This window comes from Meriones unguiculatus, chromosome 7, assembly GCF_030254825.1.
Source record: "Meriones unguiculatus strain TT.TT164.6M chromosome 7, Bangor_MerUng_6.1, whole genome shotgun sequence".
Classification (NCBI taxonomy): Eukaryota; Metazoa; Chordata; class Mammalia; order Rodentia; family Muridae; genus Meriones; species Meriones unguiculatus.
In genome coordinates, this window is record NC_083355.1 from 23,936,880 (window position 1) to 24,005,927 (window position 69,048).

At 51.3% G+C, this 69,048-nt stretch overlaps 2 protein-coding genes and 1 long non-coding RNA gene across 9 annotated transcripts; 2 read left to right on the forward strand and 1 right to left on the reverse strand.

Moving 5' to 3' along the window:
* Positions 1-6,926: 6,926 nt before the first annotated feature.
* Kpnb1 (karyopherin subunit beta 1) lies at positions 6,927-35,063 on the forward strand. The gene is made up of 22 exons (XM_021641965.2): positions 6,927-7,265; positions 7,363-7,421; positions 9,222-9,404; positions 13,128-13,328; positions 14,232-14,384; positions 15,867-15,926; positions 16,421-16,510; positions 17,186-17,296; positions 18,656-18,757; positions 20,592-20,816; positions 22,185-22,376; positions 23,686-23,816; positions 24,730-24,877; positions 25,102-25,173; positions 26,555-26,699; positions 28,187-28,269; positions 28,837-28,944; positions 29,436-29,579; positions 29,702-29,807; positions 30,520-30,634; positions 31,281-31,442; positions 32,103-35,063. Coding segments are annotated over exons 1-22 (2,631 nt in total). The 5' UTR covers positions 6,927-7,225; the 3' UTR covers positions 32,104-35,063.
* On the reverse strand, positions 32,980-43,350 carry LOC132655152 (uncharacterized). Its single transcript, XR_009592801.1, has 2 exons — positions 43,097-43,350; positions 32,980-36,367 (listed from the first exon to the last, which is right to left on the reverse strand). It is a non-coding gene; the product is annotated as an uncharacterized LOC132655152 (long non-coding RNA).
* Tbkbp1 (TBK1 binding protein 1) lies at positions 41,757-58,126 on the forward strand. 7 transcript variants are annotated; one of them, XM_060386855.1, is made up of 10 exons: positions 41,757-41,934; positions 44,357-44,610; positions 44,830-44,952; positions 45,200-45,304; positions 46,234-46,414; positions 47,146-47,324; positions 47,434-47,495; positions 54,871-54,989; positions 55,106-55,833; positions 56,622-58,126. In XM_060386855.1, the coding sequence occupies exons 2-10, from the start codon at positions 44,386-44,388 to the stop codon at positions 56,748-56,750; spliced, it is 1,851 nt and encodes a 616-aa protein (XP_060242838.1). In that variant the 5' UTR covers positions 41,757-41,934; positions 44,357-44,385; the 3' UTR covers positions 56,751-58,126. The 7 variants fall into 7 exon arrangements, with proteins under 7 accessions (XP_060242838.1, XP_021497671.1, XP_060242839.1 ...); XM_021641996.2 differs by lacking the exon at positions 41,757-41,934 and adding an exon at positions 42,327-42,466; XM_060386856.1 differs by lacking the exon at positions 41,757-41,934 and adding an exon at positions 42,327-42,466 and having other exon boundaries at positions 47,149-47,324.
* Positions 58,127-69,048: the final 10,922 nt, after the last annotated feature.

Genomic DNA, 69,048 nt, shown 5'->3' on the forward strand with positions numbered 1-69,048 from the left:
GCTATGTAAACCAGGCTGGCCTTGAACTCACAGAAATCCTCCTGCGTCTGCCTCCCAATTGCTGAGACTAAACATATTTGCCACCATGTCTGGCTCTTTGTCAGTTTTTCATATCCTGGAGTCATAAATAAAATCAAGATTAGATTTTCTCAATGTCCTTCCATTCTCTCTCAGTGTGTGTTCTTCTAACAGTCATTTTATCTTATTTCTTGGATGCGTTACTTTCTTTTGTTATTAAATTTATTTACTCATGTGTCTGTGGTTGTCTGGGGCAAACTGAGGGACCTGGTTCTTTCCTTCCACTTCTTGGGTTCCAGGGATTGAATTCAGTGGGTTCGCCTGGGTAGCAAGCACCTTTACCTGATGAGCCATCCTGGCTCACTTCTGGCCTGTTTTCTAGACCTCCTGCCTGGCAAGTTACTACCCTGGGGATGTTCCTTCATTGTTATCTTGGGGACCTTTATTCTGACGTATGTATCCTATTTTCTGGACCATATGTCTTTTTCTTCTTTTAAATTATGGTTTTGCTTTTGTTCAGACGGGTCTCACTTTGTAGCTCAGGCTGGTCTTGCAACTCACTGTGTAGCCCAGGCTGGTTCAAACTCATGATAACACCCCTACATCTGCCTCCCTAATGCTGGTGCTACTGGACGACCCACCATGTCTGGCTGCCTTTCTGTTTTGCTTTATTTTCTGGCTTTAATGCATCACCTCCCCCAGCTGGCTCCAGAGAAATGATGTGTAGATAGGAAGTAAGAAGTTTCGGGTTTTAATTTCGTACGTCTGAAAATGTGCTTCCTCAACTGAATTGCTATATGGCTAATTTATAAGGACCTCTTTAGAGAGTCTCGCCATGATCTTCCAGCCCAGAAGCAGGAAGCATAGACCCTTTCCCATGGTTGTTCCTGTGACCTGCTTTTTCCCTCTGCACGTTAGGCTCCTTTTGGTTCGGAAATGTCATGGTGTTGCTGACTGCTTATGGCTCTTTTCAGCCTCTGGATCGTGTTCAAGGAGCCTTCCATTCTGGAAGTCTGTGATTCTGGGGTGGTTTCTTGAATTCTTCTGTCAAGGACTGCCTTCCCTCCTTCGCTCCTCCCTGGACTTCTCTGAATATTGGAACTACTGTGCTACCTTTCCCCACTACCACACCCCCACCCGCTGGGGTTCGGGCAGGATCTCCCTGAGTTGCCCTGGCTTGCTTCAGACTCATGAAGCCTTGAGCTCGGACTCAGGGGCAGCCTCTGTCTCAGCTCCTAAGTGCCAGGGTTAATCATGCGCTGCCACATCTAGCTTAATCCCGTGTGTGTGTGGTCGATGCAGAAGTGCTTACCCGTGTGGGCACAAGTAGAGGCCAGAGCTTCATGTCACGATGCCTTCCGTAATTTCATCTTCACCTTATTTTCTGAGACGCCGGCTAGACTCGCTGGCTGGACAGCCCCAGAGCTGCCTTCTCCCTGCAGTTCTGGAGCTACAGATAGGCGCCTACCATGCTCAGCTTTTTCGTAGGTGCTGGGGAATCTGAACGCAGGTCCTCATGTCATCTTGCCTACTTGTTTTGTTGTTTTTTGAGACAGGGTTTCTCTGTATAGCCAGGGCTGTCTTGGAACTCACTCTGGAGTCCAGGCTGGCCTCGAACTCACAGAGATCCACCTGCCTCTGCTTCTGAAGTGCTGGGATTAAATGAGTGTGCTACCACTGCCAGGTGCTTTTAAATTTTTTATTCCCTAATTTTTGTTTTGTTCTGTGCTTGAAGACAGTGTTCTACTGTGTATCCCAGACTAGTCTGGAGCTCAAGATTCTCTTTCATAAGCTTCAGGAGTAGCTGAGCTTGTACATCAGGGCTACCACATTGGGCTGGCAACTGCCGGATTTTATTTTTGTGTGTGCTGCACACACAAAATTGGTGGCCACCTTTAATCATTTTAAAACTTATTTATGTGTGTGTGTACCATTTGTGTGTGATGGCCTGAAGAGATCATCAGATTCCCTGGAGTTGGTGATACAGGCAGGTAGGAGACCCCCAACATGGGTGCTGGAATTCCAACTCTGGTCCTCTGCAAGAGCAGCAGCACTCTGCTGCCCTGAAGTACCTCTCTGGTCTTTTCTGCTCTGATTGATTGATTGATTGTTGAATGATAGTGTTTCTCATTGAAGCTAGCATCTAGAAATCCTCCTGCCTCCAGGTCCTCAGTGCTGGGGTTATGAGCACACCGCTGCACCTGGCCAGTTGACGTGCGTGTTGGGATTGAACTCAAACTATTGCTGGGGCAGCCAGCACTCTACCAACAGTCATCTCATTCCTTCTTGTTTGGGCACGGGGGCAGTCTTACTCTACAGCCCCGGCTGACTTCAAAAGCACTGCACAGTACAGACCGGCCTAGCATTCACAACAATCCTGCATCTGGCTACTGAGTTCTAGATCACCCTCCTGCACCACGAGGCCCTGGGCTTCCAACTGCAAGTCCTGTCTCTGCCTCCTGAGCAGTCTTCTCATCTGTAGAGCTTTCCAACATTCAGTGTGCCACAGACTTAGTCAGCTGTCTTTAGCAGCACACAGCAACTGGTCTGTGCCTTTTAACAGTGTGTGTGTTGGGAGGGGACATCGGAGGGGGCTACAGCTGGGATACAAAGTAAATTGTAATGTAAATAAATAAGAAAGTGTGTGTCTGTGACAGCAAGTTTGTGGAGGTCAGTGTACAACCTGTGGGAGTCGGTTCTTTCCTCCACCAAGGGGGCCCTAGCGTTCAAACTTAGGTTCTCAGGTTCTCAGGCTTTGAAGCATGTACCCACTGGGCAACCCGTGGGCCAAGCTTGTTTGTCCATTTATAACTGTGTCATCACATTCTCCTGCGCATATCTGTGGGCGGGGGGGAGGGGAAGCTGGAGAGATGGCTCAGTGGTTAAGAGCATGTACTGTTCTTCTAGGGGACCCAAGTCTGATTGCCTGCACCCACAGTGGGCAGCTCAGCTGCCTGTGACTCCAGCTTCAGGGGGTCCAATGCTTCTGTCCTCCAAGTGCCCTCTCTCCCATGTGCACACACCTATACCTGTACTGTGTGTGGGTGTGCACGCACGGCACGCATGTAGAGATGGATAGTCTGCGACCTTGTCTTCCAGCTAGTTTGAGACTCAGTCCCTGTTGTGTGTGTGGTCACCCTGTCCTCCTCCCCAGCTGCAAATGCCTGTCTAGCTGGCCCTCTGTCTTCTCTACTTCCTATTCCCCCATGGGAGTCCTGGACTTACACTCATGCTATCTGGCTCGTTCTGGAGACCTGAGCTCCGACCCTCCCACTAATGCTGCAAAGGCTGTCACACACCAAGCCCTTTCAAACACACTTAAAATGCTTGGGGAGTCATCAAATGTATTCCTGCACTTAAAAAATGTATTTCTGCTGGGAAGTCCTGGGGCATACCTTTAATCCCAGCACTTGTGGGGCAGAGGCAGGCAGATCTCTGAGTTTGAGGCCAGCCTGAGCTACAGACTGAGTTCCAGGACAGCCAGAGCTACGTGGCTACACCAAGAAACCCTGTCTCATACAACAAAAAACAAAAACAAATTTTCCTCCCTAACTGGCCCTATTATGACTGATGCCGAGGCAGAGTAGACTCAGCAAACTGCAGGAATTAGAGGATGTCTAAGGGATATTTCTCTGTGCAGCCTTGGCTGTTGTAGACTCATTTGTAGATCTGGCTGGCCTCAAACTCACAGAGATCCACCTGCCTCTGCCTTCTGAGTACTGAGATTAAAGACATGCATCACCACACTCAGCTATAAACCTTATTTTTAAGTGGCCAGAAGAGAACATTGGATCTTCTGGAACTGGAGTTACAGAAGGTTATAAACTATTGTGTGTGTGCTGGGAATTAAACCATGGTCCTCTGGAAAAGCAATCAGTGCTCTTAAACACTGAACCATCTCTCCAGTCAGGTTTTCTGTGTAGCCTTGGCTGCCCTGGACTCACTTTGCAGATCAGGCTGTCCTGGACTTGGGGGCTCTTCCAGCCTCTGCCTCCTGAGTGCTGGGATTATAGGCCTGTGCCACTTTGTCCTGCTTCAGTCCTGCTTTTTGACACAGGGTCTCATGTAACCCAGGTTAGCTAAGCAAAGATGACCTTGAGCTCTCCGATCCTTCTGTGTCTGCCTCTCCAAGTGCTGGGATTACAGGCAAGGAGCACTATGCCCAGTTAGTGCAGGGCTAGGGCTGGAGATTAGAGCCCGGGCTCAAAGCGATCGCGATCGTGGCTGGATCTGGGGTCAGTGTGGAGACTTGCCTCTGGACTGGTTTGTAAGGGTCTCCTGGACAGATTAACTGATGATGGGGAAGATTCTCCCCTAGAGTGCAGACTCTTCAGCCAAAAGTGGAAAGCAGGCCTGGTTTTGCCTGCCAGTCTCCATCCTCTGCTGGTCAGTGTATCTATCCGGTAGCTGCTGCCACTGCTGCCATCTTCCACTGATACTAAAACCAGCTTCTTTGCCCTTCCAACATGGATTGAAGATGAGCAGCCATCCAGGAATCCTCCAGGCTGTCAGCACTATACTGAGACTTAAGGCCTCTGTGGACTGAAAAAGCTACAAGGGAATGCTAAAACACTAGGCAAGTGCTATCCCAACTCACGTGCATTCCCTGCTTTCCCATCACTGATGTAAAGCCACACACACAGAGCAACCCTTCTAGTAGACGAGGTCAAAGAGTCGGGGTTAGGGAGTTGGCAAGACAGAGGAAACCAACTCGTTAAACTGAAACTTTCTATAACACAAAAAGGCCACCTTTTCTCTTAGGAATCACTTATGAAGGCACAGGACCAGCAAGGAGTGTGTGCACATGCTTGGATAATGAAGTGACTGCAGCAAGGATAATCCTGGCACTCAGGACCATGAGGAAGCCAGCCTGAGCTACACAGTGAGTTCTTGGCTAGTTACAGAAAGAGATCCTGTCTCAAAGAAGGAAAAAAGAACAAGTAACTGCTCGACACACAAACCTGAATAAATTCTAATGAAAACATTACAATAACTCATTTCCTGGGTGATCTTGGTGGCACATGCCTCTAATCCGATAATTTAGAAGGCAGAAGCAGGTGGCCTTGAACTCACAGAGATCCGCCTGCCTCTGCCCCACAGAGTGCTGGGATCACAGGGTTTCTTAGACAGGGTTTCTTTGAGTCCTGTCTGTCCTAGAACTTTTCTGTAGACCAGGCTGGACTCAGAAGATCCATTTGTCTCCACCTCCCAAGTGAGACCCTGTCTTAACAAAGGCAGTTCTGGGGAGGCAGAGGCAGCGGGATCCCTGGGGGTTTGAGGCTAGCTTCATCTACGAGGGAGTTCCAGGCCAGACAGGGCTACACAGAAACCATGTCTCCAAAGCCCCAAATCAAAACTATGCTTGCAAACTAACATTTTTTTTTTTTTCAAATCAGTTAGGGTGAGAGGTGAAAGTAAAAGTAACCAAAACGTATCATATGCATATATGAAGCTGCCAAAAAACAAACTGAAAAAACAATAAAAATACAAATTATGTGTTGGACAAGTGGGTCTGTCCTTCGAGGACACTAAATCCTTCCTGGTCCTTTCTATCTATCTAATCAATCATCTATCTATCTATCTTCCTCGACACAGGGTCTCTCTGTGTGTCCTGGACTTACTTTGTAGACCGGGCTGGCCCTGAACTCAGGGATCTGCTTGCCCCTACCTCACCGAGTGCTGGGACTACAGGTGTGGGCCACCACGCTCGGCTCGCCCGAGATTTTAAAAGGGTGACTAGTGTAGCGCATTTCCTTACAGGTTAACAATAGGTAGTCAAATTTACTAGCCACTAATCTGGGCCAACCTGCTCGTAAACCCCAAACTGCAGCCAGATATCCAACTGGGGAGGGCAAGGGAATACCAAGCGATTCCATGCGCCGCATTTTTATTTTGTTTGTTTTTGAAACAGCATCTCAGGACTGTGGCTCAGACCCCGGGATACCCGAGCGGCGGCGGTGCTGCCACGCCCAGTCCGTGCACGTGGCCTTCACAGCTCTCCCTAACGCACCTTTACCGTGCAAGTCTGAGCACCGAGGGTGTGCGGGGAAGCGGGCCGAGCCCGATCCCAGCTCGGGGCGAGTCTTTAACCCCGCCGTGTGACCTTGGCCACGCTCGACGCTCGCTCTGGGCTCCGGGTTCCAGCCCCGCGCGCGCTGGATGGGGGGGAAACCACGTGGTCCCCCACCCCCCCCGCCCGTCCACGCCTCGGCGGCTGGCCGACCTCGCCATGGCTGCCGCTTCCTGTGGGCGGCGGCGCAGGGTTTTAACGGTCCCCTCCTCCCCGCCCCCTGAGGGGCCCGCGAAATGCCCCTGGCACCGACGCCGCGGCGAGCGAGCGCTCTCCGCCGAGCCCGGGCCGCGCGCAGCTCCGCCCCTCTCCGGAGGCGTTCCCGTCGTGCCCCGCGGCCGCGCTCCCAGGAGCCCGGGAGCCTCCCGCCTTCGCGCGCGGCGACCCCGAACTTCTCTCCGCAGCTCTCCCGGCAGGCCCGTCCTATCAACGTCCTGCATTTTAGCCAATCGGGCGCGCTCGGAGCCTTTGCCTTCCGCCCACCCTCCTCCCCGCGCACACCCGGCCTGAGACCCAAGGCTTTCACCAGGCCAGGCCAATCAGCGGCCCGCGCCCGCCTGCCCCACCCCGATGTCCCGCCCCTCAGCCAATAGGCACTCCCCGTCCCGCTGCCCGCCCAGCCAACCGGGCCTTGAGGCCCGCGGACGAATGGGCGCGCGGCGGACCTTCAACGCTAACCTCCCAGCCAATGGGAGGCTCCGCGTGGCCGCGGCGGCAGCCAATGGCCGTGCAGCGCGGCGCTGCCGCGGAGAGGTCCGGCAGGAATATCCCTCCGCCTCCCTCCCTCAATCTCTCTCCCTCTCTGCGATCCGCCTCTCACTTACGGCCGCCCTTCCTTCTTTCTCCCTCCGCCGCCTGAGCACCAGCCGCGCTCCGAGCTGCCCCCGGGGTCCCTCCCCCACCGCCAGAGGAGCAGCTGCCGCCGCCTGGGCACCTTAGGAGGGCGGAAGGGACGAGAGTGGAGAGGAAGGGGAGCCGGAGCGCCTGCCCGGAGGCAGCCGGTGAATGGGCTTGTGGTGACCCCCACCCCCCACCCCACCCTCCCTTCCCACCCGACCCCCAACCCCCATCCCCAGTGGGAGCCGCCGCCCGAGAGGCCGGGCCGTCGTCTTGGGAGGAGCCGCCGTCACCTCCGCCATGGAGCTGATCACCATCCTCGAGAAGACCGTCTCTCCGGGTAGGACTCGGGGCCGGGGGTCGGGCTGAGGGGCCGGGGTGGGGGAGGGGGCGGCCCCCCTGACCCCGCCGCCTCTTCCCCTCCTTCCCCCCGGCAGATCGGCTGGAGCTGGAGGCAGCGCAGAAGTTCCTGGAGCGTGCGGCTGTGGAGAACCTGGTGCGTGCCGCCCCGCCGCGCCCCAGCCCGCCGCGGCCCCGGCCCCTGCGTGCGGCCCTTCCCGCCCTCCCGGAGGCCCAGGCCTCGGGAACCCACCCCGCCCCAGCTCGTCCCCCTTCCCCCCCGCCCGGTCCAACCTAACCCCGCCATCGGGAAGCCGGTGGGTGTGTCCCGCCCCGGGCCCCGCGCCTGGCCAATGGCGGGCCTCGCCGGGGGGACGGACGGCCAATCGCTGCACGTCCTGAGGGCGGCGGTGCGGCGGAGGGAGAAAGAGGGAGGGAAGGGAAGTTAGGTTGCATGGCGCTGCGTGTTCAGCAAGGGTGGGGGTTGGGGACCGGGCCTAGGGGCCATGTGGAAGCTCTGCGCCCTGCTGCCTGCCTTCTGCTGGCCGGGGCCGGCTTCTCCTTCCTGTCCCACCGCTCTTGGGGCTGTCTGCAACTACTTTTCGGAGCCTCACCGTCTCCGAACTCCCTTGCTCTGTGCTCATGGCCACGCCTGGCCCCCGACCACCTCTGGACCCATTGCCCCTGGTTTTTCCTTTTTGTGCCCTACTGTACCTATCCTGGGCTAAGTGCACACATGTTCTGTTTGGACTTGGTGTTATCAGAGACCTCATCCTTAGGATCCGAGGCTGGGGCTCATTGCTGAGATTGAGCGTGTTCCTTGATGAAATCACAGAGGGGTAACCCCGTTATTTCATTTTTTCGGATTTAAGTACATTAAAAAAAAAAAAAGACTGACCTTTGTATAGAAAAGTGGGGGATGACTGAGGCAGCCTGGTGCCAGAGTGCTTCTCCTCGCCTTTTAGGGGGATGGGGAACAGAGGCAAAGGTGGATGTAATTCAAGTCCTCTTGAAGGTAGTAAGAAAAAACTGTAACCAAATGTAGTTTTTTGTGACAGCTTGGCGAAGTAGTAACATCTCTAAAGTGACAAACCCGTTTATACAAATCAGCTTTTTTATTTTTTTTCTTCCTTCCTTTTTGGTACAGAGGTAAGCCACCACTTTTTAAGCATTTCCTCGTTAGTGTAGACTGAGAGTTCCATTCATGGTATATTCTTGTTCATGCTTTTGCTAATTTTCAAGAAGCCGGGTATCTTGCTCCTGACACTCGTCAGTGGCACATATTAAGACTTTGGGAATCGTTTCCTATGTCTGCTATTAAAAAGGAGACGATTTTTCTTGAGACAACTTGTCATTTTAAATTTTTATGTTTTTCCATTTCTGGATACTAGTTACCAGTTTTACTTTTGCTGAACATTGAGAAATAAAATGCAGAGGATTTTATACTTCCATCTCTTTTATATATATATATCTGTATATATATGTATATAACAGATATAAAAAGACCAGTTCTGTGGGATCATATGGCTGCCCTGACTTATTTTTGGCCTACTTTTTTTTAAGTATTTAAAATTTTTCTCCCTTTTCATTTAGCAAATTTGTAGTACTGGACATTCTTGTAGGTGCTTGGGGAAGCTTGCACTTAGGGTAACCCTCCTCCAGGTTGCTAAATGGGCTTTAATTCTGGGGAACTAATCAGAAGATTTGGGCACAAAGAATCTTGGTAGGAAGACACCATCCCTTCATATAGTAAGTAATTACTACATTGTTTAGTCTGGCCTAAAATTTTTGAACCCAGGTAAACCTCATGAGTGTTGAATCTAGGCAAGTAGATATTTCCTTCTTTTCTGAGAGATTTTGATTTGATCTAAATTTCTTTTGTATGTGTCTCAGTACCTTATAAGCAAGTGAAAGTTGATGAACTAACTACTCATTTACAAAAATATCATCTCTCCAGCCCACGTTTCTTGTGGAACTGTCCAGAGTGCTGGCAAATCCAGGAAACAGTCAGGTTGCCAGAGTTGCAGCTGGTCTACAGATCAAGAACTCTTTGACATCGAAAGATCCCGATATCAAGGCCCAGCACCAGCAGAGGTGGCTCGCCATTGATGCTAATGCTCGGCGGGAGGTCAAGAACTATGTAAGTGACTGTCATCTTGATGTCATCTGGCCTAAGGAATGTCTCCCGGGTCCTCGTTTTTTCCATGACTTACAGCTTGACAGTGAGAGGTTTCTGAGACAGACCTAAACCTTACCTGAAAGTAAAAACTTAGTTTGGTTAAAGTCTCAGTGTGGCAGTAGGTGTCTGGTGATGGGTTGAGTTTTGCTGTCTAGAGCGACCTGCAGCAGTTTGGGTCTCTTGGTAGATTTAGTCAGGTCTCTTGGTAGATTTCGAGATTTACAGGGTTTTGTGCTGTATATTACGGCCACCTAAGAAATTTCGATGATAACTATGTTTCCTTATGTGGGAGTTTAGCTTAGTGATAGAGGCTTCTGGCATCTGCAATGCCTCAGTTTCTCCTTAACACCATATAAGAGAAAGTATATTTGGAGTCTCTAGATTGAAGCTAGGGAATTTATTTTCCACACAGTCTCATGTAGCCCAGGCTAGCATCAAATTTCTGATCTTCTGTCTTCACTTCTCAGGTACTGGGATGATAGGCATGTGCCACCACGCTGTACTGTGTGTGATAAGGTGTTAGGTAGCCTGGCACAGCCTTGAATTTGCAATAAAGTAAAAATATCGAACCTTTCTACATTTACCCTGAATGCCGGGGTCAGGTAGTTCCCACCATGCCTGGATTTCCAGAGGCGTCTTAAAATATTTTTTATTTTATTTATGTGTGTCAATGTATGTTTTGGGAAGCCAGAAGAGGATGTTGGGTCCCCTGGAGCTGGAGTTACATTCCATTGTGAGCCGTCAGACAAAGGGTGCTGGGAATTGAACTCTGAGGTCCTTTGGGAGAGCCGGAAGTGTTAACTAACTGCTGAGCTGTCTCTCCAGCACAGTCAGTCTCAGGGGGGGCCAGTTCCTGTTCTTTGGTTTTTACATGATGCTGTGTAAAGACAAAGGGATAATGAAGTGATTTTGAATCTTTCAAGGGTCAAGAGTTCGCAGAAGGGGGACCTAAGGTGTGCACCACCATGCCTGGTCCTACTAATGTTTCTTTTATGTACTTAATTATGAAAAACTTTCTTGAGATCTCAACATTGTGAGAGAAATAATGAAATTTTAAGGAAAATAGAATGTTCTTCATTTTTTGTTTGTTTGTGTTTATTTTGGAGACAGGGTTTCTCTTGTAGTCCTAGTTGTCCTGGACTTGCTTTGTAGACCAGGCTGGGCTCACAGAGATCTGCCTGCTTCTGCCTCACCAGTGCTGGGACTAAAGGCGTGCACCACCAAGCTCAGCTTCTTTGCTGTTTTTGTATTATGGCATTTTTGTGAGGTTTTTTTATTGAATTAGAAAGCCCAGGATTCAAAAGTGCAGGTTTTTGGTTTTTGTTTTTAATTAGTAGTTATTTAGTGGCCTTTGTTGCGTGGATAAGGGCCAAAGGAAGCTGGGCAACTTAAACGGCTTTGTAGTCATAATTTATTCTGGGTATGTGAGGGGGAAATGAGAGGACTTTCTGTGTTTGTACTGTGGGCATCATAATTGCTGGATTTAGATGCCAGCTCTCGGCAGGTATGTCCTTTGAAGCAGGTGCTTCCCAAGTCGTGTGACCCTCCTTCCGTCTCCAGTCATGTTCTCATAGTGCCTGTTCCTTGACAGGCCAGTTAGAAGAACAGCTTACTTTGGATCTTCCCTTGGAGTCTATAAAGCTGTTTCTATCCAAATTGTTTCTGCTTGGAGATGACGTTTTTCTTTCTGTTTTTTTTTTTTTTTCTCCCCTTCTCGTTTATTTATTTTATTCATTTTACTTCCTTGTAGCGCCTCCCCTCTGACATTTTTCTTTAGTGTTGTTTTTAGACAGGGTTTCACTATGTTACTCTAGCCACCCTCAGGTGCACTATCTAGACCAGGTTGGCCTCAAACCTCCAAAGATCCGTCTGTTTCTGTTTCTCTGGTACTGGGATTAAAGGTGTGCACCACTCTGTCTAGCTATTAAATTATTTTTAGTTATACATGTGTGTGGCTGTGTGTGTGCTGTAGGGCAGGTGCCTATGGAGGATGAAGGTGTTGGATTCCCCCTGGAGCTGGAGTTACAGCTTCTGGTGAGCTGCTCAGTGTGGGAGTCAAGCTTGAGTTCTCTGCAAATGATGCATGCGCTTTTAATGGCTGAGCCATCTTTCCAACCTGTGTAATTGCATTTTAATCCCTTCCTCTTCTTAGCTGTTAGGCATAAATAAAATATAATTTATCACAGAAAAAAAATTTTTTTTTTAATCTTTGGAGCTGGGGGTCGTACACTGTGTTCCCAGCCTGGCTTCTACCACACGCATGACAGTCCTTACCTTTCCTTCTCTGATGCTGGGTGTCTGCACCCTGGGCTAGGACCTTAGTCAGATTGGGCGTCTCCCATTCAGCTCCTGAGGTTTTAGAGAGTTTACCTTGTTTTGCTTTTGTGGTTTTAAATCCCCACCCCACCCCCGCCCCGAGAGCCCTGATTGTTCTGGAACTCACTCTGTTGCCTAGGCTGGCCTTAAACTCATGGATCTTCCTGCCTCTGCCTCCCAGAGTGCTGAAATGACAGGCGTGCACCATCACACCCGGCTTCCTTTGTGATTTTGAGACGGGATATTACTGTGTAACCCAGTCTGGCCTTGGACTCATGTTTTTCCTGCCTCAGCCTTCTGAGTGCTAAGATAACAGGCATGAGCCAGGGTGTCCACCACTTAGTGTCTTTGACAGGCAGTTTTTGACATCCCTTTCAGCTTTACTTTTCCTAGAAAGCAAAACTTCCATTTAAGATCAAAATTATTTGTTGCTGGATGGAGGCTGGTAAAGATCACATACCATATATGAGAAAGAGTTCATAGTAGCTAATAGCTGCACTGCAGGGCAGTGAGTGTCCTGACCTAGTCAGCAGAGCTGTCCTGAATATCTGGCAGCTTTTCTTTGTCCTGTGTTCATGCCAGGAACAGTTAACTGTTTGCCTTTGAGTGGCCTGATGATTCTTAGTGAGTTCATGGTCTGAATTAGCTGATGGTGGTAATGGTTAACCCTGGGCAAACTGGCTTCTATCCTTTATCTGAATCTATGCCATCACGCTGTAGAACTGCTGTGTGGCTACTTTCCAAGGAGATGTGCTTAGTGGCAGATCCCCCTTTGGCATCACCGATTACTTCTTGGTGATGGCTACGACCAGTGTTTTGGTTCCTGGGCAGACAAAACTAATCCTGTGAGTGCAAGTTATATAATGGTTGAATCTTAGAATTTGGTAACATTTAAATGATGGTGTAAGGCAGTACTGGATTATCAGTGACTAGAAAGGAGGTTTGTTTGTGCTAGGTAGGAAAATCATTTCCTTGAGTCAGAGTAGATTAGTACTGGGAATTATGTTTAGCTGGGCGCTCCACAGCTACTCATTCCACAGCTCCACCTTCCTGTCCACAGACTGAGCATGTTCTTGTTACCACAAAGAACCCAGAAGATGGGTTTTGCTCTCATCTCTTGCCTTGCTTTTCAGTGCTACTTCTCCCTTTGAGTTTCTGACGAGTGCTGCAGTGCGATGAGTTGGGAAGAAGCCCTTTTAGCTTTGGGGAGGGATGGTTTTGCTGAAAGGTTCTAGAAGCTGGTACAATACTAGAGTGTTTTGTGGGGTGAGGCGATCAGACACGATGCAGTGTGTGGTGGTGGGTATAATATGCTTACGGGATGTTACAACTGTATGTCACTCCTTCCCCTCTCCCCCCCACCCCCAGGTTTTGCAGACTTTGGGCACAGAAACTTACCGGCCTAGTTCAGCTTCACAGTGTGTGGCTGGCATTGCTTGTGCAGAGATCCCGGTAAACCAGTGGCCAGAACTCATTCCTCAGCTGGTAGCCAATGTCACAAACCCCAACAGCACAGAGCATATGAAAGAGTCCACATTGGAAGCTATTGGTTACATTTGCCAAGATATAGTAAGTACTTGCTTACTGTTTCTAATTTCTGTACTTTGGTTCTTTGAGCTGTCACATGAGTGGTACTGATTCTTTGTCAGAAGATGGAAACACCAAGCTGCTGTGGTGCTATAAAGACAGGACTAACTCGGCTGGAGAGGTCATTCAGCAGTTAAGAGCATGGGCTGCTGTTCCAGAGGTCCTGAGTTCAATTCCCAGCACCCACGTGGTGCCACACAACCACCTGTAATGGAATCTGAGACCCTCTTCTGTCATGCAGGCTTACATACAAATAGAGCACTCATACTTATATACGCAAGTACATACATACATACATCTATCTGAATAAAAAGATAGGTATGCTTACTTTGGACCTGTATTCTCAAATTACTAAAGCTCTAAAGTGAGGAGCTTGGAGGTCACAGACTCAGAATGGGGCTGAGTTGGAGTATAGCTAAGATAGAGTGCCTCTCAACTGCTGGCTCAGTTCTTGGGTACCAGGAATGTTCTGTTGCCTTTTTTATTTATTGTATTTGTTCAGCCACTGGGACCTCATAAATCTTCCATGCAGCCCTCCTTGGACTGTTGCTGATGAGGTGTACTCCATAACATTTGACCTGAGCTTAAATCTCCTTGGTTGCTATACTCAGATCCTTTGCTGTTGTAAGGCTTTATTTTGTTTGGCACAGGTGGGAAAGCCCAGTACACTACTGCCTCTCTGTGTATGCAAAATGAGGAGAAAAAGCAGAGATGGAGCAGTAATGAGTCTGATTTGTTTGGGTTCAGTTTTGTGCTGTTCCGGGGTGCTTTGCAGAACTGTCCCAAATAGAAATATATGAGAAAAGGTCAAAGTCATGGACTCCTTTAAGTAGGTTTTATAACTTTAAAAGACTGCTGATCAGTATATTTCTCTGCTTGTTTTAGGACCCGGAGCAGCTACAGGATAAATCCAATGAGATCCTGACTGCCATAATACAGGGGATGAGGAAGGAAGAGCCCAGTAACAATGTGAAGCTGGCTGCTACCAATGCACTCCTGAACTCTCTGGAGTTCACCAAGGCAAACTTTGACAAAGAGGTTCGTTTTTCTGACGCATGATAACCTGTTTAGAGGATGAAGAATATATGACTTAAAACATTGGCTTTATTTTTTAAATTAGAAAGCTTTCATCTCCAGTCTAGTTGAGGTTTCTTGTGAGGTACCTCCATGAAGTATATGTTGATGAAATAGATTCGCCATGGTGACCATTTTTCAGTGTATGTCAGTTATTCAGTCTGCTACAGAGGCATTCTGTAATGTTTCATCTGGCAAAACTGACCTCATACCTAGTGGCTAACTCCATTTCTCCAGGCTCCAGCTGCCAGCACTCACAATTCTACTTTCAGTTCCTGTGAACTTGATTATTCTAGGTACCTCATATGAATACAAAAGTGGAGTCAGACTTCATTTGCGCTTTTAAGGCTTTGAGTTCGTTGTGAATGTGCATGGCATGTGGGGCGTGGCAGTCAGAGGGCAGACGACTTTAGAATTTGTTTCCCCTTCCCTCCTCCCTGTGGGTTTCAGGGGTTGAACCCTAGTCATCAGGCTTGCCATTAAGTGCCGTTATGCCCTGAGCCATCTTACCATCGTACTTGACTTTCTGTGTTAGGTTTGTTGATGGTAGGGGCTGCTTTTTGTTTTATTTTTTACTTAGCATAGTATCTTTAAGACTTACCCATTCAAGGCTGTTTTCCTTTCAAAGCTGGGTAGTAATAATAATTCATATGTATATACCATATTTTGTATGTCAAGCCACTTGTTTTGGGCTGCTTTTACCTGTTGGGTAGTTATTGTAATTTCTCTTGGTTTATTGTTTTATTTGAGATGGGGTTTCACTATGGGCCTGTTTGGCCTGCAATGCAAGAGAGTCACCTGTCCCCAGCTTCAGAGCAAACTAATTTTAATTGGTTCGGAAATCGAATTTTCCTTTTAGATCACAAATTATTTTTAGGAAAGCTAACAATGCAGTTCACTAGTTCTCCCTTTACCATGTTTGATGTGAATTTGTCAATTCGCAGAAAACAAATTTTGTCTCTGAAATCAAATGTTGTGGATATTGAGTTTTTCATTTTGAGTGACAGGGTCTCGCTCTGTAGCCCTGTGTTCACAATAGAACATGCTAGCCTCAAACTCAGAGATGACCCTGTCTTTGCCTCCAAGCATGTACCACCACTATGCCCTGCCAATCTTAAAATGTACATATGAGGAAAGGAGTTTTCCTACATTTTGGTTATTGGCTTTTCTTCTTTTTGCTAGCTGTTTAAACCTTGTGGCCTATGCCTTCTTGTCTCCTCTGATACCTTGTTTTGGTAAGGTCACCTTGGGTATTAAGAGATAAAAAGACCTCCTTAGAGGGGTCATAGTGAGGACACCACAGGCAAACTGCTTATAGCCCTGCTGCCTTAGGGGAGGGTGCTAGAGTGTTATAGGACTTGACAGGGTGACAGGTTTTCTCTGTAGCGTCTTGAAACCTTCCTACATGCAGTTAATGCATTCCTAATGCTCTTTACCTCTCTGCAGTCAGAACGGCACTTTATCATGCAAGTAGTCTGTGAAGCCACACAGTGTCCGGATACAAGGGTAAGTTAGTTGCTGTATGAAAATTATCTCTCCCTGCCTTCCTTGGAAAAGCTGACCCAGTTGGAAATTTAGGAAATCAATGAATTAAACACGGTTTGACTAATCTCATTAGTGAAAGTTTCTGCAGCATATGTGGAGACTACTACTTTCTTAAAGGCTGAAGAAGTTTTGCTCTCTCTTGCTGATTTAGTGCCATGAGTTGTTGCAGTGATTCTCTTCATTGTAGACATTGAAATGGTATTGCCATTGCTGTGACCTACACTTGACCCTGGAAGTTGGTGAAAGGACCAAGCCAGCCTTAGTGGGTTTAACCCATCTGTGGGCTTTCCAGGCATTGGAACATGGTGGGGGCCAGACTGCAAAGATAAGAGATATTGGAAATGGGGCGGACAGATTGATTTGGGTCAGACGACATTACTCAGGTACCTGTAGGCAGTAAATCCACCCCACAGACTTCTTATTCACATAGTAACCCTTTAACTTGTTCTTCAAAGGTACGAGTGGCTGCTTTACAGAATCTAGTGAAGATAATGTCATTGTATTACCAGTACATGGAGACATACATGGGTCCTGCCCTTTTTGCAGTAAGTATTTTATGTAATTTGAACTTGTAGCTGGTGGCAGGGTTCATTATTTTTAATTGCTGTTTTGTAATTATGTGGTTTTTGAAAACTTGATTTTATGAAGTCAGGAAAATTACTTGAGTGGACAGTGTGAGACATTGTTTCACACTGTAGTTGCAGTTGCTCTGGAGTTCACTGTGTAGTCCAGGTGGCCTCAAACTCAGAAGTCCTGATAAAGGCTGGGGTTACAGGTGTGAGCCCTACCGTGAATGCTAAGTTTAAGCTTATGTGCCAAGAAGACATGTGCTATATTTGGTTGTTAAAAGATACCTGTGTGTGTGTTTCTTTTTCTTTCCTGAGACAGGGTCTTTTTATGTAACGCTGGGTACAGTAGATCTTGCTCTGTAGATGAGGTTGGCCTAGAACTCAGCTGTCGCGAATCTATTCTTTTCTGCCTCCTGAGTACGGAGTGCTGGGATTAATTTAATTACAATAATTATGTTAAAGGCATGCATCCAGCTGTAAAAGATATTTTAACTAGTATTTTGCAAGTCGTTTGTTTCATATATCCGGTTAAACTTACCATAAATTTTATTTTTTTCATCTTGAAGTTTTGGCTAAAAGGTTGTCTGACTTGAGTTTGTACTGACTTGGGGTCTTCTGTCTGTGTCTTTTTTTTTTTTTTTTTCCTTTAAGATCACAATTGAAGCAATGAAAAGTGACATTGATGAGGTGGCTCTTCAAGGGATAGAATTTTGGTCCAATGTCTGTGATGAAGAAATGGATTTGGCCATTGAGGCTTCAGAGGTGAGCCTGGGGTGAGCCTCTCTGAGAAGAACCGCTTTTTTGCCAAGACTTGACACATTTCCTTTGTGGGTCTCGTCTTCTGGGATCTCTTCTGTTCTGACCAGGCGGCTATCCTGGGGATATAATGTTTTCTCTGCTAGCCAGATCCCCACTGCTCATGGTTTTGCCAGTTGCAGGTAGTCATACTGATAATTCTGCTGTGAACACAAGGGGGCAGCAGGGTGTAAGCTTACTGAAGTGGCAGCTGAGGTGGAATTTTTCCCTTTTGAAATCTTAATACAAGCCCAAGATGTAATTGACAACTTACTACCTCTGAAGAGTCATATATGGGAAAGGATATCTTTGACTTAACCCTCAACGCTGAAGCTTTCTTCCAGCAGTGCCAGTGTGTCCCAAAACAGCCTCCCCCACACCTTGTCTTTATGTAACGTGTGTGCATTTTTTTGAGCCAGAGGAACACTATATGTCAGGTTTTGTTGTTTTTTTAATGCACATTCCTGTGTGTGTAGAGACCAGAGAGCCTCAGGTACTATCTACCTTTTTTTTTTTTTTTTTTTGAGAAAAGGTACCATAGGACTTGGAGCTTGCTGATAAGCTGATAATGCTGGAAGCCAGTGAGACCAGGAACCCATCTGTGTCTGCACTGTATTTAGTGCTAGGCTTATGTTATAAACCTGCAAACCACATCTGGTTGTTTTTGGTTTATTTTGTGTTTGAAATAGGGTCTCATTATTACAGCTCTAGCTGTCCTGGAACCTGGAACTCAAGATAACCCCGCCTCTGCCTCCCGAGTGCTGTCATTAAAGACACGCTCCACAGTCTTCCAACACACAGTTGTTATTGGTTTGTTGTTTGTTTGTCTGTTTGTTTTTCTTGTGAGTTCTGGAGGTGGAATTCTAATCCTAAGTCAGGCATGTTACTGATCTGAGTTATCTTTCTAGCCCTAGATGTCAGGGGTTTTTTGGTTTTTGGTTTTCATGTATCAAAGAACGACCCTGAATTGCTGATCATCTTTCCCCATCTCCCCAGTGCTGGTATTATAGGCATGCCTCCACCATGCCTGGTTTGTGCAGTGTTGGGGATTAAAGCAAGGGCTTTGCACATGCTGGATAAGCACTCTAGCTGCTGAGCTTCAGCCCCAGTCCAAGACTCTAATTCTAAAGGTTGACTTGGTCCTTGAATATACAAGTATATAATGTATAGATTTGCATACTATAAATCTCACTTAAGTTGATAAAAGTGTAAGCAGCGTCTCCAAGTATCACAGCAGACATCACCATTAGCCTTCTGTGCCTGTTAGAGATCTCACTGTGGGCCTGCCCCATTTATAACAACTATTTACTTTGTGTTTCTCCTTAGGCAGCAGAACAAGGACGGCCTCCCGAGCACACCAGCAAATTTTATGCCAAGGGAGCACTACAGTATCTGGTGCCCATCCTCACACAGACGCTAACTAAACAGGTAAGCCTCGTGACTGGTGGTTCCATCTGCAACAGCTTCCATGGAGGACATTGGCAGCCATCTGATGTTGTGTTGTAGATGACTCAGGAGTACTTGAAATGAAACACTGAGTTGTATGTGAGGAGGGCTAGCCTGAGTATCTTAGAAGTCTTGGCTGTGAACAGATCTCACACTGCTCTTGATTTTTCAGAGTGCTACAGTACACTACTAGGGCATGTATTGTGTATAAGTTGTAAGAAAGACATTGTGGGCAGTGGTACAGCGCAGTAGTAGTAGGGGGCTTGCCTGACGTGTGTGTCTGTCTGTCTGTCTTACTTTCTTTTGTTTTTTTTCAAGACGGTTTCTCTGTGTACCTGGCTGTCCTAAACTCACTTTGTAGACCAGGTTGACCTCAAACTCACACTGATCCAACTGCCTCTACCTCCTGAGAGCTGGTATTAAAGGTGTGCACCACCATGCCTGGCTTGGTGATAAAGCTGATAAAGTTGGACACAAGTCATTCACACCTTAATAAAGGACTTTAATCCATGAACTAGGGACTGGGAATTTTAGCTCAATTGATAGAGTGCTGCCCACCATGTATTAGGTCTGGATTAGGTCTTCACCACATAAAACCAGGTGTTGCTGCGTTGTGTCTTTGATCCCAACACTCAGGAGGAGGAGGCAGGAGGATCAAAAATTCAAGGACATCCTTGGCTATATAGTGAATTTGAAGCTTCATGAGATCCTCTGTAAAACTAACACTTGAACGTAATCCACAGTCTTTAACATCAGTTATAGTCGAGGGATAAGTGTGCTCTGTTCTTGGCAAGAACCCACTTTGACTTTACGTACCACACTGGTGGCTTATGATTGCCTGTGACTCCAGCTCTAGGAAGACAGACCTAATGCTTCTGGCCTTCCTGTACAAGTGCATTTACATGTACACACATACTCATATATTTGTTTGTTTTGTTTGTTTTTTTGAGATAGAATTTCTCTGTATAGTCTTGGCTGTCCTGGGACTTGCTCTGTAGACCAGACTGGCCTCTAACTCGATCCTGCAATTAAAGGTGTGCACCAGCCAGGCGTGGGGTTGCACCTATAGTCCCACACATTGTGCCTCCACTCGGAGGCAGAGGTAGGAAAACCTCTTGAGTGGCCAGCCTGGTCTACACAGAGAAACCCTGTCTTAAAAAACAAAAACAAAACAAAACTGTGTGTGTGGACCACAAGTTTCTGTTTAAAAACAATAAATTGTAAAGGTTTGTTACATATCAAAATCAAAGGTGTCAGGAACATCTAAGGGACTTTTTTTTTTTTTTTTTAAGTTTTTTCAAGATAATTTTTCTGTGTAGCCATGGCTGTCCTGGTACTCCACCCTGAGTTGAAGTTTGGCCTTCAACTCAGATCCGCCTGCCTACCTCTGCTTCCCGAGTGGAGGCACAATGTGTTAATTTTCCCACTGTTCTTTTTGCTCTGTATTTCTTGGCATAGTGTATATGAAATATTGCTAAGGATCTGGCAGTGTCCTGAGGGAACACTGCTTGGGACTCTGAGCACTAGAAATACTTTGTAGGAATATAAGTGCTTTCAGGGGTGTACATGTTTCTCTCCACATAGCAGTCTCAGGTGTAAGTTAGGGATATGTTTGATTTGACAGCTTTAAGTTTTTTTTTTTTTTGAGTGTGTCTCTCCCCTGTATGTCTGTGTACCGCTTGTGTGTCTTTTACTCTTGGGATGTTATGTTTTATCTTATTCCCTGAACGTTAAGCTCTAATGATGCTTGGGAATAGATAGCCTTTTGAGTAAGTTCATGGAACAAAAACTTATCAATGCTGCATTGCTTCACCAGGATGAAAACGATGACGACGATGACTGGAACCCTTGCAAAGCAGCTGGGGTGTGCCTCATGCTTCTGTCCACCTGCTGTGAGGATGACATTGTGCCACATGTCCTTCCCTTTATTAAAGAGCACATCAAGAACCCTGACTGGCGGTACCGGGATGCAGCAGTGATGGCTTTTGGCAGTATCTTGGAAGGACCAGAGCCTAATCAGCTCAAACCATTAGTTATACAGGTAAAACCCAAGGAGTATTAGAGTTTAAGTGGGGTGAGAGTGCGTGTGTGTGTGTTTATGTGTATGTGTGTGTAACTGTAAGTAATCACTGACAAAGGTTATTTCCGCACAATTGAATGTTAGCTAGCGCAGACATAAAACCCATAACCTACATTCTCATGGTGACAGGCAGGTCAGGAGTCTAAGGCTGTAATTGGATAGTGCTGAGACCATTCTGTGCTGTGTGGTACCTTTCAGTAGAGTTACTCATTGTTAAGGGTAAAATATATTTAACTTTTTAAAATTAAGCCATGACTCAGAAACTTGAAAAAATAAAGAAAAAGCCAAGAAAAAAGTCAGCTTTAATATATTCTTAACCAAGAATGCTCTTAACTCAGCACATCTTTGCTTTCTGTGCTGTTTGGACAACAGGATGGAATTCTTACTGTGAAGTCTTATGGCTTGCTTTTTTTTTTTTTTTTTTTTTTTTTTAAATGCCACATTGTAAGTATTTTCCTCTTAATTTTTGAAGTGGACAGTCTCAACCTACATCTCAGGGTGGCCTTGAACTGGTGGCTTCTGCCTCAGCCTGTGAGTGCTGTAGTTACTAAGTATAAGCTGCCATACTCAGCTGGCTCCAGACTCCAGGCCTCGTCTCCATGCTCCATTGAGCCTTTCAAGTGAATGAGAATTACAGTTTCCAGTACTATCCATGTACCTTGTGGTTTTTGTTCTTGAGTGTTTTTGTTGTTGTTTTTAGGGTCTTGGTATGTCTGGCTGGCCTCAAATTAGTTATGCACCTGAGACTGGTCTTGAACTCCAGATCTCCCTGCCTCCATTCCCCAAGTATTGGGTATATAGGCTCACCCACATTCCCCATAATCTTTTGTGATAGTATTTGAACAAAAAACTATCACAAATAGTATTCTAGTCTTTGGACAATGTTGACATTCATATAATGAAATACGTTTGTTTTGCTGGTGTCGGTGATAGAATTCATCATAGTTTAACTTTGCATAAAGAAATGAGTCTTAATCCAGATATGGTGGTGTATGCCTTTAATCTCAGCAGAGGCAGGCAGATCGATGTGAGTTCAAATAGAATCTGTATTGGGATTTGGTGGAGGATTAAGAATTTTTATACTTTCTTTTGTCTGCTGGTCATATATTTTAAGTTAAAATCCTTCCATTGTTATATGGGGGCAGGGGTGGTTAATTTTAGATGGGATGGGGTCTTTGTAGCCAAGGATGGTCTTGAATGTAGACCCTCCTGTCTTCATCTTCCAAATACTGAAGTTATAGGCATAGGCCACAATGCCCATGAGTATTTCTTTCGAATAGTAGTCTGCGTTAATTAATTTGAGTTTGTTTTGCCTTCTTGCACTTTCAGGCTATGCCCACTCTAATAGAACTAATGAAAGACCCCAGTGTAGTTGTTCGAGACACAACGGCGTGGACCGTGGGCAGGATCTGCGAGCTGCTCCCTGAAGCTGCCATCAATGATGTGTACTTGGCACCCCTGCTGCAGTGTCTGATTGAAGGCCTCAGTGCTGAACCCAGAGTGGCTTCAAATGTGTGCTGGGTAAGAGATTTTCTTCCTGGTGAAGACAGGAGCTTGTCCTGAGCCATTGGGAAGAGAGGAGGTGTGGGAGAGAAAGGTACCTACCTCGTTGGAAGACTTGATCTGAGTTCCGTCTCTAATGTTTTCAGTTAAAATGTGGGGGGGTGTCAGCTGCAGAAGCCAGTGGGAACTGTTGGCTTACCTTGGTGGGTTCCCAGAGCACTTACAGCGGTCATGCAGCAGAGAGACTGTCTAGATTAGACAAGAAGTTTTGGTTAAAATGGAGTTTCTTACTATAACAAATTGGGGCAAAGAGATGAAAGCAAAAGGGGGGAGGCAGTGTCTGTGCTGGGTTTCTATGGGCTCTATACTGTGGGCCTAGTGTGGGAAAGGGGTGAGGTTAAAATCCTGTTTGTTTGTTTCTTTAGGTGGGGCATGGTGTTTCTCCCTGTAGACCATGCTGTCCTCAACTGAGGACATTGGCCTCTACCCTCACTCCCCAACTAAAATCCTTTCTTAAGGGTGGAAAGAAGGGAAGTGATGTACCTTGGTGAAAGAATTCTTAGGGAGTTGGACCCATTACTAGGCAGTCTATAAAGACTTAAATTTATTTTCGAATTGTTTTAGATTATTATTATTTTTTCTGTGTATGAATGTTTTGTCTGTGCCTTTATTTGTACCTGTGTGAGCCTGGTGCCTGCAGGGGTCAAAGAAGCATCAGATTCCCCTGGAACTGGAATTAATGGATAGTGTAAACACCTCATTGGTGCTGGGAACTGCACCTGGATCCTTTGCAGGATAGCACGTGCTTGCCCATACTTACATTTTCATTATAATTTTTTAAAATCATGAGTGTGTACACATGTATTACAAGTTTATTTACACAGCTACTTCCATATAGAAGTTTAATAATCAAATACATGACAAGTTTAATATATTCCAAGGCATAGAATTGAATGATTTTCCTGGCAGACAGCATTACGAGTTGTCACAGCATCTGCTGAGGTGCGTGGGTGCGTGGTGTACTCTCTAGAGAGAGAGTATCAGGTTCCCTGAAGCTGGAGTTACAACCTCATATGGGTTCTGAGAAATGAACTTTTCTTGATGACCTTGATGGGAAAATAAGGTAGCACTTGTGTATCCCTGGCTATTCTAGAACCAGCTCCGTAGACCAGGCTGGCCTCAAACTCAGAACTCTGCCTGCCTCTGCCTCCTGGGCGATGGGATTAAAGGTGTATGTGATCACGTCCTGGCTCTTAAAATTATCTAAGGGGAAGGATGAGGGAATCCTGTGGAGTTCTCTCTAAGAACTCATTTCTCGCCTTTGCAGGCTTTCTCCAGTCTGGCTGAAGCTGCTTATGAAGCCGCAGATATAGCTGAGGATCAAGAAGAGCCAGCCACCTATTGTTTGTCTTCTTCCTTTGAACTCATAGTTCAGAAGCTGCTGGAGACCACAGACAGGTAACTAACTGATAATCCATTTGAGAAGCCAGTGAAAGCACATCTGACTCCTGGCTAGAGGTTAAAACAGTGGGACGTGACAGTGCAGAGCCCTCAGGAGAAATGGAAAGTATCCTATTTGTAGTAGATTAATACAGACTCCTTCTTCCTGAGATTACATTTGCTTTTGCATGCCTGGAGAGACTGAGGCAGGAGAATCTCAAGTTCAAAGTCAACTGAGGCAATACACAAAATAAAAATCTGTTTTTACCAAGTAGTTGATAACAGAGCTGTCCTGGAGTAGTGGCTCATTTGAGGATTTTTAATTACCATACCAAGTCAGTCACTGTCATTTGTGTGTTTTGTTTGGCTGTTGTAGCAACTTGAATTACCAGCATTTGGTCAGTTCTACCTCACGCCACTGTTTGCCCTTAAATTTTAGCCTGCTCTCCCCAGAACAACCTTCCAAGTTTCTTGTTACTATTTGAGAGAGATTAGGCATGTATGCCGTGTTACAGATGTGAGTGGAGGCAGTCAGCTTTGGGGAGTTTATTCTATTCTGTCACCTTTAGGTCATCAGGCTTCAACAGCAACTACTTTTTACTCACTGAGCCTTCTGCTAGCTCCCATTATAAATACAGCCAAGTCTAAGACCATGAGCATAGTGGTGACGCAACAGACTGGTTGGTGTTTTGGTTTGGCTTTTTTGGTGGTTTTGTTTCTGTATTTTGAGACTTGGCTGGCCTTAAAGAGCTTAAAGGGGTACATCACCACATCCAGCTGCTGTCATGTCATTTCTGGCTCCTGTTTTAAAGTGCTGGAGGCTGAGCTACGCCCTCAACCTCGGGTTTCGCTTTGTGGGGAGACATTGTGTGCCTTACTAACTCGCCGGCCCTTCTCAGTTGAGGCCGTAAAGCATATGCTGTCCTTTCAGACCAGATGGACACCAGAACAACCTGAGAAGTTCTGCATATGAATCTCTAATGGAAATTGTAAAAAACAGTGCCAAGGATTGTTACCCGGCAGTGCAGAAAACCACCCTGGTCATTATGGAGCGACTGCAGCAAGTGCTTCAGATGGAGGTGAGTCGTGGAGCCCTCTGTCCTGGGCCAGGTGGCAGAGCTTCTGAATGACAAGCCTTTCAGCCTTGGACATGACCTAAGGTTCAGTTACTAGCACCCAAAACCAAAAAGCTCACATCTTACCGTCTGCTCTCTGGTCGTGCTGGGAAGGCTTATCTGATGGTCCTGGAAATTGCGGCAAGTGGAATGTTTTCATTGGAACACTGTTTCTTCTTTCCCTTCAGTCCCATATCCAGAGCACATCCGATAGAATCCAATTTAATGACCTCCAGTCTCTACTCTGCGCAACTCTTCAGGTATGACAGTGCCGATGCTCTCTTCCTCGTTCTCTTTTTATGTGTATGGGTGTTTTTTGCGTGTATGTCTGTGTACCATGTGCCTGAAGTACCTGAGAAGGCCAGAAAACTTCATACTTGAGTTATAGTGACAGTTGTTGTAAGCTGTCATATGAGTGCTTGGAATCTTAGCCAGATCCTCTGGAAGAACAGGCAATGCTATTAACAACTGAGTGTTCTCTGGAATCCCTAACTTCCTCATTTACTATTGTGACAGATTTGTGGGTACACAGCTCTGAAGTAGTGATAGTTCTGACCAGGAGCTGCTCTCATCTGTGACTGAAGAGGAGTTTCTCACCTTTCTTCTGTGTTTATCCTAAAAGATCTAGTTTATCTTTTGTGGAGATGGAAATGCCTCAGAATAATGGTCCCTCCCAGCTGTTGGCAGCTTTTACCTTTGGTTTTTGTCCAGACCTAGCTGGGTCAGATATGGCTCATTTAGTTAGAAGTATGGCCCTGGGGGGAGGCTTTTGTACCTTAGGGCGTACACTGGCATACGCAAGGCCCTAGGCTCAATCCCTGCACAGACTAAAAGGCTTAATAGGTCTTTAAAAGGCCATCATCTTTTGAAACATTAACTGATGTGTCGTTTATTGTGCTTTTTATTCAGAACAGTCTTTTTCAAATAGTGACTGGGAAAACTGAAATAAAATGTCACCATCTGCTTATTCCTTTTCTATCAGAGAACAAAAGAATTCTGGGGCTTCTATGAAACATAATGTAGATACTGGATTTTAGTATTCAGTAGCACTTGGTTGTCTTCCTTGTGAACTCCCTTTCTTTCTTGTCAGATGTTGTATTTTAAGGCATTCTGGTAGAACTCTCAACAGACTAAACACTGGAATGATCCCATGACGTAAATGGAGCAAACACAGAGAACAGTTTGAGGAAAGTCTATGGGAGTGTAACAGGTTGGGTTGGTCATTTTATCAGGACTTATTCTTTCCTGACAGTTGTCTCAAAACTTAAGGCTGTATAGGCTTTTTGTTTGTGTAAGAATGCCCAGGGTGACATCAATTTTGTAAGTTAAAATAATGTGTTGCTCTAGCAGGACTTGAGGTGTAGAGGATCCTAGTGGTTGTCAGTCAGAGATGGTGCTTTGCCGCATAGGACTGACTGACTCTTTCTTCCTTCCTTCCTTCCTTCCTTCCTTCCTTCCTTCCTTCCTTTCTTCCAAATTATTGTTTGATTTCAGATAATTTTGCTGTGTAAAAAAGTTCTTAAGAAAAATGATATTTGGCTTTTGCAAAAAAAAAAAAAGCCTAATTTTTTACAGAAAAGGCTAAGTGTTCTAAGTTGAGGATTTGAAATTAACAGATCTGAATTCTTGTTCATTTCACAGAATGTTCTCCGGAAAGTGCAGCATCAAGATGCTTTGCAGATCTCTGATGTGGTCATGGCCTCCCTGTTAAGGATGTTCCAAAGCACAGCTGGATCTGGGGGAGTGCAAGAAGATGCCCTGATGGCAGTTAGCACACTGGTGGAAGGTCAGTAAGAATCGAAAGACAGGACTGTGTCTTAGAGTGTAGGAAAGAGGGTGACAGTAGACTGACAAACTGTATCACTTCCTCCCCTGCCAGCCTCCTTAAGGTAATAGCCAGCTACCTTTAGCACCTGTGTCAGATTGGCAGCCTCCTGGGGCAGTTAGTACCCATTAAAGGGTCTGACAGGTTCCTTCTTTCTTCCCTTGAACACCAACTAGGTTTATTAAGGTTTTGTTTTGCTGAGGGCAGAGAAAACAGAACGATTCTGGTTCCGTGTCTGACCGACTGTACAAAATTGCTTTGGAGAATAATCTTCAGATTTATTTGTGTTATGCTTTTCTTGTTTTGTTTTGTTTTTTCAAGAAAGTGTTTTTCTGTGTGGCCCTGGCTGTCCTGGACTCACTTTGTAGAACAGGCTGGCCTCGAACTCAGAGATACACCTACTTCTGACTCCCTGAGTGCTGGGAATAAAAGTGTGCACCACTGATCCCAGCTTCAGACTTAAGAGCATGTTGGAACTTAGGAATGCTTCATCAGGAAGCATCGCTTCTCTTTAAGTATATTGCTAAGGCCATTATTTATGGACCACTGTTCTGAGGACCAGCCCTATTTCTCGAATAAAGAGCCACAACCAGGGGTAATGGTACATGCCTATAGTCATACACTCTAGAGGCAGTCAAGAGAATCGGGAGTTTGATACCAGCATATGATACATAGTGAGTCTCCTCTGAGTCAAGGGGAAAAGAACAAAGGGATCCTACGGGTGTAGTTCAGGTGCGAACTTACAGGTAGCAGTGACAAGCTCAAGATTATCCTCTGCCATACGAGGCTACATAGTAAATTCAAGGCCACAAAATGGGGGCCCCTGCACACATTTACATACACGTAAACGCAACTATTTAAATAGTTATTTCAATAATGAAGTAAATTAAAGTGGAAACGACGAGAATTATGGGGAGGGTTGAGTGAAGCCCACTCTAGATGCTTTGCTCTACAGCTTGTCTCTGCTTTTCTCCCACCCTTTGAACTGAGGATTAAACCTAGGGCCTTGCCTGGGTGAGGAAAGTGCTCTGTCATTGAACTACACCCCTGCCTTTCTGCTGTTTCCCTGGCTGTGGCTTGTTAAGTCCTTGCTGTGGTTGGGAAGACCTTGTTTTAAAGCTGGCTTCTGATGGAGGAGGGGACATGAAACAGGATTGCAGACTCTGTCAATTAAGAATTATTCTTTCCCTTGGTCCATGCTGCTTTGTTAAATTAGCTATAGTGAAATCTCTGAGGAGCATTGGTATTTTCTCCGAGGCATATGAATTTGGCCTTTCCAGCAGTTACAAAACTTGGCTAACATGGGACAGTTTGAATGTCTTTATGATGGAAATAGTAGTCAACACATACTCTGCTTAACCTGTTGGGTAGTGAATATGTTTTGGGTTCTTTGACCCACATTGTGTCCTGTGTTGCTGTGATTAGCTAATAGTCTGTTTCATTAACAGTGTTGGGTGGGGAGTTCCTCAAGTACATGGAGGCCTTTAAACCATTCCTGGGCATTGGATTGAAAAATTATGCTGAGTACCAGGTAGGATATGCTCTTCAAAATAGTATCTTTGGTTTTTGGTTGTTTTCAAATTGCTGAGAATCAGACTTGGAGCCTGGAACCTGCTAATACTAGGCAAATGCTTGAACACTGACTGAACTCCATCGCAGCCCTCAAAATCATATACTGTCATTAATGACGAGTAGAGTACTGCAGACATAATCAGGTTTCCGAAGCCAAGTGGTTTCCCCTTTTGCATTATTTGTAGCCTTAGTGCCTGCCCTGGAGATAGTGTGTGAATGCAGGGCATCGCGCCTGCCGGATAGAGATCACACGATGCCATTACGGTCCTGATCAAAGTGCAGCTGCCACGTGATGTGATCACTGCCCTTAAAGAGCAGCACTGCTTCCATGTTCTGCCGCTGTCCCTTCCTGTGGTCCTCAGACAGCTCTAGTTCTCTAGCTGAATCTGGTTAAAGCTCCACAGGAAAAGGATGTTTTCTTTGGTTCTGGTTCACGTGGTGAGGGACCATTGACTAGGTAAAAATAATGCTGTACCCTGCTGGCAGCCTCTTCTGTTCGGCAACTCTCGTCCTTGGTTCTTTGCAGGTGTGTTTGGCAGCTGTTGGCTTAGTTGGAGACTTGTGCCGAGCCCTGCAGTCTAACATCTTACCTTTCTGTGATGAGGTGATGCAGCTGCTCCTGGAGAACTTGGGGGTGAGCACTTCTCAGCCTGATTAGCTAGTCTTTGAAGAAGTTGCCGGTTGGAAAGAAATTTAAACCTCAAGGTCCCAGGTTCCTAGAACACTGTCTGTAGGCTTATGAAGAATACAACTGTTTATTTTCATAGGCAGATCTAAAGTTGCAAAGTTAATTAAAGGAATGTGTGTTCTACTTGGAGGAAATGGTAAAGTGATACATAATTTCTCTTTATTATTTTTTTTTTATTATGTTATATACAGTGTTCTGTCTGCATGTAGGCCAGCACGCTAGAAAAGGGCACCAAATCTCATTACAGATGGTTGTGAGCCATCATGTGGTTGCTAGGAATTGAACTCGGCACCTTTGGAAGAGCAGCCAGTGCTCTTAACCTCTGAGCCATCTCTCCAGCACCCAGCAGTTATTCTTAAGTGTTTTGAATTCCTTGGATCTTCAGACCAGACAAGATTTGGTGTTTATAAATTTTCTTTTTCTTTTTTCCTTGCTAGAATGAGAATGTCCACAGGTCTGTGAAGCCACAGATTCTGTCTGTGTTTGGTGACATTGCTCTTGCCATTGGTGGAGAGTTTAAAAAATACCTAGAGGTCGTATTGAATACGCTGCAGCAGGCCTCCCAAGCCCAGGTGGACAAGGTAAGCTCGGAGCTGTCCTGACGGTTCTTCTAGGTACAGCTCTAATAAGAGTAGGGCTGTTCACGGGTGTGCTTTTGTAAGCTGGCTAATGTAATGGAGGTTTTATTCTTTGTCTCTTCCAGTCAGACTTTGACATGGTGGATTACCTGAATGAGCTGAGAGAGAGCTGCTTGGAAGCTTACACGGGAATCGTCCAGGGATTGAAGGGAGATCAGGAAAACGTACACCGTTGAGTATATAGCCCATCTCCTGAAATCCTCTGACCAGGGTGCAGGGGGTAGATGAGCTGCATCTTACCTTTGTAGCTCACTGGTGAACTAGCACCTGCTACATATAGGAAGGAAGAAAAGACCCGTGGTGCCCTAATGAAAAGTGGTTTGGGGGAGGCAGTATACAGATACTGGTATTTCTGCACCCTTCTACTTTCCTGTGCTTTTTTTCTTGTGGGGGTGAGGTGTGATGCAGGGTTACATGGCGTGGTGGCAAAGCTCTACCACTGAATCACACCTTTGTCTTTGTGTGGGATCTGATGAGGCCTTCGGGGAAAGTGCAGAGGTGTACTCTCTACTGAGCACAGCCAGCAGCCGGGGCAGCAGGTGTTGGGCAGCTCAAGCCCGCAGTGGAGGTTGTTCATTGTGTGCTCTACTTGTGGGATGCAACCCAGTGGTGTGTGGAGCATTTCCCTCACCACTGAGTAGGGCCTGGATCTGTTCTACTTTCAATACCACAGAAACACTCCGTGTTCCACATGATTATAGAAGGGATAGTTATCTCCTCTGGATTTAAGGATACCCTTCTAATGATTTTTGGTCTTGTGCTGTTTAGCTGGTTATCCAGCTGGAGCGTTGCTATTAGGGTAGAATAACAGGGACATATTGAAAAGATGCTGATTCCTGTCTAGCATGGGACAGTTTAATCAGACCTCCTCTTTCCTTTATAGCGGATGTAATGCTGGTACAGCCCAGAGTAGAATTTATTTTGTCTTTTATTGATCACATTGCTGGAGACGAGGATCACACAGATGGAGTCGTAGCCTGTGCTGCTGGACTGATAGGGTAAGTTACTTCTTCCGCAGAACAGACCTGTGTAGGGAAATCTTAAGCTCAAACAGTATAGTCTACTTCCTTGACACAGTGCTGGAGATTTAAAACCGTGGCCTCACATTATAGCCCTCTCTTAGGAAGCTGCATCCAGACTCTAGAACGCTTAATTTCTTGCTGCTAACTGCAGAACATTGCTTTATTTATCTTGTGTGCATATGTGTGTGGAGGTCAGAGGATAGCTTGAGGGATTCAGTTCTCTCAACCATGTGGGTCCTGGGGATTTGATGGCAGGCAACTTTACCCACTGAGCCTACGCCACCTCACAGCCTCTCTTGAGACCCTATGGTAGAACATAGTTTCACAGCTCAAAGACCTCATTATACTTTTTTACTTTGAGAAGGTCTTGCTATGTGGATGGTGTTGACATTGAACTCAATCCTTGTCAGCTTCTTCCTTGGTTAGTGATACATTACAGGGTTTTCACACCCAATTAGCTATTAACTTTGGGCAAGTCCTTCATCTTCTGGAAGTCCCTTAAAATTTTTAAGAACTGAATGTATGCTAAGAAACCCACAGTTGCCTCAGCCTTGTTTGGCAGCAGCAACCATGATACTAGTGTGGCCGGGCAGTTACTCTTGGGTATGTTTGTTTTGCACAGAGACTTGTGTACAGCATTTGGGAAGGATGTACTGAAATTAGTAGAAGCTAGGCCAATGATCCATGAACTATTAACTGAAGGACGGAGATCGAAGACTAACAAAGCAAAGACCCTTGCTACGTGGGCAACAAAGGAACTGAGGAAACTGAAGAACCAAGCTTGGTAAGATCTTGTCTTTTCTCCCTCAGCTCTCATGAAGGTTCATTTTCTATAGGATTTCTGGTAATTGCTGCCTACTGGTATTTGTACTTTACTGTCCTTTCTTCTGAGCAGGTGACCTTAACCTTAGTCTTTTCTAAGCCAAGCATACGGGTCCTTGTGGTGAAGGACTACAGAACTCATTGACCAAAATACTGAAAATATTTTGGAACATAATAAATTTTTCCCATATTTTTTTCTGCTTCTGTTCCCTTCTTCCTGTCTTTTTGTTTGTGCTGGGAATCAAATCTTTCACAGGGGTTTGAGGTCTCTGTGTATAGCGTGGCTAGCCTTGCTTTGTAAGATCCACCTGCCTGTGCCTCTGCTTCCCAAGTGGTTGGGTTAAAGGCATGTGCCACCATATATGGCCTTGAGTATACATTTATTTGCTTGGATTGCTGGGAACTGAACCCAAGTCTTCATGTTTGCAAGTAAGCATTTTTACTACTGAGTTACAAGAGATGCTTACTTACAGCAGCAGGTAAGTGGCACAAAGGAAGACAGGAAATTTAATTTCCAGTATTGGAGAGTTGGCAAATCCCATTCTAACTTAGGGGCACTTGGTTGTAGGAGTTGGGGGTGCATGTGAGCTCAGGATTGACCTCTTAATCCGTTTGTTTTTAGATCTGGTACCATTGGGATGATGACCTGAGACCCCCACTGGAAATCTCCAATCTTTTGAAAAAACCCGGAAGTGAGGAGTGTGCACGGATGCTGAATGTTTGGGAATGAGAGGATGAGTGAGTGAGGCTTAAACACACCACATTGAAAATCCTGCCACAGCCGACAACAGCAGCGCTGTTAGTGAGCTAAGTAAGCACTGACTTTGTAGAAAAACATAACATCAGCCATCTTGGAACAGAGAAACAATGGATTTACTTACTTATTAAAAACAAAAAACGCTGTCTCTTCCCGGGGAAGGCTAGAAGTAGCCTTCCTGTTTTGGCCGGTGCCGAATGGGATGACTGGTTTGGGAGAGGAGGACCTGGGTTCAGCTGTGGGGCAGTGTTGTGAAAGGCAGCCAGGTCCCTGCTACTGAGGAGAAAGATGGAGCCCGGGTCTTGAGCCCACCTTCACGGTACCATTGCATTTGGTACTGTCTATGTGCCGGTTAGAAGGCGCGTGGGGGATTTCACAGTCTGAGAATGAGTGTGTGTGAGTGAGGCGGTACCCACATTCTCAACTTCAAGTCATTACAGTTTCTTTTTCCCAGAAAACAAAGGGGTTGATGTTGCATTTCATAAACTAACTGATGTTCTGGCTACTGATGCAGCACAAGAGATGTGTTTAAAAAAAAAAAATGAGGAAAGACGCTCTTTAGGTTTGGTTTGGTTTCATTTTTAATTATTCTAGGGAAAACACTGACGAATGGTCAGAGCTCCTGTCCTGATCTTTTCATCAAGGCGCCTTTCCTGATGATATGGTTCCGCTGTGAATGTAGCTGTGGGGGGAGGGGGGAGAAAAAGAAAACTCTGGAGTTAGAGGATATAGAAAAATAAAAGTACAGTTGTTACAGACACAATGCAGACTTCAAAGACAGAAAAAGCCACAACTCAAACCAAAATTTTTAAATGCTTGAAAATTGGCATCACAAACAAGCTTTCTCCCAACTTATATTGTGGCAGTCTGAATGCCCCAGAAAACTGTGCCAAAGAGTTTAGAAGACAAATGTACAATAAAAGTAAATACGCACTCAAAACCGCAAACTTGAGGTAACTATTTTGAATTGCAAATGACGAAAATTTAATGTTGGACGATCTGATAAAATAACCGTTTGGAAACTGCTTGGCCTTCTGTTCTTTTCTCTGATTGACTGCAATGCGGTGTTGGTCTCTTGCTGAACTTCAAAACCAACTAACCAGTAAGGCAGTGTGTGTGTGTATCTGTATACACACACACTAACTACAACTGTTGTGATGAGAATGGCACTAGGAAAAAGGTTCTATTTTTCCATTGAAGATTAATAAAATGGTGTCAAACATTCCCCTGCTCACACGCTTTAGTTTTTTTTTAAAGTGTGATGTGCTGTGATTACAATAAATCAGAATTATTTTCCCTTTTGCAAGGGAACAAGCCACCATGAATTTTAGAGTCTTTCAGCAATAAGAAAGCATTTCAGTGAGCTGGCCCTCTTGGCTTGTGCAGACATTAGGAAATTTGCTGGCGTTTTGAATATGCTGCTTTAAAGAAATAGACGCCAAGGAAGTTTTCATTGCTTCCTGGTAGTTGAAAGATTTAAAACACAAGATCCTCATTCCCACTTCCATTTTCATTGTAGTAAAAGGTATCGGCTTAGGTTTTCTCCCATGCTCCTTCCATCTCCCCTCCCTGTCTAAGCCTGTTCCTCAGTGGGACTGGCTCCTTTTGCCTGTCCATACACAGCGTCTGTAGTAGCTCTTTACAGGGTATCAGATATTGTGCCTTTTGGTGCCAGGTTCAGAGTCAAAGTGCCGATCTGTGAACCAGTGTACAAAAAAAAAAGTATTTGAAGGAGAGATGCTCCATCATGAGCAGAGCAGTCACTAGGATTCCAAGCCCTAGTGAGGAGAGGCCCAGGCCTCTGAGCGCTTTGTTTCCATCTTAGCTGCCACCCCCACCCTGATTTACTAGCCATTCCTGATTCTAGATAGGGTTGGGGCAGGGCTTAGGAAGGGGGCAGAAATATTGGGGGAAAGGAGAAAGCGATCTGATCATTCCTCAGTGCTACCCATTTCTGTCCTGTGTGGGCTGCTTAGTGAGACAGCAGGGGAATAAAGTACACCGAGAACCATGATGAAAACAAAACCTTCCGTGTGTGTTTTGTCGTGTTTTGTTCCAGGGAAGCAGTTGACAAGTGCTGTTACTAATGCTTTCTCCCAGATGCAGTCAGTGCTGGGGAGGAGGAAATGGGCTGGTTCGATTGTGGTCTTGGTGCCTTGGTATTCTATTCTGCACTGGTTATACATTTTAATCCTCTTTTGGTTACCTTCAGCTACTGTTCTGCAGTTTGGGTGTTTGTCCTTAATCAGTTGGTACCACTTTAGGCAACTGAATGCGAAACTCATTCTGTCCACTCACTGTCTGGACCTTCCCCACCCTGAGTCTTGGCACATTCCTTCAAGAATGTAGTTACCGTCTGCTTGGGAAGATGTCAGTGCAAATGTGAAGAAAATGGGCATCGGACTAGACTTGGGTTTGCCATGAGTGGCAGCTGCCTGCACCAATTACATTGGTTAAATTTGCTTTTCTTTTTTTCTTCAGTTCCCCCCAGTCCTCTCTCTCTGTTGAAATGTTTTAGCTGTCAAAGGCAACTGTAATCGTGCCCTAGGGTCTGGAGACGTGAAGGGACTTGCTCAGTATGGTGTTCAGAACCAAGCAGTCTCCTTGCTCTCACTATTAAGATGTGTGTAGTTTGACTTTAGAAGAAGTCCAAATTCCATCAGCTTTGATAGCATCAGTCTGTAATTGGCATTCAGAATGCCGTTGGCATGCCAGTCTGTGATGGCATTAAAGACCTGTTAAAACACTTGAGCCCAATTTTATTAACCAAAACTGATACCATCACCTTTATCTTCTGAATAAAGTCCGCTTTATTTTTATTTTCAACATTTTGCTGCTTCGTTCTTTGTATCAGATGTTGTCACTGCTGTAGCAGTGAAGTGAATGTTTTGAAAGAAGCTGGAGAGTGTGTGTGTTGTGTTTTGCCCTTTTAGGCAAAAACAAAGGTAGGTTCTCTGCAGGAGGCCTGTTGCTGGGGACTGGAAATGGCGAGGTTGCCTTCCTGCACCCCCACCTCCCCACTCCTGCAGACTTCCCAGGGTATAAGACCCTCCTGTTAGTGGCCACTTACCGTGTAACTATGACCAGTTTCTTTTTTCCTCCCCTTCCCAAATCCTATCTTTAAACTGGGACCTGCTGGCTTGCTTAACTGTCCTTAACTTGCTCACAGCCATTCAGTTTTCCCTTACTGCATGCTCCATGAGGGAACTCCCAACACCTAGCTTGTGTACTTAGAAATTGTATACTACTGTCTCCGTATGTTGTATAACCAAAAGTAGAAGTTGAAATGATTATATGTGGGAGAAACAGTGTGTCTTCTGATTGTGGAGATTACTGTATGAGAATGACTTGTCTTTGTCACAAAACTGTTACGTCATAAGCTACAGCTATTGGCCACTCAGACTGATCTCCAAAAAGTTCTTGACCTCTTCAGCGCTGCAGATGCTAGTGTGACAGTCACTTGAATGGCCCTCTCTATTTAATCAGCCTGAAGTGAGAACAGCGGGTTATGTTACACTGTATTTTAGTAGTCAAAACTGCCCTCTCCTCTGCTCACCTCTCCATAAGCAGAAAGGTTGCTAAACCAAGGTCACAGAGAGCCAAAATGTCCAGGTCTACCGTGAAGGTGCCAAAATGGGAGGGGGAGGATCCATTCCTGCGACTTTGTTCTCTGACCTGTACACACATTCCCTAGCATAAGTATGCCCATAGCAACACATGTCCTGCACAACAAACACCAAAAATGACGTTTTGGTGGCAGTGATGTGATGCGCCGTCTCCCCGTATGGCTGGGTTGACCTCAAACTTAAGGTTCTATACAAAGGTTTATTGGGGCTGGAGAGATGGCTCAGCACCACTGGCTTTTTCCAGAGGGCCCAGGTTGAATTTCCACACCCTCACGGCTGCTCACGATCGTCTGTGAATCTGTCTTGGAGTCGGATGCCCTCTGGGCACAGTGCACATGGCATGCACATATTTGCAGGCAAATGCTTAATACACATTTAAATTTGTGAAATACTAACTTGCTGCATATGGCAAATACATACTTTGAACTCCAGGACCCAGGAGGCAGAGTTCAACTCCAACAATCTGCATGGTTGTAGGCCAGCCAGGTTGCCATTAGTGAGACACTGTCTCAAAAAAAAAAAAAAAATCTCTGCATGAGTGTGAGGCTGCATGGATTATGTGCACCACAAGCATGCAGATATGTATTCAGATAACTGGAGGCTAGAGAGCATCAGATCCCCTGCAAGGGTGGCTTCAGAGGGTTTTGAGCCACCTGCTGTGGGCATTGGGAATAAACCTTGGTCCTGTGCAAGAGCAGTAAGTGTTCTTAGTCACTGAGCTGTTTCTGTAGTTGAACTGTTTTGGGGTTAGGGTAGCTCATGTTGACTTTGGACCTCAACCTAAGTGTTGGGATCATAGCAATGACCAGCTGTACACAGTGTAACTGCCAAACTCAATTCACGGGTGGGCAGGGTGGGGGTGGTTCTTCCCTCTCTCCCCCAGTCTTTCTCCCTCTCCCTCTGTCTGTCTCTGCCTCTCCTTCCTATTTGAAGTTTGAACCAAACCATCTCGGCTTCTGCTCCATTTCCCCTCTGAGGCAGAAGCTTCTTGAAATAGTCTGTGGTGCCTGGTAGGCAGAAAGGCCCAAGGGTTGCTGAGTAAGCGACACTTCTGAACTCCCCCAGCCCCACCCCTGCTGATTCTGCACAGCACAGCCCAGGTGGGAAGTGTGTGAAGCCTTCCTTTTTGCAAGTGCTTATTGTCCACAAGTTTCCAAAAGGTAGCTGTCCTCATACAGTTCCGCTTCCCCTGCATGCCTGCATTCTCGTCACAGAGAGGTAGGTAGCCTGTCACCTCCTGAGGAGGACACAGTCATGAGCCATCTCTGGGTACCTTCTCAGCCCTCTAGCAATACTGTCAGTTAACCCTTTTTAGCCCTCTGTTTCCTCCTTGTAAACCGAGTTCCAGTGACAGAGAAAGCATAGGAATTTCACAAGGCTTTGAACAAATTATTTATCAATCGAGTGATAACTATCAGACCCTAAAGGCTCTGAGGATACTTAAGAAGCTGAACTAATTCCACAAACCCATTTCCTGTGGGGAATCTGACTAATGGGTAATCAATGTGAGGTGTTCAATAACTGAATAAAACTCTCATTTTGGTCTTTCCGGACAGGTTTCTCTGTGTAGCCGTGGCAGTCCTGGAACTCACTGTAGACCAGGCTGGCCTCTCACAGAGATCTTTGTGCTTCTCCTTCCCGAGTACGGGGATTAAAGGCATGCATCACCACCGCCCAGCTTAAAAAAACTTTAAAAAAATTTTTAATCATAAGTGTGTGCATGTTTTGCCTGCCTAAATGTCTGTGTACCATGTGTTTGTCTGGTGCCCAAGGAGGCCAGAAGAGAGCACTGGCTCCCCCGGAACTGGAGTTACAGATGGTTGTGAGCCACTGAGTGAGTGATGAGACTCAAACCCGGGTCCTGTGGAAGAGCAAGTGTTCCTAGCTGCTAATCCATCTCTCTAGCCCTTTTAGTTTTAAAGATTTATTTTATGTGTTTTTATGCATATATGTGCACAACATGATTATGTGTCTATTGCCATAGACATGGCTGGTGCTTGAGAACCCAGAAGAGGGTGTTGGGTCCCTTGGAACTGGGATTACTGGCAGGTGTGAACCACCATGTGAGTGCAGGAAACTGAGCCCAGTCCTCTGGGAGAAGAGACGGCGATGGTTGGTTGGTTGGTTTGTGACAGGGTTTCTCTGTGGCCTTGGCTGTCCCAGACTCACTCTGTAGACCAGGCTGGCCTCGAACTCACAGCGATCCTCTTGCCTGTGCCTCCAAGTGTTGGCGTTACAGGCGTGCGCCTGGGCTGAGCCAGTGTCTTAATGGATGAGCGATCTTCCAGCCCCTGTCTTTGCCTTTCAGCTTTAATTTAATGAGTCCAGGCTTATTTTAAATGTTGCTATATAAGCCAGGCAGGTTTTATTTAAGATGTATGTATGTATGTATGTATGCATGTATGTATATGGGTGTTTTGTCTGCATGTACGTCTGCATGCCAGAAGAAGGCATTGGATCTCATAGGACTACAGTTCTATATATGGTCGTGAGCTACCAGGTGGGTGCTGGGAATTTGACTCGGGACCTGTTGGAGAGCAGCAATGCTCTTAATGGCTGAGCCATCGCTCCATGCCCTGCCAGGCAAGCTTTAAGCTCTACTCTTCTTGCCTTGTCCTCCTGAGTACTAGATTATAGATAGAAACTAGTATGCCCAGATTTAGTTTTCTGAGGTAACAGGGTCTAAGTTGCCCAGGCTGGGCATGAATCCACAATCCTCCAGTCTCAGCCTCTCAAGTAGCTGAGGTCAGCAGCACGGTGCCATCGGCTCTGGATCGATATATCACTGCAGCCTTGTTTGGGAGCTGTGGATGCGCTCAGTGGTCAAGCGGTTACCTAGCATGCACAAAAAGCAGGTTTGTCTTGGCACCGCCTACATAAATAGTCCTGACTTTGGATAAAAATAAACATCCTTTGGAGAAAATGAAACAGACTTGTAAGACAACACATCACATCTCCCTTCGAGCCCTGCTCCCAGAGGCTGTGGTTTCTCTGAGGCGCTGCATGATCTCCGAAAGAATGGGAAGTCAGTGCAGGAGTGGTGTCCCCTCACTGCCTTCACCTCCGTCTACAGGGAACAAGCAGCTCCCCCGTGGTGGCCCTAACTTCCCGAGGCCTGGAAGTGACACGACAGAGGTGGCACAGCCGCGTGGATCTAATCAGTTTTGCCCGCCAGCGATTTGAGTCATCTGGTTTTGATTCAGCCTAATGCCGCTTCCTCCTCCTCCTCTTCAGGAGAGAATGGGACAGCAGAGACTAAGTCTTTCTCCAGAGCAGGAGTCATGGGAGTGGGAGGCGGATGCTGCCTGATGCCTTCCAGGAGGGTTTCTTGCCAGGGCTCTGCTTCAGCACCCCCTCCTACTGGAGCAGTCCTCTCCCGCCACACCTGAGGCGGCCAGTGAGGAAGGTTTCGCAGTCTGACCACTGACCAGCACATCTCCCTCTTCTGTCTTAGCTCCTTCCTCCTCTCCCCTTCCCATTCCCCTGCCGATTCCTTTCCGTCCTCTCCACGATGAGACAAGCCCAGATGGTGTCAGGCATCTTAGAAGAACTCAGGCCAAACCCAGCTTTCTCAGAGAAGTGAATTAACTACTTTCAAGTCGCACAGCTTCATTCCTTTCCTCACACAATTCAGAGCATGCCTTCTCGCCCAGGGCTTACCTCAAAGGCCATGTCATCTGAAGCCACTCCTTGCCACTCTTCTCTCTTGCTACCATTACTGGTTCCTTCCTCTGCCTGATTCCCAGTGCTGGGGAGCAAACCCAGCACCTTACAGTCACACTCAGGAAGAGCCCCACCACTGCCCCGTGTTCCTAGCCCCTGCTTTTTTGAGACTTTACCACATAGCCCATGATGGCCTCCAAGTCTCAATCCTCCAAGCATTGGACTTACAGGTGGAGACCACCACACCCACTTTTATTTAACCCATTAACTTCTGCTTCCCAAGTGCTGGGATAGGATCAAAGGCAAGCACTACCATGCCCAGCCTCCCCCACTCCCCACTTTTTTTTTTCTGAGACAGGGTTTCTCTGTGTAGCCCTGGACAGCCTAGAACTCACTCTGTAGACCAGGCTGGCCTCAAACTCAGAGATCTGCCTGTGCTGGGATTGAGTGCTGGGATTAAAGGATGGCACCTGGGCAACTTTTTTTAAAAATGACCAATTCCTATATTTATTTTTCTGTCTGTTCTACCAGATTATAAATTCCATGAGAGGAAAAACGGCATACTTCTTGCTGTATCCTGTGTTCCCAGGATCCAGTATATTATAGGTATTTGAGAAATTTTTGTTAAAAGTCAGACATGTTGGGGCTGAAGAAATGGCTCATTAGTTAATAGCGCTGGCTACTCTTCCAGAGGACCTGGGTCCAGTTCCCAGCACCCACATGTCAGCTCACAACTGTGTAACTCCAGTTCCAGGGGATCCAACACCTCCAAACAGACATATATGTCACACATGCAGGCAAAAAAAAAATACCAATGCACATAAAATAAAAACAAATCACACACAAAAAAAGTCAGGCATATGGTTCATTCCTGCAATCTTCTCCTTGAAGAGGCAGGCTGAAGCAGGAAGACTGCTTTGCATTTGATGCCAGAGAACGAGACCATGTCTCAAAACAACCCTTCCCCCCGCCCCCAATAACTGAGTAAATACAGGGACCCTGGTCTGGCATGTATTCTTGTCCTCAGATTTGTCTGATATGTATGAACAAGAACTAGAACTAGAATGTTCTGAAATCGGGGCTAGACTTAGAGGCAGGTTTTCAGGCATCTAATCCTTTTGGGCTTTTGCCACCAGCCACACAGAGCCCAGGATAGCACCACCTGGCTCTAGGGCACCAGGTGACTCACTTAGGCCTGCATGTGAGCAGCCAGCAGCTGCATGCAAGGGCTGACTCATCCCCGAGAGGACTCAGAGGGTACCTGGACCCACTGTCTCTTCCAGCAAGGGAGGGCTTGCTCCGGCCAATTTAGGATTGCAGAGACAACTCCACGCCTGGCCTGGTCTCCAATCTTGCATTGCTCCTACTTCCCAAGAGAAACTGTGAAGCCTGAAGGAAAAGGACGCCTACCTTGCCCTTGGGTCTAGTGAGTGGGGTGACCTATGTTCCTGTCAGCTCGCCTTCATAGCTACAGGATAGGTGGGTCATCCTACAGGGCTCAGAGAAAGTTACTGCTTGCCTGGCCAGCAAGTAGCTGACCAGCCTCTGTGTTCTGGACTATAAAAGGGAGCGGGCCAGCGGGAGGCCAAACCAATGAGAATCCCCTCCTTTGAAGAGTGTCCAAGACGGGGCTGGCCATCCTGGGGGGAGCCGCTTACCCCAGCCTAGCATTTTTCTCCACAGTGGAGAGGATGACAACTGCCCTTGTTTCTCACAGCTCACAAAGAGAGCCTTCATCCTCCCCTTCTCAGAAGTACTTCTGCTGGAAGCCAGAAAGGTGGACTTGGGTTCCAAGGGGGGTCTTCCTAGCTGCATGCTGACCTCACCAAAGCCCCTTCCCTACCTAGCCGAGGCCCTCTCCGCTGTCTAACCTCCCTTCCAAGGCAGGGGCCCTCAGCTTTGCTCTGGCGATCTCCCAGCAGCGGTCGGGCTGGCTTTGCCCCTGTCCACGGTTCTTAATCCACCGGGGAACGAAAATGACTCATTAACATCGCCCAGGCATTCTCAGGGCACCTTGGCGTCTGATCCCTATGCTTTCCCCATTAGGGTGGCCTGTCGGGAATGATCTCCAGTCTAAGTCAGAGGTGAAGGAACTTGCCCAAGGTCACACAGTGGGAAAGAGGCAAAAAGACTTGTCTTCTGCCTCGCAGTTTGGCAGGTGCTCAAATCTTTGTGGAAAGGGTGAGATGGGATGTCTCTTCATCTCTCTGGCCTCTGGGAGCGTCTGTAAAGGGGCTGGGAGGGCTGTCCGTCTTCCCAAATGAACATCCCATCTCCTAGTTCACTCTCACTTTCAAAGTTAGATTTAACTCTAATGTCTCTGTGTTCAAATGGATACATCAGATGGATGGCCCCTCCTCCGAGAGCAAAGAGTAGATAGCCCGCTGACATTTCTTCTCCAAAGACCAGTAAGTAAACAAACAAAAAATATCCCCCCTCTCCAATAAACAGCTCCACTTATTCCCAAAATGGGCAGCCGTAAGTCCTGCCCAAGGCGCCCCAACGCACAGTCCGCAGACACTGCGCCGGTCGGCGGGGAGGGGAGGCCGCGCGGCGGGGAGCGGGTGGGCGCCAGGCGCGCTGCCAGCCTCCGGCCGGCCGCACCGCGGGGGCCGCCGCCCCTCGCCACGTGGTGGTGGCAAGCGGCGGGGTCCCGGGCGCCGGCCCAGCTGGAGGGACCCGGAGCAGCCGGGGAGGAGGAGGCGGAGGAGACGACGGCGGCGGCGGCGGCGGCGGCGGAGGAGGAGCGGGGCGGGCGGGCGAGCGGGAGGGAGGGAGGGGGCCGGGAGGGGAGGGGAGGGGGTGGGGAGAGACCCGGCGGCGGCGGCAGGGCGCGGAGCGGCGCGCGGTGCCAGGGGGTGGGGGCGCCGGGGCCGGCCGGGGGAGGGAGCCGGCGGAGGGGGGGTGCGCTGCGACTACGAGCAGGAGCCCGCGGCTGCCGTGAGTGCGGGCCGGGGCCGGGGGAGGGGGAGGGGCGCGCCGGGCGGCCGGGGGTGGGGGGCGCGGGAGGCCGGGGCCGGGGCGCGGGAGGGCGGCCCGTCCCTCCCGGGAGCAGAGCGGGCGAGGGTCCCGCGCCGCCGCCCGCAGCCTCCGGCCGGCCGGGCCGCCGCAGCTCCGGAGCCCGCCCGCCCGGGGCCCGGCTGCGGTGGGGGAGGGGGCCGCGCGCTCTCGGGCCCCCGGGAGGGCAGGGGAGGGCAGGGGAGGGGCGGCGATTTCTGTCCGCCGAGCCGGAGGGGGGTTTAGAGCGCGGCTCTTAAAGGGGCCGCGGGAGGGGCCTGGCGCGCACGGGCGCCCCCTCCCCGGGAGCCTGCGCGGGCGCTTGGCGGCGCGGCCCCAGGATGCGGAGGAAGGCAGCTTGGGTCGCACGGCCGGGGTGTGTGGGGACACACGGGAGTCCTCGAGTGGGGGTGGCCCGAGGTCGTGGCCGGGGGACGGGGGGGGAGGGTCGGCGGGGACGGGGTGTGTAGTGAGCGCGGGCTCGGCGGAGTAGAGGGAGGGGGTGGCGCGGGCAGGAGAGGGTTAAAGGTGGGGCCGGCCCTCGGAACACGCGCGCCCGCTCCTTACTCAGACCTGTCACTCGCGTCCCTCCGGCACTCAGCCGAGGTGGGGGATGGAGGGATGGAGGGGGCCGAGGCCTGCGCGCTCGGAACTCGCGCCTTCGGACCGGGCCCCCCTCGCCGAGGAGGCGCACCACACGCTCGGAGCGCGCGCCCGCGCGCGCACACGCACACGCACATACACACCACACACACACACGCACGCACACACACACCTCGGACATTCCCATAGTGCCTCACGTGACACTCGGCCCGAACGTGCCCACCCTGCCCACACGCTCACGCACGCGTGCTCACAGGCGCGCGCGCACACACACGCCGCCTCTGGCCGCTTCCGAACTCCGCGCTGACCGCCCCCCCCACCCCCCCAGTCCTCCGGCCCCGCAAAAGCGCCCATTGACGGCGGCACACCTACACTCATTCACAGACGCGCAATCCCCCCCACATGGCAGCCACAGCCACCACACATTCATCAGCAGGGCCTGGAGAAGTGCACACACACTGCACCCCCGCACCCCCTCGCTGCCTACTCCTTTGGGAGCCCTGAGTCATTCCTGCCCCCATCCCAGGGCTCCCCCATCTCCCCGAGTTGCGGGGCACAGTAGGACAAGCTGGAGTCTCCCTTAGTGGTCCCGCCTGGCTCCCTCGCCCAGTTGGCTGCCTCTGTCACTCGGCCAAGGACTTCCTGTAGGTCTGCGCCTGGCCTGGACGCTTGCCACAACCCCAGTGCAGTTGGGGAGGCACTTCCCTTTCCTGAACTCTGGGATCCTGCGGGAGGAAGTTGGGTGGGGGCCGCAGAGGCCAGGCTGCCTGGTGGGACCGGCCCTCTAGAAACACTGGCCTTCCTTAGGAGCAGGCCACGGAGGCCTGGCATGGGAATCTCAGCGGCTGTCGAGGTACTTGGGGAAAAGGGGAGGTCTGGGGAGAAGACCAGGCTGAGCAGTCCAGGCCTTGCCAGCGCTGGGACAACGGTCCCCCCATCCACAGGTCTCTCTGGGTTTTGGGATGAGCCCTTCCCTGCCGCTGGTGTAGCTTCCTTGACCCCGATTATCGGTTGTCCTCCCCTCGTGAGGTCTGTCTGGCTCCATCTCCTTCCCCTATAAGCAGTGACAACAGGATAGGACGGAAACTTCGGAGAGAGGGAGAGAGAGAGAGTTGTGGGATCTGGTCTTTGGGCCGAAGCTTTCCAGCTCCTCCATCAGGCCCTCAGACCAGCATGGAGAAGTTGGGGACCAGCACCAGGCGGTCTTGCTAACGCTGTTCCTGCTCTCAGGAGGCCCCGTGCGGGCAGAAGCCCTCACCATGGAGTCCATGTTTGAAGATGACATCAGCATCCTGACCCAAGAGGCCTTGGGGCCCAGTGAGGTGTGGCTGGATGGTCCAGGAGACCCCTCTCTGGGAGGGGACATGTGCTCCGCCTCCCACTTCGCTCTCATCACAGCCTACGGGGATATCAAGGAGCGGCTGGGGGGCCTGGAGAGAGAGAATGCCACCCTCCGCCGGCGCCTCAAAGTCTATGAGATCAAGGTCAGAAGCTGGGGGGTGATGGCCGGTGGTCTGGCCATGCTGCAGGGATCCAGGGAGGCCTCGGAGCGGCTGCTGGGGTGTGAGCTGGTGCGAGCGAGCTCTCCTGCAGCCAGTCTGAGGGTGGAGGAGGAGGCTGGGCTCTGGAGTGGTGGGTCCCACCGGAGAGTGCGGGAAGGGGGGTCTCCCCGACAGGCTCCTCTGAGGGATGCTGTCCCACAGTACCCGCTAATCACTGATTTTGGAGAGGAGCACGGCTTCCCTCTGTACGAAATCAAGGATGGCTCCCTGCTGGAGGTGGAGAGAGTCAGTCTGCAGCAACAGCTCAACCAGTTCCAACACGAGGTAAGCCCGTGGGCCTTGGCTTCCCAGCCAGCCCGGCTCCCAAAGCTCCCTGCTCCTTCTGTTTATGATACCTGTCATCTTGCCCCATTCCTCCCCTCCCCCGCCCCCATCATGGCCTCTGCCCTCCCTAAACCAGCTTCAGCTCTTCCTGTTTCTATTGGGAATAGGGTTGGGGAGGTTCGGGGAGCCCCCGTGTCCCCTGTCAAGGATGACCCTGACCCTGGCGTACGTCTCCGCGCCTACCCAGTTGCAGAAGAATAAGGAGCAGGAGGAACAGCTCGGGGAGATGATCCAGGCTTACGAGAAACTCTGTGTGGAGAAAAACGACTTGGAGACAGAGCTGGGAGAGATGGTAAGGCCCAGAGAGGGAGCGGTGAGGTCCCTGACACCGTGTGGTTGTGTATGAGGAGCCCAACACTACGATTGCCTCTGTGTCACACACACCCTGCTCGTGTGCCTACCACCTGCGCCATTTGCCTCGTAGCGAGACAGTGTCAGCCAGGTCACGGGTGGCTCTGTGCCCTTGGCTGTGCAGTGACCCCGTGCGTGCACATTTAGCTCCCCACTGCCTCAACCCTGGACCTAGAGTTCCGCGTCTGGGAGAGGGCGTGGGTGACGGTAGAGGTGCGCCGAACTCTAGAGAGAGATCCTGGCGTGAATGTGATGGCAGTTAGCGTGTGGCCGTGAGTGTGTGTGTGTGTGTGAGTGTGTGGGTGTGTGGCAGGGTCGGCGGGCACAGTCTCTGTCCACGCCTCACTGGGACCTTGGTCTGATTATTTAGCTTCCGTCCCTCATCTGAGAGGCAAGGTAAGTGGGAACCACCTCGCTGAGCTGCCATGAGGGTAACGGGACATTTGCGGAAAGCCGGCTTCCTTTTATAGTCTGGAACCGTTCGGGAGGCGTCTGCTGCCTGCCAGGCAGGCACTGGTCTCCCTCTACGCACACTTACTCGTTTTAGCTCTCACAACAATCAGAAGAGGTAGGCGTGGTACTGCTCTCCCCATTCCCTGCTAGAGGTAGAGGAAGCCATACAAGCAAACGGGAGTTACATTCCTCAGGGGGGGGGGGTAGGGGGTTGGCCGGACCTAGAGCCTTTGTAAATGTCCCAGTGTGATCGTGACTGAGAGCAGCAGGAGCCAGAAACATCTGAGAGGGGGCCCCGCACCTGTGGTCACTTGGCGTGTGAGTGTGGGACACTCCAGCCGTCTCCGCTCCAGCCTGGGCGACTCTGGGGGCTCCCTGGCCCGGGGAAGGCCCTGAGCCCCCTGCCTTTCCCTGCAGCGGGCCCTGGTGGAAACCCACCTTCGGCAGATCTGTGGTTTGGAGCAGCAGCTGCAGCAGCAGCAAGGCCTCCGGGACACAGCCTTCTCCAGCCTGAGCCCTCCGCCGGCCCCCGCCACACCCTGCCCTGACCTGGACCTGCACTATCTGGCTCTGAGGGGGGGACCTGCCTTGGGACATGGTGAGAGCCCGGCCACCCCGCCTTCCCAATCAGCCTCCAACTGTAACTTTCATTTCAGTCTCTCTGGGCACCTCTGGCCTGCCTGAAGTCTCAGCACAGTGTGTTTGTTTACTTTTGTGTGTTTGCTTTTGTTTGCTTTTGGGGTAGGGTCTTACCACATTGCCCTCATTGGTCTGCAATCAACCATGCACGCCAGGCCCTCCTTGAACTTGGAATAGTACTCCCGTTCTGGCTCCCCAGTGCTGGCCTTACAATCATGTAACACCACGCCTGGCTCGCGTCTTAAATATCTTAAATTCGTTCGCTGTGGTTCCATCCTCCTCTCCAACTAACTGTTCCTTCACCTCAACTACCCTTTTCACAAGTTCTCCCACTGACATCCCTCGGCCGAGTAGGCGCATGCAGTTCTTGGGTGTGCCAGCAGAGGGCGTGCCCACCCAGAGTCCCCTTAAGCTGTGATTAGGAGAGGCCCCTGAAGATGCTCCAGACTTGTGGTTCTATGCTAAGATACCGTCCAGAGGCCATCTTGTTTCCCCCTTGGCCTCCAGGACTGAATCTACAACAATCCCTTATTTCCCCTGTAATAGTATCTCTTGTCCTTGGGTGTTTGTCTTTCTGGTGCCTCTCAGTTCCGTGGACTCAGTCCCTACCCTGCCTGTTTTACTTTGTGTGGCTCTGGGGGGGCGGTGGAGGCAACTAGAGCCTACCTGACCTTATCTGTCTCCTGACAGCAGGTTGGCCTGGCCCTACCAGTGTAAGTGTGGGTGACCTGGAGCTGAGGCGGCTGGAGGAGGCCCTGGAGGCCGCGCAGGGCGAGGCCCGAGGGGCTCAGCTCCGGGAGGAGCAGCTCCAGGCGGAATGCGAGCGGCTGCAGGGAGAGCTGAAGCAGCTGCAGGAGACCCGCGCCCAGGTAAAGGGACTTGAGCGCTTCCCTCAGATGTCCAGAGCACAGAAGAGCAGAGGAGAGGGGGTCTGGATGGGGGTGAGCCTGGGCTCTGACCTCTTGCTTTTCTCCTCAGGATCTGGCCTCCAACCAGTCGGAATGTGACATGGCTTGGGTGAAGAGAGTCGGGGACGATCAGTAAGTCCTATCTGTAGCCCTCATCCTCTCAGCCCCTCACGCTACGGGACTATCCCGGCCGGGTCTCCGTCGATTGCTTTCCGTCTGCCCACGTGATTTGAGTGACCTCTCTCTCTGCGTCTTGGGGTGCGGTGTCTGGGTTGTTTACCACTCTGGGACCAGGCCCATCTCTTCTCAACGTACTGGGTGGGAGATGGACTCACGGCCCCTGTGGCCCCATTCTGTGTTCTCTAGTGAGTTTTCTGTACCAGAAACAAGACCTAGTGCATTCATTCACCTCCTCCTTACTTGTAAGAAGGGAGGTGGCCTCCCTCACTTAGGATTTCACCTGCTCGTTTAAAGGGAGGGGTCCTTGAGATGGCTAGAGAGTAGACTTCACCTTGGAATCGCAGAGAGAGGGCATAAGAAGCAGAAAGAAGCTGTGTCTGTGGGGACCATGACAGCCGCCCGGTGCCTATCCTCACCCGCTCTGAGAAACAGTATCTAAAGCTCCCTGGGCTTAGTTCCTCTCCCGTGAGACGAGGGAAGGGGGGCACACTTCATACGTTCCTTACCAGAGAAGACCGAGGCCCAGAGAGGCCCAGGAGCTAACCCTCCCTCACAGCACTCAGTTCTCAGGATCCCAGGGGCCCTCCCTCCCTCCCTCCAGGTTTTCTCAGCATCCGACCAGCTTCTGGCCAGCTAGGGGTACCCCTTGCTTCCTCCCCCCACCAGGGTGAGGGCCTGGGTGGAGCTGTGACAGCCAAGAGGGTGAGAACCCAGTTTGTGGGGGGAGACCCCTCCCTCAGCTAGGCTTCTGTGGGGGTTAGGAGAGAGTTCTTCGAAAAGGGTCCGCCCTAGCTTGTGGCTGGGGTTCTCGGACCGTTGCAGCCCGTGAGTTCAAGCCTGGAACACACACTCACCCACATAGTGTAGATCCTTGCTCGTTCCAGAAGTCATGCCAAAGGCTCCCCTAGGAGTTGGCGATTCCAAACCCTTCTCTTGGTAAAAGGCCCCCCACTTAGTGGACCTCACAGGGCTGGGGTGTAATCATGTGGGCCTTGATCCTTTGATCACTGGGGGCTAGGGAAAGGCTTTGCCTTCTTGACTTAGCTTTTGCCTCTCTGGACCCTGGCTTCCCCTGCTGGGCTCAGGAGTCAGCTGTTGCTGATGGATATAAGAGGAAGGTGAGCTAAAACATGGGGAGGGGCAGGAGAGGCGGGTCAGATAACACCATCTCAGAAGGTGTTTTGGAAGCTGTGTCATCCATATTGCTTGTCCTGGGCCAATCCCTTCCCTCCCAACCCGGGGGAGCCAGTTGAGGCGATTCCCACACAATGCGCCAAACTCTTAGATTTGTCTGTGGCTTCCTATGCCATAGCCCTACCTGGATCTCTCTCTGTCAGCCTGCTCCTTCCTTTAACCTAAATGCTTCTGGACAGCCCCAGTGTGGCAGGATCAATTCTCAGAGGAAGTCCTCATTCCCCTGGTACTTTTATTTTCTTATAAACTCAACCTCTTTTGGTAACGGGCAGTTCCCTGGGGCTCCCTGCCACCCTCCCGCTTAAGGATGGCTCAGTCACCTCTCTCCAGCTCCCAGGATAAGCAATCCTCCTCTTCCATCTACGTCGGCTGACTCCATGTTGAGTGGGAACTTTACTGATGGGCTTTCTTGGGAACGAAATGCTGGCACTAAGTTACCGGGGCAGGGGGGGCAGGAGTGGTTCCTGAGTCCAGCCTGGCTCGAGATATAAAGGAATCTTCCTATCTTGAAAGGTGCTTTCAATCTGAGCACGTTTGCTGGGGCACCACATTGATCGCTGTGATCCTTCATTCATACATCTCCTTTACACCAGTCTTGCCTGCATGAGCCCCACCCTGGTGCTGTCTGTGCTTCGGAGCGGGCCTTGGAGGCCTGCAGTCCCTTGTCCTCAGCTCCTGGCCCGCAAACTCCTAACCGCCAGTGATTCACAGCAAGCAGGACTGACCCCAGGCCAGGCAGACCAGGCTGCCATTCTGCAGGTCTAAAATTCTCTTGGATAGCTTGCTTCCTGGTGGCCGTAGCCCAAAAGGCCAAACGGCCACAGAGGAAGGGCAGTGATGGAGGCAGGAGGAGTTCACTGAGCTTCTGAGGGTGTTCAGGGGGTAAGGACCCAGGAAGGTTCCAGTCAAGGTGACATGTGTGGGAACCCCATGGTCCCCTCCCCTCTGGGCCTGTGGATTCCTGGGAGGGACTGTTTGAAACTATGGCCGCTGTGGGGGAAACAGAGAAATTTTAGAGTCACTCCCTGAGGGAGAGAGGGTTCCAAGCAGACAGTGGCTCCGGAAGGTCGATGGGGTCTTGCTGGTGAGGGGCCCCGGTGCAAAGATGGGGTTCTCTGGATGACGAAGGGTAAACCATAAATTGTAGGCTTTTCTTTTTTTCCTTATGTGGGGGGCTCAGGGCTGTAACCTGGGACCTTTTCCGCCCACTCCTCCCACCACCCCCCCTCCACCCACAAGCCTCCGCCTGGGCTGTGGTTAGTGGTGGGGAAGTGTGAACTCAGAAGAGAGAGGATGGAAACTCTGCACAGAGGTCAAGGGCAGTGTGGGGTGGGCCAGGACGGAAGTCGGAGACCCCCGTGTACCCTGAGCTTAGCCTCCTGCCCCCAGAACCAGTAGGCCCAGGGCCTCCTCCTCCCGCTTCTCACCCTCCCTACTTCCTTTCTTTCAAGTCTCTTTCGGCCTGATACCCAGAGCACAAAGAATTAAGGCCTGAGCACTGGCAGCCGCAAAGCACCCTGAGGGTGGGCAGCGGTTCTGCCGGCCTGAGGGCCTTATACCATGTGAGCCGAGAAGGCATTTCACTCTCCCCGGAGAAGGCACGTGCACCCTCCCTCCCTCCCCATGACTAAGTGGTCTTTGTTGTTCTTTGAGTTTGGGTTTGGTTTTTGTTTTTTAAGAGAGAGGTTCACATAGCCCAGGCCATCTTGAACTTGGCTAGCTAGCTGAGGACACCTTTAAATTCTTGTTCTCCTGGTTCTGCCTCCCAAGTGCAACTATTACAGCATGTGCTAACAACTGTTTTTTGTTTTTTTTTTTTCTTTTCGTCTTAGTTTGCTTTTATTCCACCGCCCCCCCTCCCCCCGCCCCAAACAGGGTCACACTACCTCTAGCTGTACCTGTACCGGAACTCTCTATGTAGACCAGGCCGGACTTGAACTCACAGAGATTTGCCTGTCTCTGCCAGGATTAAAAGCGTGTGCCACCTCCCGCATAATAAATCTTAAGCTTAAAAAAAAGAAAGGCCACGCTCCACCGTGGGCTTTCTCATGTCCACTCTGTCTAGACTGAACCCAAGGACAGTGCTGTCCCTGCCAAGCTAGCTGCAGCTCACTCTAGTAAGCGTGAGACGCTGGGAAGGTCAGGGACCAGGGACGGGCAGTCCAGGAAGGTCCCCGGGAGCAGCGTGGCCAGGCTCACCGTTTGCCTGCTCAGGTGGTTCTGCAGGTAGAAGGCCTTTTATAAGGGGGTGACCATGTGATTTGTTGACCAAATTGCATCACTTTTGAAAGTGAAAGGGGACGCAGCATTAATTACGCAACTAGCAGGGACAGGCCTGGGCAAAGGAGGGCCGCAGGTTCCAGCCCCACTGCGAGCTGCTCGGCCCTGCCGTGTCTAGGGAAGCTTCTGGAGACACAGCCACCCGGCTCTGCCTGGCGGAGGCTGCCAGGAAGAGCTCAGGTCTGGGGACCGCAAGTTGTAGCTGGTCGAGGAGCGTGAAGGGCTCAGGGCTCCGGAAAGGAAGTGGCGGAGCGCTGGCTTGTTGCACAGCGACTTCCTCCTCCGCCAGCCCGCAACCTCAAGTCCGCTCCACGGCCTGGTGCCTGTGGTCCCTCCCTGGGGGTCCGGCAGGCGGGAAGGCTGGTGCTGGGTGTGCCTGTGGGTGGGTGGAAAGTTTAGCCCCTAAATTCCCCTGCTGGGCGGGGTGGCTGGGCCATTGGAGGGCAGCCGTGGGTGAAGATGGAAGGGCCGGGAATGCTCCCAGGTCCGCCTCAGGTGAACCTTCCAACCACAGGACACCTGTGGTCCCTATTCCATCCCTAGCCCGTACGCTGCCCTGTGCCTGACTTTACCCCAAGCCTCAGCCTGACCCCCAGCTGTGTCTATAATCATGGCCACAGAAGAACAAGCATTCACCCCATTATGGCAGGGCTGCTGAGTCCTGGCCCTGCTGAGTTCCCCCTGTACTGCTGGAGTGGGGCAGGGTTGGGGGCCCAGTCTGTGGGGCTCAGAAAGCTGCTCTGAGACAGAAAGAGGCTTGGGAGAGGGCGCTTGGGGGGGCCTTGGACCCTCTGGATTGCAGCTGCTTTATTAGTGACAGTGAAGACGGTTGCTTCCAGGAGGGATTTGGGGATGAATGAAAGATTAAGTCCAGAAAGGGAGGAAGCCCCCTGTCCTGCCAGCTCCGCCGTCTGTACTCCGGCGGCTGCTCTAAAGATGTAAACCTAGTGGGCTGAGGTGCCAAGAGAGCAAGCATTTGAATTGCTGCTCTGCCAATGCTGCTCCACAGCCTCCCTCAGCTGCTCCACAGCCTCAGCCAGCGCCTAAGCACTGGGATCCTCCTCTGTCTGCACGGCTGTCATCTCCCCCCCCCACACACCCCCCAGGGCAGGAGTGGTTCTGTGAACATCTGGGCCTCTTCCTCCTCCTTTCTCACTTTATTCATCCCACTTTCTTGAGGTTTGGGAGGTGTGAGGCTCAGTAGCCTGGACTCTGGGCTCGTGGAGGCTGGTGCTCCTATCCCAGCTTCAGGACGTGGCCGCTGACTTGACCTCTGGGCACCTGTTCTCTTACCTGTGAGATGGGCTGACATAGGGACATTGTGAAACAAATGGAGTCCTTGGCCCTGAGCCTGGCCCGTGTTCAGCATGTGCTGCTGCTGCTCCCATGACCTGTTCTTCCTCAAGTCATGATGGTGAAAAACCTCAGGTGTGGCCAGGAAGTGAGGAAGCGGGGGGGGGGGGGGCTGGGGGTTGTTTAGATGCACGTGTGCGGCTCCAGGTCGTGCTGTCAAGTTGAGATTTCTTCCCCCCCCTGCCCCCCACCCCACTGAATTGGCGGTGTTTTCAGTGAGTCATTCTGGTGCTCAGCGTCTTCACCCAGCAGTGTGTGAGGAGAGAGACGGCAGAGAAAGGGCATGTCCAGCAGGACTGTGCGGTGCCAGGAGGGGCCAGAGTGCCTGACTCTGTCCAGGGTCTCAGAGGTCTTTGTGAGGTCTTGGAGGACTGTATCAGCTTGCTCCAGGGCCCCAGTGTCAGCTTGGAGAGACGCTGACACACTGAGCTAAGGGCTTCTCCCTTCCATTTCTTACAGCTCCACTTTTTTTCTTTTCTTTTTTTTTTTTTCACTCCAAGGAGAGTGCCAGGCACTGGGCTGTGGAAACTAGGGTGGCTCCTGACATGGGAGCCAGCGGGGGAGCCAGGGGCCTGGGGAACTGGATGTGACAGGTGAGATCTCCCAGGCAGGGTGTGAAGGGGCCGACCTGTATCTGTCACCTGAGATCCGGCAGGGAAGGAGGATGGGGAAGCAGCCGAGCTCTCTGCGGGCGACACCCCATGACTGCACGGTCCAGAGTTCCCTCTGGCTCCCACTGCCGAGTGGGTAGCACAGTCCTGTCCTCCAGGAACCCCCAGTCTGACACAGCCCTGCCCTCAGGTTGTTTTCAGTCTGAAAACCGAGGCTTCCCGGGATGAGCCCCCAGTTTGGCGTGTGACCTACCTGGACTGCCCAGCCTGATAGAGATGTCATTTCTTCCCAGACTCACAAGATGAAGGCGGGGGAGCAGAGGATGCATTTCGCAAACATGGGGCGTGAGATATGGCGGGATGGTGGCCGTGGAGCCTGAGTCAGGTTCCCTGGATGTCTCCTCTCAAGGAAGATGGGTGGTGAGGCCTGGTTTTTCCCCAGGTAGCGGGCTTAGCCCCCAGACTCCTTATTGTAACTGCATCAAGAGCAGTTTTATACCTGTCCCCGGATTAGCCGGAGTGGGGAGCACGGCCATTACCTGTTCCCTGACGCCTCGTCTCTCCTGGTAGACGCACACTCTACCTCACGCTCCGCACACTTGCCTCCCGTATCCCAGCCGCTGCCCTTCCTGCTCCATCTGGGTGCATCCTCTCTCGGGGGCTCCCAGCCTGGGAGAAGATTCACCAGAACAGCACCCCGTTCTCCCCTACAGCCCCAGCTTCTGAAGTTCCAGGGGCCCTTCTGGAGTTGCACAGATGGGAGGGATAAGGAAACCCAAACCTCTGCCTTCAGCTCTCAGCCCCATCCAAGCCCAGGACTCGGAGGCAAGCAAGTCCGAAGGCCATGGCAGAGAGAGAGAGGTGGTGCTGAAGGGATACATTTCACCGGTTATGTGCTTGGGGTGGTGGCCCAGAGGAAGAAAGGGGTTCTTTGCTCAAGAGTCTGTCCCAGCGCCGTGGGAGTGGGTGCTGAAGAGGCCTACTGTGCAGGAAGTGAGCAGGAAAAAAAAAGAACTGGATGGAAGCAGTTTCTGAACCTGTACTGAGTTCGAGGTGTGCAGGGCCCGGCAGCCGCTCTAAGGATCTGAAGAGGAAAGGGCCGAACAGATACGCACACAGCAGGGTTCTGAGAGGACCGAGGCTGGAAGGAGCCCGAAGGCAGCTTTTCCACAGAGACGAGCAGTGGGCCCGGGATGGGGGCAGTTTGGGGAGGAGATAATGGCCAGTGCTAGCCAGGAAGGGCGTTTCCCAAGGAGTGGCTTCATCACGGACGTGGTCCCCAGTGTTTTCCAGGCCGAGGATGTTTTTTATGTGTCTCCTCTCCCCGCACACAGATCGTTCGTTGATGGTACTGACTGTTGGGTGTTACAGTTCTGGGGCTCTGGCCAGTATGGAGCCCATGCTTGCTGGGCAAGTGTTCCACCACAGGGTTCCGTTTCGCTGTTTATTTTGAGACTGGGTCTCACCTGCTCTATATCCCAGGCAGTCAGGCCTTCAGCTCCTGTCAGCCCCCTGAACAGCAGGGAGCCTGTCACCACGAGCCTGTGCTAGTATTCCCATGCGACCCGAGAAAACTTGCGGTGTAAACTTCAGTGTGATTTTCATGGGAATCTGTTTTGTCATCGATTAGAAAAAACATTCATGCTTACCTGTATGAACGATGGTCAGCACCCCCCCATTCCCTTATCCTAGACAGGGGGACCTGGGCTCCAGTGCAGAGAACCCTCTGGAAACAGAGGCTCTCTAGAAGGTTGAGGTGAACCTTAACAGCAGAGAGGATTCCTGCAGCTGGGGTAGGTGTGAAGGATACAAGGCAGAGCAGCGGGTTCTTCTCTACCGCAGAAGGACCACGGTCCTTTTCTTCCCCAACCCTTGACCTCTGACCTCAGGGTGAACTTGGCGCTGGCCTACACAGAACTGACAGAGGAGTTGGGGCGGCTTCGGGAGTTGAGTTCCCTGCAGGGGAGGATCTTGAGGACTTTGCTGCAGGAGCAGGCCCGGAATGCAGGTGAGAGTGCGGGAACCTGGTGTGGGGGGCGGGGGCGCCGGGTGGGCTTGTTGCCGGGGGGGGGGGGGGGGGCGGCTCACCTCTCCACCCTGCCCCTCCTGCCTTGTCTTTCCCAGGCCAAAGGCACTCACCGCTGTCGCAGCGCCACTCCCCGGCGCCCGCGTGCCCCTCGCCCTCCCCGCCTGCCCGACCGCCGCCCTGTGCCCCGTGCCAGTCCCCCGCCGCGCAGCGCCGCTCGCCCGTGCCCCCGTGCCCTTCGCCCCAGCAGCGCCGCTCGCCCGCCTCGCCCTCCTGCCCATCGCCGGTCCCCCAGCGCCGCTCGCCGGTGCCGCCGCCGTGCCAGTCACCCAGCCCGCAGCGCCGCTCGCCCGTGCCACCCAGCTGCCCGGCCCCGCAGCCCAGGCCGCCGCCGCCGCCGCCGCCCGGGGAGAGGGCGCTGGCCGAGCGCGCCTACGCCAAGCCGCCCAGCCACCACGCCAAGGCGGGCTTCCAGGGCCGCCGCAGCTACTCGGAGCTGGCCGAGGGGGCGGCCTACGCCGGCGCCTCCCCCGCCTGGCTGCAGGCCGAGGCCGCCACGCTCCCCAAGCCCCGCGCCTACGCCGGCGAGCTCTACGGCGCCGCCGCCAGGCCGCTCAGCCCGCGCCGCGCCTTCGAGGGCCTCCGCCTGCGCTTCGAGAAGCAGCCGTCGGAGGAGGAGGAGTGGGCCATGCCCGCCAGCCCGCCCAGCCCCGAGGCGGGCACCATCCGCTGCGCCTCGTTCTGTGCGGGCTTCCCCATCCCGGAGTCGCCCGCGGCCACCGCCTACGCCCACGCCGAGCACGCACAGTCCTGGCCGTCCATCAACGTGAGTGCTGCGCCGCCTGGGGACCCCGAGGTGCAGGGCAGAGAGGGCCCCCCACCCCCACCCCGGGTCTCACCGCAGGGGCGACCCAGTACACACACCCTAACTTAGCCCCCGCCCTCCCTCAGTTTCCGGCCGGTAGGAATAAGCTATTAAAAGTATGGGCCGTCGGGGCGACCGTCCAGGCTTTGAGTCCCACTCCTCGGCCTGGTGTGTGAACTTGAACTGCCTTCCAAGTTCTATCGGTGTTCTCACCTGCGAACCGAGGGCGAGGGTGCTATGACCCGAGCCGGTTTTTAGAAGGAGGCAGTGATCCTCAAGCACACGATTGTTGGTGACCAGAGGATGGGGATAGAAGGGACAGAACACGGACCCACACAGGGACAAGCCTGCCTAGGCAGTTCCCCCTCCAAGCCTCGGAGCCTGGGGCATGATGAGTTTCCCCACTGTCACAGTCACCCCTTGCTGCCTGGGAGAACCAAAAGATAGTCCAAAGCCAGACGAGATTGTTTTGGGGTTTAGGTTGTCTGCGGTTGTCAGGTGCTTTGGGTTAGCTGTGTCTTCCTCACTCAGAGGCACGTCAGGGTCTCAGTTCCCCTCATTACCCTGTGCCTCAGCTGATGGAGCAGTGACTCCCACATACACTTCCTGAGAGCCGTAGATGTGCTGGACAGGGCTTGAGAGGGGACGCCCAGACTTGTATGTGCTGTAGCCGGCCCTGAGGTGGGTCTTGGGGCTGAGCAGGCCGGGCTGTGAGGTGGTCTCTAAGTGGTTTCATTCTCTTCCCGCAGCTGCTGATGGAGACAGTGGGCTCCGACATCCGCAGCTGCCCCCTCTGCCAGCTGGGGTTCCCTGTTGGGTACCCGGATGATGCCCTCATCAAACACATCGACTCCCACCTGGAGAACAGCAAAATCTAGGGCGCCTCTCCCACCACTGGCTGTTCCTCTGCGCTCCCTCATCACCCCCCAACCCAACACTCACTTTGAATGCTGCATGAACCTCGTGGGGGGCCCCCGCCCCTTGCGGTCCCCAGATACCTCCACTAGCTACTGAGTCAACGCGTGTGCCGTCTTCCCTGGTCCAGGCACCACTCCGCTCTGGCTCTGTCCTGGAGGTCAACCAAGGTTCTCTCCGCCTTCCTGGTTTCCACTGGGGAGTGGGGATCTGTCTGGTCTGGCATGAGGAGGACGCACCTCCACCTCTCTCAGCCTTCCTGTTTTTCACCAGGGTTGGATCCAAGAAGAAGTCTAGCGCTTGGGGGAGGGAGAGGAGGAGGCGGTGTCAAGAGCTCCGGGAGCCCCCTCCCAAATGTCCATCTTTACCGGGCTGTGTTCTTCCAGGGGAGACCTCTTGAGAGGGTCTCAGAGCCTGCCCTGCCCACCCACGCCAGCCCTTTTGTGCCCTGACCGAGCGGCTTGGGGCTCATGGCACTGGGGAAGGAGGCATCTCATTTCCTGTTCGTCTCTGCAGGCCAGCTCTGTTCTCCCCCTCTGCCCACCCCCGGGGAAACGGGAAATGTGGCAGAGGTGTGGGAGGACCCTGTAGGCCTTGGATGATCCAGCCCAAACGGGCTGCCTTGAAGCTGGGACTCCTGGGCCATCACCCTCAGTCCAGGGAACTGTCCCCCAGCCTCACAGGCCTGGGCCCTTCTGGAGCCCCTGGCACTAAGGTGCAGATCACCAAGGCACATGCCTCCATGCTCCCCGACTGCAGCTCCTGACACCACAGGCGCCCCGAGCCCCAGGTGTGACTCAGCCTGTGTTGGGGGCAGGTGTCAGCCCCTCCCTCCCAGGCCAGAACCTGCGAATGGGCCCTGGGTGCTGTGGAGATCAACTTCAAAAGAGCTAATCCCCTTTCCCACACCAACCCACCCACCCCTATATTCCCTCTGTGAAATCTACCTCAGAGTCGTCCCCTCAGAAAGACAGGGGAGCGGGAGGCTGGGGCCCCAGGCTGAGGTGGGAGCCTCTTGAGGGAGCCTGCTGCCCACGATGAAACCACCCCTCACTTTGAGCCTCCCTGGGGCCTTGGCGAGTCGGTGGCAGTGACAACCGCTGTCCGTCGAATGCGCCATTCTGATCCAAATCTTCCAGGCCCCCTCCCCACACCCCTCCTTCCTCTGTGCAGGGGGTGAGGGGTATGTCAGCAGGGAAGGGGCCAAGGACTCCAGAGACATGTCATCGCACCCCGAGTGTTCCCGGGGAGGGGACATGGGGAAGGGGGCCTGTAGACTGGAGAGAGGGCCTGCGCTCTCTGAACAAGTTGAAAGTCCAAATAAAACTTACGTGTTCCATCTGCTCTCAGCCTGTGCTTGCGTGGGCGGGGTGGGGCCCTGTGGGGCCCTGCCCTCACTCGGAAGGTCTTGGAGACTGCCTCGGGGACCACAGCCACTGGGGAGCCGGCACTGGCCGGTACGGATGGCCCACATTCCATGGTTCTGATGATCATAGGTGGTCACACTTCAGTTAGAACAGGTTCGAAGCAGCCTGGAGCAGGTGTAGGGGCTCTTGGGTCTTCCTCATCAATTCTAGAGCTTTGGGGGCATTTTCATTGATCAGTAGCCCTTGTTTTCCTCAGATAGATTCTGAATGGCAGGAGCCAGGCTGGGCGTCACACTGGAAGAAATCTATGCTCCATGGCCTCATGAGTCTAAGATTAGGAAGGGGCCAGTCTCTAGGCTCAACTACTTCAAACACCCCAAACCTGGGAGGTCAGAGCTGAGTCATGAACCCATGACTTTTGCCCCAGCCTTGACTGTGCCCTCTGTCTGAAAAGTCTTAAGTTATTTATTCATTGACTCTGTCTTCCATGTGACTTCTTTTTTCCAAATGGTCACTTAATAAAAGATGGGGGGACCTGGGGAGGGCCGTGGGTGTGGCTCAGTAATAGGCCCTTGCCCACTGTGCAGAAAGGCCTTGGCTTGAATCCCCAGTGCTGGAAAGAAAACACAGGTCACGGAGCCCTTTGTTCATCAGTGGCTCGAGGTTCAGCGCTGGAACATGGCAGCTGTCCCACACCGCAGTGAGAGCCAACCTCTCCAACTCCAGTGTTGAAATAAGCCCCTACTGTCTGTGGCCAAGACCTGCCTGGATGCCAGGAAAGGTGGACCAGCTTGCACGGCCTTAAGAAAGGAGATTCTAGAAGATGTGAGCGGTCCTCCTGGGCTCTGGAAGCACTGGCTGCGGCTGTGACAGACACTAAGGGATGATGGTCCAGGAACACAGAAGGCAGGGGAAACCCTAGACCTTGAGAAAAGAGACAAATTGCGGGCGGGCTGGGAACGAGCCAGCACGCAGACGCAGCACGCAAGCACCCGTGCCCAGTACGCAGACTGGGCAACCTGAACGCTGTAGTCCTTGAGTGTGACTGAAGGTGGGTGGAAGTGCAGGTGTCCTACCCGGACATCCCCCTGTCATCAGGGTGAGGAGAGCATGGGGACAGAGGGTGCAGACTCTGGCAGCTTGTCTCCCTGATTTCTAGGAACTCAGGAAAAGCTCAGGTACAGGGCAGAATGTTGCTGGGGGGCTGGAAGAGAAGGCAGAGATGGGAAAAGGCAGGGCGCCTCCACCTAGGTCCTCTCCACAGCTGCAGACTTCCCTCTGACACCCCTGAAAGGAAGGGGCTGGTAGGGGGGCCGGAGAACCAGCGACCCTCATCCCTCCCACTCCTCAAGCGGGATTGTGATCACACAGGACGTTTGCTGTGGATTGTTCTCTGGAGCCCAGAGGGCAACAGGAGGAGGCTGAGAATTGCAGGGTTCAGGGACCAAGGGGTTGACATTTCTAGGCTCCTGGAAGCAAGGTGGGAGGTTGGAACAACTTTCACTTGAGTGAAGCAGAGGGGGGAAAGGTAGAAGAGATTCCTGTGGGCCCAAAGACCACAGTGTAGAGGGTGAGGACTCGGCAGAGGCCGAGTCACCCTCTCCGGTTCTGCCCCCGGCCCCGGGAGGTCCCAGGTCACGAAGACCCTTGCCTCTAATTCCCTGTGTATACAGGCTGTGTCAGCTGATCTGCTGAGGAGGGTGACAGCTCTTCGTGGCCTCTGCTGAAAAGAAGCGGATTGACAATAAGGAGAGGGGTGTGTGGAGGAGGGAGGCATGTTAATGAGAAACACCTCACCCAGCTGATGAAGACAGGGGGTGGGGTTTTCACTCGGTGGCATCTTTTAGGGGGGGGGGAGCAGGCCCATCTCTCCTTCAGTAAGAATAAAAAAATAAATAAAAGAATAAAAATTGTAAAAGAGCAACTTTGGCCATGACAAAGAGAACTGAGGTCATGAATGAGACATTAAGGGCAAAGGGTGTGTGTGTGTTGGGGGCGTGGGGGGGTTGTCCTCAATGGGAGAAGTGGGATGACGTGACTAACCAGGGACAGAGTTAGGGAGGAGATGTGAAACGCCCTGGCACCCTTCTCTTCTTCTTGCCCTTCCTCTACTTCCACTCCTGTGACTTGAGAGAGTCTCAGTGTTCCAAAGCCCCCCCTCCCCGCCTCCTGGCCATCCAAGAGTTCCCATGAGATCTAATTCCATCCGAGTGGGTTCTGAAGCTGCCGGGCCAACCTAGGGCAGCCTGGGAAAAGAAGCTCCGGTTTGAGGTCCTGGTCCGGGGCACTCACTAGAGTCTATGCCGTTGCCGGGACACAAACTCCTCCTAGTGGGACTGAGGTCGAGAGGGGCAGGTGCAGTGATGTCCATGTCCACTCTGCCCCCAACTCCCTCCCCTCGTCCTCAAGGCAAAAGCAGGTGTCTCCAGATGCAGCCTCGACCTGCAGCCTTGGCCACTCCCCCTGCCGCTCTGGTGAAGGGCAGAGCTGGTGGGCACCTTTCATAGATGTTCCAGACTGCTGTGGGAGTGTGGGCATGGGGGAAGGCAGGGAGGAACCAGGGGACAGGATGGGTGTCGCCAGCACCTCCAGCACCTCCTCATTTGCATTGCCACTGACACCCTTCTTGACCAAGAAAATGGAGCCAGAAATAACAAGGGGGGGGGAAGTGGTTCCCTTGAGGGGGGTGACCTTGAAGGGGGTCTTTCCCTGCCTCCAACTCTCCCACGGTGCTGGGGACAGGAGGTCAGCCTCACAGCTGGCCTGGGGGAGAGGAAGTACGCCCACTGTTGCTCATCTGCCCGCAGACTGAGCAAACACCCCCCATCCCAGCCTCTCGATGCCCTCAGCCCCGCACACCCCAGCACCACCCCATTCCTGAGTCTCCTCTATGTCCCTACCCCGTGAGCCCTCCTGTGTCTGAAATCGCTCTTGCGACTGTGAAAACCTCAGTCCTAGCAGCTGGGAAGTGGACCCTGTCCACCGTCCTCAGTCTGTGGTCCCTGCCTTCCCTAAGGCTGAACCCTTCCTTTCCCAGGTCCTGAGCCCCAACCGCCCGCCCGTGTACCCATGAACAACACGGGAGGCCATTCCGCACAGGAAACAGTTTGCAGCCGGTTTCAGCAGAGTCTACGGCAGGAGATGGATAAATCAGAGCCCGGTGTGAGGCCCCAGACTGTAGGACGGGGTAGTCCCAGCCCGGAGGAGCTTCCCGGGGGACCCCAGCTCCTATGGAAGCCATCTTTATTTAAACAAGGTCTCCATGTTGAGCCTTGCCTTCATGAGGTCCTTCGAGGGAAGGATGAGGACCACTCCTGGTGGCCTTGCACGAATGGCAGGCAGGAAGAGCTCTACGCTGAGCTGCAGTCCCAGCCAGATATGCCCTTTCCTCAACTTCGACGCTGTGGCTTAAACCTTCACCGACACCTTGGTTGCTTAAGTTGTATACATTAAGTTTACTTCCGCCCCCAAAGGGCAGCTACAGCAGAGGGAGGTGGCACAGGAGACAGTGGGGAGGTAGGGTGGGCCAGGTCACTTGGCTCTCTTCCCGGCAGGGGGTCCTGGGAGAAGAGGTCAGGGAGCAGGCAAAGCAGAGGGGCCGGGCAGGAAAACCAGGTCGCGAGAGACAGCCGGGAGAACTGTGAACACACTGTGGGAAGGAGTGAGCAGTGAGCTGAGAACTCCCCTCACTCCCCCCGCCCCAGAGATGCTATTTTGGGGGAGAGAATGTATTCAGTGCAGGGGCAGTGGGGGAGGCTGCCAGCTTCCCCAGGGGTCAGTCAGCTGTGTGCAGCTCCTGCTTTCCCGATATCTTTCTTAGCCTCAATACCTCCCGTTACATCTTTTCTCCCTTGGAAAAAAAAAAATGGTTTTTTTTTTTGTTTTTTTTTTTTTTGTTCCTGACTTGAGTCGGGGAGGGATGAGCTTGGAGGTTTGGAGCTGGCCTTTAATCACATTTCCCTGAAGGTCCCTGTGGAGTGGAGACAGGGCGGGCTGAGCACTCTGGGTTCCCTAATGCCCTCCTTTGGCATTCTGGACCCTTCTTCCCCTCTTAGCCTCAAACATGGGCCTTGGATGGGGTGTTGAGGGAGGCCAGTGTCCAGAAAGCCACAACCCTGCCTGAGGAATCCGGTCTTGCTCCTTGGCCTCCAGGGGGCTAGATGGATTGTGCTGTCTAGAGGCAGAGCCATTGCATGGCACAGAGGGGAAATTCTTGCACCCCAGCTCAGCTCTCAAGGGCCCTGACTCATTTCAGGATGAAGGCTCTAATGCCCTGTGGGTTTCTGTGGTGGCTTGGGGCAAAGGGAGGAAAAGGCAAGTAGATAGAGCATGGCTGGAGATGAGTGGAGACTTTTGTTTTCATTTTTGGAGTTTGGTATGGATTCACCTGAAGAAGAAGAAGGCTGGCTGGGGTGGGAAGAGAGCCTGTCTCCTACTGGAAGGAACTTTAGGATAGACTTCAGGAAGAACAAGGGAGTGCAGCCAGCCAGCAGCTCTCACCATGGATGGCTGCTTCCTCCCTTTAAGGTTGGGGAGTTTGTCCTGGCACCGGCACAGCGGGGGGCCAGAGGGAGCAGCGTAGTGAGGGCACAGGCTGCGGATTCTGAAGGCTCCAGACAGGAGGGATGATGGTGGCTTCAGTTATCAGCACAGGGATGTCCCCCAACCATACCACAAATAAGGGACTTGAGTTAGAAGGCCATAGGGCCAGAAGACCTCCTGCTTTCTCAGGTCCTCCCTTGCTGGGTTTGTGTCTTCAGGCTTCTCCTCTTCGCAGGAGGCGCAGAGCAGAAAGCAGCAACCCCCGTGAAGGGGGCAGTGGCTCCTTGGAGGTCCTGGTCTGCAGAACTTCTTGGCAGCCAGATGGAGGCCCCTGGGAAGAAACTGATGACAGAGCCAGGCCCCCCAGGAGAGGGGCCAAGACTCCTGCTCTAACCCACTGAGGGATGTGTACTCTCCTCCCCCTTCCGAGCGGCCTTGACCTGTGGGTGTGACAGAAGCTGGTCTCTCCTTCCCCCATAGATAGCAAAAGCAACTGTGGATGTGAGGTGAGGGGGAGGAGGAGGAGATGGTGTGAAGGAGATAGCTCTTTTCAGCCTGGGTGAGGGGCAAGGGAGAGGCTAGTGCCCCCTGTACTGGTATTTGCGGCATGCCCTGAGCGCATGCTGTCACAGATTCAGAGCACCCCCTGCCTGCCTCAGTACCCCACTGCCTCCCGGACGCGGAGACCCCTGTGCACGCAGCACTCCAGGAGTTCTCTGTGCTCAGGAAGTCAACGCGCGCATGCGTATATGTGATCTCTATTCTTGTCCCTCATGGTAGGCACAAATGGGTCTCCTCCCCTTGATGTCCAGGTAGACGCTCTCGACTCATCTGCTCACACTTCAGCTGGGAGTACCCTGGACAGACCCAGTCTCTCTCTCACACACACACTTCCAGGACACCCACATGCAAGACACATGTCCTCCAGTGAACTTGGCATACACTCAGTCTCTCACCCAACTGGACCAACAGTGCCACGTTGGGTATGTCTCAGGCATCACAGGGACACCAGAAATAGTGCACACCAACCACCATGCGGGTGGCACTCCCGGGCCTGAGGCCGACCCTGTCACCGGTGGTGTGCTCATGAAAGTTCAGTAACGCTCTCTCCGTCTGAGCGGGGATTCAGAAGATGGTGGGAAGGGCCACACATACGGGTTCTTGCTCTGTGTGAGAGCCAGCTGCCGAGGACACTCCAGTATTCCAGTATCCTTAGCAGAAATCACGTGATGGAGGGAGCTGGGAGATCGTGTGTGTGTGTGTGTGTGTGTGTGTGTGTGTGTGTGTGTGCCGAAGCTGGGCAGCAGTCACTCATCAGGTCAGCTTTTCCCGGTTGTTGGGGTACCCCCTTCCCAAGGTTCACGTCTCTCCTATTCCTATACACCTCACTCTCCTACCCTTTCTCTTCTCCGCCTGGGCTGGGAGGGACGGCTGACATTCACATGTGTCTTTGGTACCTTGCTTCCTCCTCCGGTGGCCCAGGCCATCAGCGAACACAAGATGGCTTCCCGGAAGAAAGGCATAAGGGTGTTGTTTGTCGCTGCAATTCCATGCCTGGGCCTCACCTCCTCTTCAGCACCTCATCCCTCCCCACCTATTCTTCTAGGTCATGAGGCCCAATGTCTGTCCTACCCTGGAAGCGGTGGGAAGGGAAGAAAAACTGCCTTTTACAGAATGGCCTGAGGGTGAGGCTCCACATGCTGGAAGCCTGGAATCACTTCTCAGAGCACGAAATCACTCCCAGCATGAAGATAGGAAGAAACAGGACTAGGTGATGTCAATCTACTTTCCGGAGCTGACGTATCCGCCTTCTGCATTTCTAGAATCTTCTAAACTCTACTCAGTGAGAAATTTTCTCAGGACTCACCTACTCACCTCTGTCTCTTTCTCTGTAGGTCATAAAGAGGCAACAGAGATGGTCTGGGAAAATTGATAATTCCTTACAAGATGGCAGAATGAAGGAAAAAGAGAAGGAAGTGGAAATGAGGGAAAAAAGAACACAGTAAGAGGAAAGGGGAAAGAAGGAAGGAAATGAAAGGAGAGAAAGGAAAAAGAAAATGTAGGGGCGGGAAGGAAAAAGAAGGAAAACAGGGAAAGAGGAGGGGATTTATCAGAGAGCCATCCCTGCATTCAGAGACCAGAAGTATGGGAAGAGGAAGGGAGAAGCTTTGCTAGTGTCATGGCCCATCCTGTCTGTGTGATCTTGAGATGGGGACATTCTTCACGTTGCAGAGCCTGAGTTGCAGTGTCCGGGACACAGCCCACTCCTCTGCCCGGGGACAAGGCTACGCTCTGCCTTCTGAAAACTGAAACCACAAAATTGGCTTGTGGTTGAGCGCATATCAGTCAATGCTATTCAGCTTGGCTTCCCAAGATGACTAAAGGGGTTAAGAACCCCTCTCATTAGACCCCCAAACCTCCAGGTTTCCTTCCGGGGGCATGTACTCAGGCCTGAGATCCGAAGCATCACCTAGCTCTTGGTAGCATCATTCCCAGCTTCCTGGTCCCTGTCCCTGAAGCCTGGAGTAGGGTGGGGTGTGGGCAGGCACTGTCAGGCTCCCTAGAAGAGCTGATCTCTACCTGCCTCTCCCTGTTCCAGTTCTCAAGGATCAGCCCCTCATGAGGGCATGGCTGGATACCATTGATTCTCTGCCAGGGGCCCAAGTACCAGCCGTGTAGGAGAGGCTGGTGCTGAAGTTCAGAACCGGACCCCAACCCCGACCAGCAGCGTGGAATTCCCCTATGCCTCCGTAGCTGGCTGTGTGACCTGGACGGACCTTCTCCTCTCTTGAAAAGTTCTGCTGATGGTCTTTCAGGCCGGAGTGGCGCAGGAGGCAGAAGCCGGGTTCCTCATGCCCAGTCTCTCCCTGGTTGGAGGCCTATGAGAGGTCCAAAGCTCTGATTTTCCAGGGCCACCTGCCTTGTCAGGTGATCCTGAGTTCAGGGGAGGTGGGTGGAAAGAGATGCTCTCCTTTCTTCTGGGATCCTCGGCCTCATTTCCGGCCTCCCTGGGGTGCAATGGTGGGAGCCTGAAGGGAGAAAGTAACATTTCCTTATTCCATACGGACATGTCTTTAGCAAGTTGGCCATTTCCACTGATAAGTACTGTCTCAAAGCAGGACTTTTACAACGGGGGCCAAGCAAACACAGCCCCAGAAGGCGAGTGAGGACCCCAGCCCAGAAGGACCCCAGGAGTCAGGCCTCCCAGCCTGGATCAGGAAGTCGCTCTCCAGGCCTTTGGCCACACAGTGCCTGCCCCACCCCTGCAGAGGCTCTCTCCCTGCAGCAGGCAATTGCTGCCGCAAACCAGGAGCGCCCTGTCTGGAAGTGGGCTCCCCTCAGACTGCCTCCCGGGGTCCCCTTCTGGCGACTCTGAGCCAGCCTAGTTCACATTAAGCGCTCCCTATTTCCCATCCTAGATAGGAAGACCTTAGGGCTCTGTCTGTGCTGTACATTTGAGGGTCTGTCCTGCTAAGAGAGAAGCCAAAGCCGAACCTGGGCTCTGAGCTCCCCTGGAAGCTGTCTCCACAGCCCTCTGCAAGTGCTTCTCTCTTTCTGACTGTCCATCTGTCTTAAATTTCTCTCTCTCACTCCCCTTTCCTGCTTTCATTCTCTCTATCTTTCTTTCTGTTTCAACCTCCTTACCCTAAACCTCAGGCCTCCCTAGCCACTCACCCTGCAGGACCCTGCACCCCTCTTCCCTCAAGAGTGGGACCCTTCATACTCTTGTGCCCTCATCTGGGGCCTTGGGGTCTGCCTCTGGTGATTGGGGGGTGGTGTCTGGAGCCTTGGAACAGCGGGAAGGTGGGGGGCCCCCAGCAGGACATAGCCTGGGATTTGTACCATTCAAGTGCTGCCGCCCTCCCACCCCCGCCCCCCTAGGGAAGAAGAATCAGTATTCTGGAGATGGGAAGCACGCACCCCCTCATCATCCCCTGAAGCCTGGCACACACCCCCAGAGACAGGAGAATCAGGCGTTCAAGGCCAGCCCCTGCTTCACAGCAAGTTCGAGACCAACTTGGGCTACAGGAGATTTGTCTCAACAAAACAAATTACCCTCGAAACTCTTCCCTCCCGAGTGGAGCTTGGGGAAGTGGGGGACCTGCAGGAACTGGGGGATACCTAACTCCCTCGAACAAGGGGGAAGGGGCACTGACCGCACTGACAGGAAACTTTATGGATGTAGGAAGGGACCAGGAACCTGTGTGTGGACGCTGGGCTTGCGTCACTCAGTCACTCACTGACACGACAAGTGTGACAGCTCCCTCTTCCGCTCCGCCCTCCCTCAGGGAGCCCCTCCCCCACGGCCAAACTGGCGAGTTCCCGGGCGCAAAGGCGCCCCGGCTCTTACAAGGGGGGGTGGAGAGCTGCGCTGAGGAGGGGGCAGGAGAGGAACAGGAAGGCAGGTAGGCCCACCCCCGCCAGGGCCCGTGCCCCCCGAGTCCCGCCTCCCCGTGTTTCCCAGCTTCGAGGAAACACCTCCTTTTAGCGGAAAGCGAGATGGTGCGGGGAAGCACTGAGTCTCGGGCACAGCCATGAGCCTGATTTTCCAGTCCGGGCGGGGCGGAGGGAGGTGGCACTGGGGGACGCCCGGGCCAGGGGTCTGACTCAAAGCCAGAACCACAGGGCTCCTTCGTCGTACTGTCGTCGGAGAACAAGAAGCCACCAGGTTTATAAGAAACTGCGATTCATCTCTGTCCCCTTCCACCCCTCTGTGAGGGATTAAGGCTAGACTGGAGGAGGAACCTGTAGTCCGTGGGCAAGGACAGGGCTCTGTCTTGGGATCTTTCTGGAAGTCTTGTGTGCTGTAGGAGAATGCTGCACGTTAAGGGTGTAGATCCTGAGAAGTATCTGGAGGCTGAGGGTGGGGCCTTTGGCCTCCGCATAGGATGTCAAGCCACACGCACGCCCAGCCCTAACAATAATTCTCTCTCTTTCCTCTTAAAAATGTATTTATTTATGTATATGAGCAGTTTGTCTTTCTGTACGTCTGCATGACAAGAAACAGCCAAGAGCAGGCCTCTTAGAGGGACTGGGAGCCTCGCTGCTTCCCACTCCTGCTCCGAGAAGCCAGGACTCCAGGGGTTTTCCCCATCTGGACCCATCTTCCTCCATTCTCACCCTGCCCAGCCTGATTTCGGCTGGGTGATAGTGCCCATCTCTGACCCTTGCCCTGGCTCAGTTCGTAAAGCTGATGGACTGAGTTGCTGAGCAACAGGGTCCAGTTCCGCAGGGTCAGCAGGCAGAAAGGATGGCAGGAGGGGCGGAGGGGTGCAGGGATAGCTGGTGATCTAAGGAGGGCTTAGAGGCTTGTCTCTCTGCAGAGGGACTCAATTGGAAAAGACACCGGAATTGAGAGAGGAATCGGGTAAACAATCAACGGAGTCTGAGGTGCTATCTCCTTCCCCGCCATGCACCTCTCTCTTTCTGAAGTCTCACTCTGGAATCCAGACTGGCCTGGAAATCAAGGCCATCCTCCTGCCTCAGCTTCCTCAGTGCTGGGATTACAAATATATACCCTGAGCATGAGCATCAGTGTTACATCCGTAGAATGGAAAGAGCAACAATGTCATCTTCACGCAGACCAGAGAGTGGTTCAGAGCCAAGGCTCTCCTGCTGTGTGACCTTGAGAATGCAGGTGCCTTCTCTGTGCCTGTTTCCTTCCCTCCATCCGTGGAAGGGGCAGAGCCGTCCTGGCTCAACCCAGATATAATGGCAGCAAGGAGGATCCCCGTTTGCATCTGCATGGTGGATGTAAACATGGCTTTGTTTTGATCCCAGGTGTAGGATATGGAACTGATTCAGGAGGTCCACAGCAGCAGACTATTTGTCTCGTGGGGACTCTGACAGGGGCTCTCTGCCAGCTGCAGAGAGTTTAAGTCTGAGGACTCTGGATAAAGTCCGGGGAGAGCGTTGGGAGGGCTCCAAGGAAGAAGGCTGCTCCTGGTTGCTGTTGATGCACTTTGACAAGAAGAAGTTGGAGATCTCCCGAAACCACGATTGGACTTGCCCCAACAACCCTAACCAGCAGGAAGCAGCTGAGAAAAACTACGCCCCCTCTCCCCACTAACTTTCTTTCTCTCCTACCCCGTATTGGGGTGTTGGAAGGGATTGGGGTGGAGATGGGAGAAAGAGACATAAGAAATGTAAATAGAACAGTTTTATTTAAAAGGACACCAGCACCTCCCCTCATGTACACCCCAGCATCAGGGTGGACGGGACGAGCAGAAGAACTGGGGTTTTGTTTCCAAATCCAGGGCAGCAGGTGTTCTGGGACACAGGCCAATGTACGCATGTGCAGACCTGTCCCCGCTGCAGGGCAAGGAAATGGGCTGGTATTTCAGCTCCCAGC

What these genes read in the sequence shown, in the direction of transcription:
- Kpnb1 (XM_021641965.2), top strand. Translation starts at nt 7,226, where the DNA reads ATGGAGCTGATCACCATCCTCGAGAAGACCGTCTCTCCGG. An exon ending in GTGCGGCTGTGGAGAACCTG is followed by an intron (nt 7,422 to 9,221) that starts GTGCGTGCCGCC and finishes TCATCTCTCCAG; the next exon opens with CCCACGTTTCTTGTGGAACT. An exon ending in AAAATTATGCTGAGTACCAG is followed by an intron (nt 28,270 to 28,836) that starts GTAGGATATGCT and finishes GGTTCTTTGCAG; the next exon opens with GTGTGTTTGGCAGCTGTTGG.
- Tbkbp1 (XM_060386855.1), top strand. Translation starts at nt 44,386, where the DNA reads ATGGAGTCCATGTTTGAAGATGACATCAGCATCCTGACCCAAGAGGCC. An exon ending in TCAAAGTCTATGAGATCAAG is followed by an intron (nt 44,611 to 44,829) that starts GTCAGAAGCTGG and finishes GCTGTCCCACAG; the next exon opens with TACCCGCTAATCACTGATTT. An exon ending in TGCAGGAGACCCGCGCCCAG is followed by an intron (nt 47,325 to 47,433) that starts GTAAAGGGACTT and finishes TTTTCTCCTCAG; the next exon opens with GATCTGGCCTCCAACCAGTC.